Source organism: Eublepharis macularius, chromosome 11 (genome assembly GCF_028583425.1).
Source record: "Eublepharis macularius isolate TG4126 chromosome 11, MPM_Emac_v1.0, whole genome shotgun sequence".
Taxonomy (NCBI): Eukaryota; Metazoa; Chordata; class Lepidosauria; order Squamata; family Eublepharidae; genus Eublepharis; species Eublepharis macularius.
The window spans coordinates 7,039,074-7,111,162 of record NC_072800.1 but is presented as its reverse complement, the minus strand read 5'-3'; positions in this window follow the sequence as shown (position 1 = coordinate 7,111,162).

Below are 72,089 nucleotides of genomic sequence, written 5' to 3'. Positions count from 1 at the left end.
AAGATATAACATTGTATTCATTTTACTTTCCAATCACCTATGTTCTTTGCTTTCCACCATCATCCTAACTCTAATATTAGCTTAGACTCTAATACTCTATTACTCATCCATCTTTTACTATTTTTGTTCTAGGCTTCTTTTAAATCTATAAGGTAATTGTTATATTCAAATATCTCTTACATACACTTTACTTAAACTATATATTGTAAATAATATCTAACTATCTTAATCTTATATATCCATAGTGAAACATCCATTATTTAGTACTCTATAGTTTTTGATTTTATCATAACTCCATTAATAGCTTAGATTTTTATAATTAAATTCCCCCCTAGGTAAAGTCACTTCTCTCTTCTTCTGTTACATTTCAATAATTCTCGAACTGCCACAGTTCTCCTTTCACGTCCCATTTTTTTTCTAAATATTGTTTCAATTTCTCCCAGTCTGCATTATACTGTCCTGGATCAAGATCTTTAAGTTTTCTGGTCATTTTATCCATCTCAGCCATGTACAACAATTTATACATCCAATCTTCTATAGCTGGTATTTCTTGTACTTTCCACTTCTGCGTATACAAGAGTCTCGCTGCTGTAATCATGTAAAATAACAATGTTCTATACTGTGTTGGAATACCTTCCATTCCCAAGTTCAGTAGCAACAATTCTGGGTTCTTATTTATTTGGGTTTGCAAAACCTCATTAATTACTTCAATTATATCTCCCCAGTATTGCTTCGCTACCTCACAAGTCCACCACATATGATATAGTGATCCTTCATGTTTTTTACATTTCCAGCATTTATTTGACATGTTAATATTTCCTAATGCAATTTTCTTTGGTGTCAAATACCAACGATAAATCATTTTGTAGACATTCTCTTTAATACTTGTACAAGCCGTAGTCTTCAGAGTCGTTTTCCACAAATATTCCCACGCCTCCATTGTTATTTCTTTATTAAAGTTTATAGCCCACTTCACCATCTGTACTTTTACTGTCTCATCTTCTGTAAACCATTTTAAAAGTACTTTATAAATCCTTGAGATTTCCTTTTTACCTTCTTGAAAAATTACCTCTTCTAGTTCTGAGTTCTCCGTTCTTATTCCTCCTTTCAAACAATCCGAATTGTAAAGATCTCTGATCTGTCTATATTGAAACCAACTGTAACATGAAGACAACTCCTCCTCTGTTTTAATTCTCAATTTTGAAGATTCTACTCGAGTTATCTCCTTATAGGTTAAGCATTGCTGCTCAGTATCGACAGTCCTCGGATCTATTACTTCATATGGAACCACCCAAGAAGGAATTCCATCCTGTAGGTAATTTTTATACTTCTTCCAAATTGTGAAGAGGCTTCTTCGAATGTAATGATGTAGAAACATAGAGTCTGCTTTTACTTTGTCATACCACAAGTACGCATGCCATCCAAATATTTTTTATGTCCCTCCAAAGCCAGCAATTTGCGATTCTTCAGTGTCATCCATTCTTTTATCCATGCCAAACATATTGCTTCATAATATAGTCTTAGATTGGGCAGTTGCAATCCACCTCTCTCTTTAGCATCCTGTAATACTTTCATTTTCACACGAGGTTTCTTGCCTGCCCACACAAAGTCCAATATTTTCCTTTGCCATTTTTCAAATTGTTTGGAGTCTCGGATAATTGGAATTGTTTGTAGCAAGAACATCACTCTTGGCAATACATTCATTTTTACTGCTGCAATTCTTCCCAACCATGACAAATTTAACCTATTCCATTTTATCAAATCTCGCTCTATCTGTGTCCACAATTTCTCATAATTATTCTTGAATAGATCTATATTTTTCACAGTCAGTTCAATACCCAGATATTTTACCTTATTTGTTACTTTGCAATCCGTTATTTCCATTAATTCTTGTTGTTTCTGTTTGGACATATTCTTACATAATATCTTTGATTTCCTCTTATTTACAAAAAATCCAGCCAAGTCTCCAAATTCCTTTATTTTCTCCATCACCTTTGGCATATTCTCGATTGGATCATCCACAATTAACATTATATCATCCGCAAACGCTCTGACCTTGTAGGAAAACTCTTTTATTTTTATTCCTCGGATTGCATCGTCTTCCCGTATTTGAATCATCAATATTTCCAAAACCAAGATGAACAACAATGGTGACAAAGGGCAACCCTGTCTTGTACCTTTACTTATTGTCAGTTTTTTAGTCACCTCATCATTCACCACAATTGCTGCACTCTGGTCTCTATATATTTCTTTCACTGCTCGTATGAACTTTTCACCCATTTGCAGCTTTTCCATAGTGGCAAACATAAAGTCCCAGTTCAAGTTGTCAAATGCTTTCTCAGCGTCCACGAAGAAGAAACCAACTTCTCTATCACAACGCTTGTCATAATATTCAATAGCATTTATAACTGTCCTCAAATTGTCTTTAATTTGTCTATTTGGCAAAAATCCAGCTTGCTCCTCTGCAATAAATTCAGACATCCATCCTTTTATTCTTTCTGCCAAAATCTTCGCAAAAATTTTATAGTCATTGTTCAACAACGAAATTGGTCTGTAATTTTTAACATTGGTCAAGTCTTGTCCCTCCTTAGGAATCAATGTTATATTAGCTTCTCTCCAAGTATCGGGGACTTCCTGGTCTTGCATAACTCCATTAATCACTTCTTTCAGGAAAGGCACAAGTTCATTAGCCATTACCTTATAAAATTTAGCTGTTAGTCCATCCGGACCTGGTGCCTTTCCTAATTTTGTTAGCTGAATTGCCTCTTTTATTTCCTCTTCCGTCACTTCCCTATTCAATTTTTCTCTCCAACCTTCAGAAATTGCAGGGAGCTTCATCTTTTCCAAATAGCTCATTATAAAGTCTTTGTTCACTTCCTTTTTTTGATACAGCTTTGCATAAAAATTGAAAAATGCTCTACTAATGGCTGCTTGTTCCAAATGTGTCTTATTTTCCTCACAAATTTTATTTATGGTTCTCTTCTCTTTTCTTTTCTTTAATTGCCACGTCAAATATTTCCCAGGTTTATTTGCACCCTCAAACGACCTCTGATTTGTATTATCGAAGGCTTTCACAGCCGGAGAACGATGGTTGTTGTGGGTTTTCCGGGCTGTATTGCCGTGGTCTTGGCATTGTAGTTCCTGACGTTTCACCAGCAGCTGTGGCTGGCATCTTCAGAGGTGTAGCACCAAAAGACAGAGATCTCTCAGTGTCACAGTGTGGAAAAGATGTAGGTCATTTGTATCTACAACAACCCACAACAACCATCAACCTCTGATTCATTCTCTTGAGGTTCCATTCCAATTCTTTATTATTCATTGCCGTCAATTGTTCTTGTAGGATTTTAATATCCTGATATATATCTTCTTTTTCCCTGGTCTCTTCTTAAGTTGTATCTCTTTGGCTTTTATTTTCTCCATAATATCTAACATCTTCTTCTCTTTTTCTTTTCTAGCTCTTGCATTTAAGTCCATTAGTATGCCTCTGGTCACTGCTTTATAAGTGTCCCATTCCTTATTAATCGAAACTTCCCTGTTCATATTATGTTGTATAAAGAATTTGGTCTCCCTTCGCAACAACTCAATGTTGTTTTCTTCTTGCAAAAGATCTTCATTTATTCTCCATCCTTTTCTTTTATTTCTTTTCCCAAATCTCCACATGATTGGGTTGTGATCTGAGCCTACCATGGGCATTATTTCCACCTCTTAATCCATAACGCTAAGTCTTTGGAGGCCCAGATCATGTCAATTCTTGATACAGTAGAATGTCTTGCAGAATAAAATGTATATTGTCTAGATTTGGGATTCTGTCTCCTCCACACGTCTTCTAAAGTCTCTTGTTCCTTTATTGCAAAAAAGGATTTTGGTAGTAATCCTCTTTTCTTTTGTGCAGTTCCAGATTTCTTATCTTCCTCCAAATTAGTAACTCCATTGAAGTCTCTAGCTAAAATTATCTGGTCATAAGATAGTCCATCAAATTGTTTACTCAAGTCCTCAAAAAAAATTTCTTTTGCTCCATTAGGTGCATATATTCCAATCACCAACAGCTTTTTTAAATTCCACATAATTTCCACTGCTAAATATCTAGCTTCCGCATCACTCACTACTAATTTAGGCTGTAGTTCTTCTTTTATATACAGCACCACGCCTTTTTTCTTTTTTTTTGAAGCAGCCACAAATTCACTTCCCAATTTTGCGCACTTTAAATATTTTGTATCTTGCTTTTTAATATGGGTTTCTTGCAAACACACAATGTCACATTTTTGTTTTAATAGCCAGTGGAAAATATTTTTTCTCTTGTTAGGAGAATTAAGTCCATTTACATTCCAAGATATTATTTTACACTCCATACTCATAATCTTGTTGTTGGTAAGTCCTTTACATTGTCCCTAATAAACTTTTCCATCTCCAATTCAGATCTGATGCGCTTTTTAACTCCTCCAAATTCGAAGGACTGCCCTTCTGGTATTTCCCATCTGTATCTTATCTTCATGTCCTTCAAGATCTGGACCAAGTCTTTATATTTTTTCCAATCCAACAGCACCGATCTGGGCAATTCTTTCATAATAATCACCGCCTTGCCGTCAACCTCCAATGGATCCTGAAATTGTTTACTCACAATCATTTCTCTTATATTTCTAGTCGTGAATTGCACAATCATATCTCTTGGTAATTTCCTCTGGGTCGCGAATCTTGAGTTTATTCTGTATACCACATCTAGGAAAGACGCAATTTCATCTTCCTCTTTCCCCAGGTATCCAGCCAAAACTTCTATAATCTGTTCTTGGGCAGATTTTCCCTCAATTTCCGGCAAAGCACGAAATCTCAGTTGTTTCTCCATATGTTTACTTTCTGCTACAACCATTCTGCCTCTCATGTCCCTCATCTCAGTTCGTTGCGTGTCTGCTAAAGTGTCCATTGCATTTTCTACTACATTAACCCTTTGCTGTGTGGCTTGCAGTTCATTTTGTATTTTTTCCATAACTTTCGTCAGTTCCGCCAATTCCTTCTTAAGTGTCTCTTTAAACTCCTTCGCCATCACCTGTATCATATCTTTAACTTCTTTATTTCCCTCTGAAACTTTTTAATCTAGACTTTCGATTGCTGCTTGCCACTCCTTTTTCGACATCGTGGGGCTGGCTTTACCTCGCTCCCACGAGTCCGCTCTTTTCCTTAACTCCGTGGCGTTTAACTTTGTGTCCTTTTACTTTTAAAAGTCCCACATTTAATTTATTTCTTAAAAAACACCTTTCCACAGTCCAAAATGTCGGCCGTCTTTTCTCAATGGTTATTTCAACTCTACTTTCAATCCAAGATGGCCTACTTCCTCTTCCGCTGAAGCCACAACCTTTCCCTTCTTCAAAATGGCGTTCTTCTGCTTCCTGTCTCATAGAAAGGGCCGCTTCTCTCCAGCTTCTCTATCGTTCTGACGTACTTCCTGTTCCTCTGCCCCACACAGCAGTTCTCGCGATGATGAGGCTTTCCCACAGTCCACTATCTCTTTCTTCCCGCAGGTATGTAAACAATTATCAACTTTCTCTGCTAACTTCGTTATACATAGTCCTTTTAAAAAAAAATTTCTTGCCGGAATTTCCCCTAATTACAATGAACCTGCGGCAGTTTTTAAAATCACTTTAATACTTTGCTTCTTAAAGTACTCAGTCCCGTTTCAAGAGATAGTAATCTTTACCTTCTTAGTCGTTTTCTCGGGTTGTAATCACTGTTTCAATATTCAATTCACTTCAAATCCCCTTGTCTCTGTATGAAGCTTGGGTATGAGGGTCTTATGCCAACCGAATTGGCTCCAAGACTGCTGCAGAGATCTTGGCAAAACCTCTCTTCGGGTGGGACCTCAAGGGACAAGAGGGAGTCCGTTGCGTAGGACCCCCCCTCGCCCGAGATCAATGCGCCCTCAGGTTCTTGAGCATTCTACGCCTGTTCTCCGCCTGAGAACAGTTGGCTATGGGCAAATCCTCGCCCCTCTAGCCTCCAAAACAGCAGCCTGGACAGCTCAGCTCTTAGAGCTGCGTTAGACCTTCATGGATTCCAAGCCGGAAGTCCGCTATCCCCATTATTCCCTATGGGCAAGCATGGTCTCCATGATTTCCTATGGGCAATCTCTGTCTTCATTATACCCTATAGGGAAGCATGGTTTACATTATTCCCTATGGGCAATCGCTGTCTCCATTATTCCCTATGGACAAATGCTTTTCATTTCTCCCTATCAACAATCTCTCTTCCCATTATTCACAAAGGGTAATCACTGGTCCCATTATTCCTTATGAGCAATCGCTGTTCCAATTATTCCCTATGGGCAAGCATGATTTCCATTATTCCCTATGGGCAATCCTATTTTCCATTATTCCCTATGGACAATTGCTGGTTTCATTTTCCCTATGGGCAAGCATTCTTTCCACTATGGCCAAGCCTAGTTTCCATTATATCCTATGAACAATCACTGTCTCCATTATTCCTTATGGGCAAGCATCATTTCAGTTATTCCCTGTGTGCAATTCCTCTTCCAGTATTCCCTATGGACAATTGCAGCTTTCATTATTCTCTATGGGTAAACATTCTTTTTATTATTCCCTACGGGCAATTGCTGTCCCCATTATTACCTATGCACAAGTGTAGTTTCCATTATTCCCTATGTGCAGTCGCTGTTCCCCATTATTCCCTAAGGGGAATCACTCTTTCTATTATTCCCTATGGGAGAGTATGGTTTCCATTATTCCCTGTAGCCAATCACTGTTCCCAGTATTCCCTATGGAAATTCATTGTTTTAATTATTCCCTATGGGCAAGCATTATTTCCATTATTTCCTATGGTCAATTGCAGTCCCCATTATTCCCTATGGGCAAGCGTGGTTACCATTATTGCCTAAGGACAATCACTGTCTCCATTATTCTTTAGGGGCAAGGATTATTGCCATTATTCCCTATGGGCAATCGCTGTCCATTATTCCCTATGGGTTATTGCTGTTCCCATTATTCCATAAAGCGAAGAGTTGTTTTCATAATTCCCTATGGGCAAGCATAGTTTCCATTATTCCCTATGGGCAATAGCTGTTCCCATTATTCCCTATGGGCAAGCATGGTTTCCTTTATTCCATAGGGCCACTTACTGTCCCCTTATTCTCTATGGACAATCGCTGTTTTTATTATTCCCTCTGGGGAAACGCTCTTTTCATTATTCCCTATGGGCAAGCATGGTTTTCATTATTCCCTATGTGCAATCGCTGTCCCCATTATTCCCTCAGGGCAAGAATGCTTTCCATTATTCCTTATGGCCAATCATTGTCCCAATTATTCCCTATGGACAAGCTTCGTTTCCATTATTTCCTATGGGCATTCACTGTTCCCATTATTACCTATGGCCAAACATCGTTTACATTATTCCCTGAGGGCAACTGCTGTCTCCATTATTCCTTAAGGGCAAGCATGGTTTCCAGTATTTTCTAGGGGAATCCCTGTCTCAATTACACCCTATGATAAAGCATGATTTCCATTATTTCCTATGGGCAATTGCTGTATCCATTATTCTGTAGGGTCAAGCATGGTTTGCATTATTCCCAATGGGCAATCTCTTTCCCCATTATTCCCTGTTGGCAAGCATCATTTCTATTATTGCCTAAGGTCAACTGCTGTCTTCATTATTCCCTATGGGCAAGCATGGTTTCTATTATTCCCTATGGATAATACCTGTCCCCATTATTCCCTATGGGCAAGCATGGTTTTTTAAATTCCCTATGGCCACTTACTGTCCCCATGATTCCCTATGGACAATCGCTGCTTTTATTATTTGTTATCAGCAATCGCTGTTTTCATTATTTCCAGTGGCAAGCATGCTTTCCATTATTACCTATGAACAAAAGCTGTTCCCATTATTCCCTATGGACAAACACTATCTCCATTATTCCTTAAGGTCAAGCATCATTTTCCTATAGGCAAATCGTTGTTGCAATTATTCCCTATTGGTAGGCTTAGTTTTCATTATTGCCAATGGACAATCACTCTCTCAATTATTCCTTAGGGGGAAGCATCATTTCCATTATTCCCTAAGGGCAATCGCTGACTCCATTATTCCCTATGGTCTCTCGCTGTTTCCATTCCCTAAGGGCAATCGGTGTCGCCATTATTTTCTATGTCCAGTTGCTGTCTCCATTATTCCCTAGGGGCATGCATGGTTTCCAGTATTCCCTATGGCCACTCTCTGTCCCTATCTATCTTCTTCTGTCCAACTCTATATCTATTTGAAGCGTTTCCATTCTGTTTCTAGCTCTAGCATAGTTGATCTCTATGTAGCCTTTTCTATCTGTTTCTCTGTATCTGTCTCTTACTATTTCTTACTTTCTATCTTTTTCTTTCCATGTCTTTCCACCACTATCATTCTGAATCTCTCTTTCTATGAATATCTGTCCTTTCCTATCTTTTTCTCTCTCTATCATTTTCTCTCTTTCAAGATCTATCTCTATCTTTTTCTACTTACCTTTCTCTACTTTATCTAAATCAAAAGACTAACCAACTTTATTATAGCATAAGCTTTCAAGAATCACAGTTCTCTTCATCAGATGCATGCAGACTACAGACTAACATGGCTAACTCCTCTGCATCTATTTTATCTATGTGCATGTATGTGTACAAAGTCTTTCCTAATGTTCTTGTTTTTTCTCCTTTCTGTCAGTCTATCTTCTTCTGTCCAACTCTATATCTATTTGAAGCATTTGCACTCTGTTTCAATGTCTAGCACAGTTGACCTCTATGTAGCTTCTCTTTCTGTTTCTCTCTCTTACTGTCTATTAGTTACTTTCTGTCTCTGTCTGTATTGTTCTATGTCTTTCCATTACCATCTATCTGAATCTATCGTTTTCTCTCTATATCTGCCCTTTCCTATTATCATTTTCTATCTTTCTATAGCTATCGCTATTGTTTTTAAATAGATTCCTATAACTATCTTCATCTACATGTATCTATGTATATCTATCTATTTCAAAGGATATTGTTTTTCTCTCCTTTTTATTTATCAATCTATCTTCTTAGGTCTGACTCTATATCTATTTGAAGTCTTCACGTTCTGTTTATAGCTCTAGGACAGTTGATAGAAACAGCTAGAAATAGAAAGAAACAAATAGATAGTAAGAGACAGAGATAGAGAAAAAGATAGAAAAGGCTACTTAGCTATCAACTGTGCAGAATGCGAATGCTACAAGTAGATATGGAGTCAGACCAAACAAGATAGATAGAAACAAGGAGATAAAAACAAAATTATTAGAAAAATATACATATAGATGAATATAGTTAGAGAAAACAATAGAGATAGATATAGAAAGAGAAAAACTGAATGCTAGTGATAGAAAGAGAAAAGAAAGGGAAGGTATACATAGAAATAGAGTCAGATAGATAATGATACAAAGACATAAAAAGAAAGAGAAGAGATAAAGAGTAGCAAATAAACAGTAAGAGAGAGATAAAGAGAAACAGATAGAAAAGGCTACACAGAGATCTACAAATATAGACAGAACAAGAGACAGACAGACAGACAGAAACAAGATGAAAAAGATCAAAAGACATAAACATAGATAAACTTAGATGAAGAAAGTTAAAGGTATACAGGTAATTGTAGAAAGACTCCGAAAGAAACAGAGATAGAAAGTAACAAATAAACAGTAAGAGACACAGAGAAACAGATACAAAAAGCTGCATAGAAATATATAGAATGTGAATGCTACAAATAAGTTCAGCCAGAACAAAATTGAAATAATAAACAGATAAATAGATAGAAGGAAGCCGAGAAAAACCAAATCAGATAGAAAAAGATATATATATAGATATACATAGATACACGGAGAAGAAGGTAGAAAGAGAAAATGAAAGCTAGAGATAGAAAGAGATCGGAAAGGGCAGATATACATAGAAAGAGAGAGATTAAGATATAGTGGTAGAAAGACATAGAACAAAACAGGTAGAGATAGAAAGTAACAAATAGTACGAGACATATAGACCGAAAGATAGAAAAAGCTACATAGAGATAAACTGAGCTTGATCTAGAAACAGATTGCAAACACTACAAATAGAGGTTCAGACCGAACAAGATGGAAATAACTAAAGAAACATATTAGCTTGCTAGAAAGAAGCTGAGAAAAACTAAATCAAATAGAAAAAGATGAAGATCGAAAGTGATAGCGATCGATATATAAACAGAAAATGAAAGCTAGTGATATAGGAAAGTGCACATATACATAGAAAGAGGTAGATTCAGAGAGATAATGGTAGAAAGACATAGAAAGAAATTGATAGAGATAGACTGTAACAAATAGACAAGAGAGAGAGAGAGAGAAGCTACAAAGAGATACTGAGAAACAGATAAAATTCGAATGCTACAAATAGTCAAATAGAACGTTATCAGTCTATCCATCTATCTTGTTCTGTCCGACTATATCTGATTTAGTTTTTCTTGGCTTCTTTCGATCTATCTAATCTGTTTATTTAGTTATTTCTATCTTGTTCTGTCCAAACCTCTATTTGTAGCGTTCACATTCTTAGATCTACCTCAGTTTATCTCTATGTAGCTTTTTCTATCTATTTCAGTCTATACATCGCGTACTATTTACTGTCTATCTTTCTGTTTCTATCTTTCTACCACTATATTAATCTATCTTCTATGTATAGCAGCCCTTTCCCATCTCTTTCTATCTCTAGCTATCTTCTCTTTTTCTAGTATATCTTTTTCTACTTACCTTTCTCTATTTTATCTATGTGCATGTATGTGTACAAAGTCTTTCCTAATGTTCTTGTTTTTTTCTATATCATTTCTATATCATTTCTATATCATTTCTATATCATTTCTATATCATTTTTTTCTTTTTCATCTATCTATCTATCTATCTATCTATCTATCTAGCTATCTAGCTATCTAGCTATCTAGCTATCTAGCTATCATCTATCTATCATCTATCTATCATCTATCCTGTACGGTCGGACTCTATATCTATTTGAAGCATTTGCATTCTGTTTCTATCTCTAGCACAGTTGATCTCTATGTAGCCTTTTCTGTTTCTCTGTATCTGTCTCTTATTATTTCTTACTTTCTGTTTCTTCCCACTATCTATCTGAATCTCTCTTTGTATATCTGCCCTTTCTATCACTTGCTTCAGTTTCTCTCCTTCTATATCTATTTCTATTGTTTTCTACATACCTTTCTCTAACTATCTTCACCAATGTGTATATGTGTATCTATTTTTTCTAATGTTCTTTCTTTCTTTCAGCTCTCTATCTCTCTATCTATCTCTCATCTATCATACTTGTTCTGTCCAACTTTTTTTCTATTTGAAGCATTTGCGTTCTGTTTCTAGCACAGTTGATATCTATGTAGCCTTTTCTTTCTGTTTCTCTCTATTTGTCTCTTACTGTCTATTTGTTACTTTCTGTCTCTATCTGTATCCTCCTATGTATTTCCAACTAGCTATCTGAATCTATATCTTTCTCTGTATATCTGCCCTTTCCTATTTCTTTCTATTGCTAGCTTTCATTTTCTCTTTCTATATCTAGATCTTTTGTTTTTAAATATAACTATCTTCATCTATATCTATTTCAAATGCTATTGTTTTTAACTCCTTTTTATTTATGAATCTATCTTCTTAGGTCTGACTCTATATCTATTTGCAGTCTTCACATTCTGTTTCTAGCTCTAGGATGGTAGAAACAGCTAGACATATAAAGAAACAAATAGGAAGAGACAGAGATGGAGAAAAAAATAGAAAGTAGAAAGAGATTCCGAGAGAGAGTGGTAGAAAGACAGCAAGAAATGGATAAAGATCGAATGTAACAGTAAGAGACACAGAGAGAAACAGATAGAAAAAGCTATAGAAATAGATAGATACACATAGATGAAGATCTATGAAGATGAAGATCAAATAGGACAGTTGGTAGAAACAGCTAGAGAGAGAAAGAAACAAAGAGAGAGTAAGAGACAGAGATAGAGAAACAGATAGAAAAAGTTACTTAACTATCAACTGTGCCAGACCTAGAAACAGAATGCGAATGCTACAAGTAGATATGGAGTCAGACAGAACAAGATAGATAGATCCAAGGACAGAAAAACAAAATCATTAGAAAAATATACACATAGATGAAGATAAAGGTATATAGAAAACAATAGAGATATAGAAAGAGAGATTAAGATAGATCGTGGTAGAAAGACCAGAGGATCGAGATAGGAAGTATGAACAAAGTCTCATACTAACACATAGTACGAGACGTAATAACATCAATCTTCATCTATGTGTATCTATCTATTTCTATAGCTTTTTCTGTTTCTCTCTGTGTCTCTTACTGTTACATTCAATCTTTATCCATTTCTTGCTGTCTTTCTACCACTCTCTCTCTGAATCTCTTTCTAGGTATACATGCACTTATCTATCTCTTTCTACTACTAGCTTTCATTTTCTCTTTCTATATTGCTTTCTATGTATCTTCCTCTAACTATCTTAATCTTTGTGTATTTTTCTATTTGATTTGGATTTTCTCAGCTCCTTTCTATCTAATCTGTTTACTTAGTTATTTCTATCTTGTTCTGTCCAAACCTCTATTTGTAGCATCTGCATTCTATCTGTTTCTAGATCTACCTCAGTTTATCTTTATGGAAATTTTTCTATTTCTCTCTATAACTAGACAAAGTAAATACTATTTACTTTCTATCTCTGTTTCTTTCTATCTTTCTATCACTATCTTAATCCATCTTCCATGAATATCTGCCCTTTACTATCTCTTTCTATCTCTAGCTTTCATTTTCTCTCTTTCTATAACTATTTCTACCACTTTCTATATACCTTTCTCTAACTATCTTCTTCTATGGGTATCTATGTATATCTGTCTTTTTGGTTTCTCTCAGCTTCTTTCTATCTATATTTAGTTATTTCAGTCTTGTTCTGTCTGAACCTATATTTGTAGCATTCACATTCTATATGTTACTAGATCTAGCTGAATATAGCAATTGGCCATAGAAAGATAGGAAATGATAGCTAGAGATGGAAAAATAGGAAAGGGCAGATGGAGAGTGGTGGAAAGACAGATGGAGAAAGGAATTAAACAAATAGATGGTAAGAGAGAGATACAGAGAAACATAGAGATAAACTGCTACAGAAAGTGATTGATTCAAATAGATATATAGTTGGACAGAATAAGTTAGATGGATGGCATGATAGAAAAGAGAAAAACAAGAAAATTAGGAAAATATTTATACATACAGAGATGAAAATAGAAAAGGTAAGGAGAAAGCAATAGAAATAGATATAAAAAGAGAGAAAATGATAGCTAGAAATAGAAAGGGCAGATATTCATAAAAAGAGATAGATAGTGGTAGAAACAGAGACAGAAAGTAAGAAACACAGAGAAACAGAAAGAAAAGGCGTACAGAGATCAACTAAAAACAAAATGCAAACGCTTCCAACAGAAAAAAGGGTGGTCAGAACAAGTATGATGAGAGAGAGAGAGAGAGAGATTTGAAAGAAGGAAAGAAAAAGGAAGAAAGGAAGAAAGGAAGAAAACATTAGAATATAGATACTCATTGGTGAAGATAAAGGTATGTAGAAAACAATAGAGAGATATACTAGAGAAAATGAAAGCTAGTGATAGAAAGGGCAGATATGCATATAAAGAGCTATATACAGAAAGGTAGAAAGACATAGAAACAGATAGAGGTAGAAAGTAACAGACCGTAAGAGACAGATACAGATAGAAAAGCCTACATAGAGATCCACAGAGCTAGAGCTAGAAATGCCAATGCTTCAAATAGAGTTGGCCAGAACAAGATTAGATAGATAGATACATGGATAGACTGATAGAAAGGAGAGAAAAAAGGAAATTTATATACATACACAGATCAAAATAGATAAGGTATGTAGAAAACTATACAGATATAGAAGGAGAGAAAGTGAAAGCTAATGCTAGAAAGATAGGAAAGGGCAGATATACATAGAAAGAGAGAGATTCAGATAGAAAGAGAGTAACAGACCGACAGAGAAAGAGATAGAAAAGGCTCCATAGAGATCCACTATGCTAGTGCCAGAAACAGAATACAAAAACTTCAAATAGATGACTGATTGTCTATTTGTAGCGTTCGCATTCTAGCTCTAGCTCAGTTTATCTCTATGTAGCTTTTCCTATCTGTATCTGTATCTGTCTCTTGCTGTCTGTTACATTCTCTCTGTCCATTTCTTTCTATGTCTTTCTACCACTAGCTCTCTGAATCTATGTATATGTGCACTTTCCTATCGCTTTCTATCACTAGCTTTCATTTTCTTTTTATATATCTATCTCTATCGCTTTCTATGTACCTTTCTCTAGCTTCATCTTTTTCTATCTGATTTGGTTTTTCTCGGCTTCTTTCAATCTGTTATTCCAATCTTGTTCTGGCTGAACCTATATCTATTTGTAGCGTTCACTTTCTATGTTTCTAGAGCTAGCTCAGTGTATCTCTATGCAGCTTTTTCTATCTGTGTCTCTTACTGTTTATTTGTTACTTTCTATCTCTGTTTCTTTCGGAGTCTCTCTACAATTACCTGTCTGAACCTCTTTTTCTATCTGCTTTGCTATCTCTTTCTACACCTATCATTTTCTCTCTTTCTATATTTATCTCTATTGTTTTCTGTATACCTTTCTTCATCTATGTGTATCTAAGTGTGTCTATATTTTGCTCTTTTTATCTTGTTTCTGTTTCTTGTTTCTTGTTTCTGTCCGTCTATCTAGCTTTTTTTGTTTCTATTTCTTTTTATGTATTTCTATCACTATCTAAATCTATTTCTAAGTATACCTTCCCTTTCTTTTCTGTTTCTATCACTAGCTTTCAGTTTCTCTCTTTCTATATCTATCTCATTTTGTTTTCTGTATACCTTTCTCAAACGATCTTCATCTATGTGTATATTTTTCTAATGATTTTGTTTTTCTCTCCTTGTTTCTATCTATCTATCTATCTATCTATCTATCTATCTATCTATCTATCTATCTATCTATCTATCTATCTATCTATCTATCTATATGTCTGACTTGTAGCATTCTTGTAGATATCTTGTAGATATTCTTGTAGATATCTACAAGAATGCTACGAGAATGCTACAAGTAGCATTCACATTCTTTTTCTAGGTCTAGCACAGTTGATATCTAAGTACCCTTTTCTATCTGTTTATCTCTGTCTCTTACTGTCTATTTGTTTCTATCTCTAGCTGTTTCTATCAACTGTCCTAGGGCTAGATAAAGAGATAGGAAAGGGCAGATATACAGAGAAAGAGAGATTCAGATGGATAGCAGTGGAAACACATAGAACGATAAAGACAGAGACAGAAAGTAACAAATAGTAACAAATAGACAAACAGAAAGAGAAGGCTACATAGAGATCAACTGTGCTAGACATTGAAACAAATGCAATATATACATTGAAGCAAATGCTTCAAATAGATATGGAGTCAGAAAGAACAAGATAGATAGATAGATGAATTGATTGCTAGAAAGGAGAGAGAAAAATAAGATTAGGAAAAGATTTTTACACATACATGCAGATGAAAACAGAAAGGTAAGTAGAAAGCAATAGAGAGAGATAAAGAAAGTGAGAAAACGATAGCTAGAAATAGAGATAGAAAAGGGTAGAAAGAATGAGATAGATTCAAATAGTGGTAGAAAGACATAGAACGATACAGAGAGGCAGAAAGTAAGAAAAAGAAACAGAGAAAGAAAGAAAAGGCTACATAGAGATCAGCTATACTAGAGCTAAAAAAAGAACTCAAACACTTCCAATAGAAAAAAAGTGGACAGGACAAGTATGATGATGATGATGATGATGATGATGATGATGATGATGATGATGATGATAGATAGATAGATAGATAGATAGATAGATAGATAGATAGATAGATAGATAGATAGATAGAGACGAAAGAATGAAAGAAACAAAGAAACAAAGAAAACATTAGCAAATGATAGATACACATACATATTGGAGAAGATAAAGGTATGTAGAAAACGATAGAGATAGATATAGAGAGAAAATGAAAGCTAGTGATAGAAAGGGCAGATATGCATATAAAGCAATATATACAGAAAGATATTGGTAGAAAGACAGAAAGAAAGACAGAGAAAGCAACAAATAGTAAGTGACACACAGGACACGCTACATAGAGATCCACTGAGCTAGAAATGCCAATGCTTCAGATACAGAGTTGGACAGATAGATACATGGATAGACTGATAGAAAGGCGGGAAATAAAAGGAAAAGATTCATATACATACACATAGATGAAAATAGATAAAGATATGTATCCATACAGATATAGGAGAGAAAATGAAAGATAGGGATAGAAAGAGATAGGAAAGGGCAGATATACATAGAAAGAGATAGATTCCGATAGAAAGAAAGAAACAGAGATAGAAAGTAATAAAATAGTTAAGAGACCGAAACAGATACAGTGATAGAAAAGGCTACCTAGAAATCCACTTATGCTAGTGCCAGAAACAGAATGCAAAAAATTCAAATGGATATAGAGTCAGACAGAACTTAGACTGATTGTCTATTTGTAGCGACCGCATTCTATCTGTTTCAAGTTCTATGTAGCATGTTCTATCCGTTTCTCTCTGTCTCTTGCAGTCTATTTGTTACATTCTATCTCTATCAATTTCTTTTGATTTCTATCTACTACTATCTCTATGAATCTATCTTTCTAAGTATACCTGCACTGTCCTATCTCTTTCTATCACTAGCTTTCATTTTCTCTATATATATCTATTGCTATCGCCTTTCTCTATCTTCATCTACATGTATCTTTTTCTCTTTGATTTGGTTTTTCTCAGCTTCTTTCTATCACTCTAATATGTTCTTTAGTTATTCCGGTCTTGTTCTGTCCGAACCTCTATCTTTTTGTAGCGTTCGCATTCTTTCTGTTTCTAGATCTAGCTCAATTTATCTCTATGTAGCTTTTTCCATCTTTCTGTCTATACGTCGCATACTATTTGTTACTTTCTATCTGTATCTGTTTCGTTCTGGCTTTCTACAACAATATCTTAATCTATCTTTCTATGTATATCTGCCCTTTCCTATCTCTTTCTGTCTCTAGCTTTCATTTTCTCTCTTTTTATCTTTATCACTTTCTATATACCTTCCTCTAACTATCTTCTTTGTGTTTCTATGTATATCTGTCTTTTTCTATTTATTTGGTTTTTCTCGGCTTCTTTCAATCTATTTATCTGTTTATTTAGTAATTTCAATCTTGTTCTGGCTGAATCTATATCCATTTTTAGCGTTCACATTCTATATGTTTCTAGATCTAGCTCAGTGTATCTATGCAGCTTTTTCTATCTGTTTTTCTCTCTCTGTGTCTCTTACTGTTTATTTTTTACTTCCTATCTCTGTTTCTTTCTGAGTCTACAATGATCTATCTGAATCTCTCTATCTGCTTTGCTATCTCTATCTCTACCTATCATGTTCTCTCTATCGTTTTCTGTATACCTTTCTCTATCTTTTGCTGTCTCGCTCTCTCTCTCTCTCTCTCTGTCTTATTCTGTCTAACTGTATGTGTAGCATTCACATTCTCTTTCTTGGTCTTGCACAGTACTGTTTATTTGTTACTTTCTATCTCTTCTCTTTCTTTTTATGTCTTTCTATCATTATCTATCACTTTCTAACAATACCTTTCATTTCTTTTCTCTTTCTATCACTAGCATTCAGTTTATCTCTTTATCTATCTCTATTGTTTTCTATATACCTTTCTCTAACTATCTTCATCTATGTGTATATTTTTCTAATGATATTGTTTCTATTTATCTATCTTGTTCTGTCTGACTCCCTTTCTACTTGTAGCATTTGCATTCTGTTTCTAGGTCTAGCACAGTAGCCTTTTCTATCTCTTTCTCTAACTCTGCCTCTTACTGTCTTACTGTCTATTTGTTTCTTTCTATCTCTAGCTGTTTCTATCGTCCTAGAGCTATAAACAGAATGTGAAGACTACAAATAGATTTAGAGTCAGACCGAAGAAGAACCTTGATAAATAAAAAGGAGAGAAAAACAATATCCTTTGAAATAGATAGATACACATAGATCCATGTAGATGAAGATAGTTATAGAAATCTATTTAAAAACAATAGAGGTAGATATAGAAAGACAGAAAATGATAGATATAGAAAGAGATAGGAAAGGGCAGATATACCGAAAAAGAGAGAGATTCAGATAGATAGTGGTGGAAAGACATAGAATGATACAGACCAAGACAGAAAGTAACAAATAGACAGTAAGAGACAGACAGAGAAACAGATAGAAAAGGTTACATAGAGATCAACTGTGCTAGATCTAAAAACAAAATACAAACGCTTCAAATTGAAAAAAGGTGGACATTACAAGTATGATAGATAAGTAGAGAGAAAGAGAGAAAAACACAAACATTAGGAAATATATATATATATATATATATATATATATATATATATATATATATATATATATATATATATATATATATATATATATATATATATATATATATATATATATATATATATATATCCTAATGTTTGTGTTTCTCTCTCTCTCTCTCTCTCTCTCTCTCTCTCTCTCTCTCTCTCTCTCTATATATATATATACTTGGATACACTTAGATTAAGATAGTTAAAAAAAGTTAGAAAGTGATAGAGGATGGTATATATAGAGAGAGAAAATCATATCCAAAGATAAAAAGAGATAGGAGAGAAAAAGAAAGAAAGAAACAGAAAACGATGGATACACATACATAGAGGAAGATATATAGATATTCTATACATATAGAAAGAGAAAAAATGATAGCAAGATAGAGAAATAGTTAGGAAAGGGCAGATATACATAGAAAGAGATAGATTCAGATAGCTATTGTTGGAAAGAAAAAGAGATAGAAAGTAAGAAATAGTAAGAGAGATACAGAGAAAGAGATAGAAAAGGTTACATAGAGATCAACTATGCTAGAGCTAGAAACAGAATGGAAACGCTTCAAATAAATATTAAGTTGGACAGAAGAAGATAGATAGGGACAGAGAGTCAGCAACTTCCCTTAGTGGAAATGCTTCCCCCTAAGGAATAATGGAGAGAGTGAATGTCCATAGGCAATAATTAAAACTAGGGAATAATAGGGAATAATTGGTACAGTGATTGCCTACAGGGAGTAATGGAAATGATGCTTGACCTTTAGGAATAATGGACAGTTTGTCCATAGGGAATAATGGGAACAGATATTACCCATAGGGAATAATGGAAACCATGCTTGCTCACAGGGAATAATGAAAACAACACTTGCCCAGCGACTGACCTTAGGCAATAATGGAAACGATGCTTGCCAACAGGGGAATACTGGAGAAAGAGATTGCCCGTTGGGAATAATGCTTGCCCCTATGGAATAACGGATACAGTGATTGCTTTATCATAGGGTGAAATTGAGATGGGGATTCCCCTAGAAAATACTGGAAACCATGCTTGCCCTTAATGGATAATGGAGACAGCAGTTGCCCTCAGGGAATAATGTAAACAATGTTTGGCCATAGGTAATAATGGGAACAGCGAATGCCCATAGGAAATAATGGAAACCAAGCTTGTCCATAGGGAATAATTGGGACTATGATTGGCCATAGGGAATAATGGAAAGCATTCTTGCCCTGAGGGTATAATGTGGACAGAGAGCGGCCAAAGAGAATAATGAGGATAGCAATTGCACATAGGGAATAATTAAAACCATGCTTGCCCTAGGGAATAATGAAAAGATCAATTGCCCTTAGGGAATTATGGAAATACGGATGGCACCTAGGAAAAGCGATTGCCCATAGAGAGTAATGTGAACAGCGATTGCCCATAGGGAATAATGGAAAGAATTCTTGCTCTTAGGGAATAATGAAAACAGCGATTGTCCCTAGGCAATAATGCAGATAGTTGGTTGTTCTGGATTTTCTGGGTTGTATAGCCGTGGTCTTGGCATTGTAGTTCCTGACGTTTTGCCAGCAGCTGTGACTGGCATCTTCAGAGGTGTAGCACCAAAAGACAAAGATCTCTCAGTGTCACAGTGTCTCAGTGTCACAGTGAAGATGCCAGCCACAACTGCTGGCAAAACGTCAGGAACTACAACGCCAAGACCACGGCTATACAACCCAGAAAAACCACAACAACCATCGTTCTCCGGCCATGAAAGCCTTCAACAATACAATGCAGATAGTGATTGCCCACATGGAATAATGGAAATCATGCTTACCCATAGGGAATAATACGAACAGAGATTGCCCATAGGGAATAATGGGACAGTGATTGCCCATAGGATATGATGGAAACCATGCTTACCCTTAGGGAATAATGGAGACAGTGATAGCCCGTGGGGAATAATGGATATAATGTTTGCCCCTAAAAACAATGTAGACACTGATTGTTCATAGGCAACAATGGAAAACACGCTTGCACATAGGGAATAATGTAAGGAATACTTGCCCTTAGGGAATAATGAAAACAGCAATTGCCCATAGGAAATAATGGAGATAGTGATTGCCCATAATGTAAAGAATACTTGCACTTAGGGAATAATGAAAACAGCGATTTTCCATAGGGAATGATTCTGATAGGGTTTGCCCATAAGGAATAATGGAAATCATTAGGGAATAATTGGAACAGCGATTGCCCATACGAAATAATGGGAACAGCGACTGACCACAGTGAATAATGGAAAGCCCATAAGGAATAATGAGAACAGCGTTTGTTAATAGGGAATAATGGAAAGCATGCTTGCCCACAGGGAATAAAGAAAATGATTGCCCATAGGAAATAATAAAAACAGCGATTGTCCATAGGGAGTAATGGGGACAGCAAGTGGCCATAGGGAATAAAAGAAACCATTCCTGCCCATAGGGAATAATGGGAACAGCTATTGCCCATAGGGAATAATGGAAACCATGCTTTCCCATAGGGAATGCTGAAAACAACACTTACCCATAGGGAATAATGGAGATAGTGGCTGCTCATAGGCAAAAATGGAAACGATGCTTGCCAATTGAAAATAATGGAGACAGAGCTTGCCCATAGGAAATAATGCAAACCATGCTTGCCCCTAGGAAATAATGGACACAGCGATTGCCAGTAGGGAATTATGGAGAGAGCGATTGCGCACAGGGAATAATGTAAATCATGCTTGCCAATAGGGACTAATGAGGACAGCAATTGCCCATAGGGAATAATGGAAAGTATGCTTGGACTTAGGGAATAATGGGAACAGCGATAGCCCATAGGGAATAATGGAGACCGCGATTGCCCATAGGGAATATTGGAAATAATACTTGCCTCTAAAGAATGATGGAGACAGTGATTGTCCATAGGAAATCATGGAAAAGACGCTTGCCCATAGGGAATAATGGGGATAGTGACTGACCATTGGGAATAAAGGAAAGAATGCTTTCCCATAGGAAAGAATGTAAACAGCGATTGTCCATAGTGACTAGAATAATAGAATCATAGAATCATAGAGTTGGGAATTCCAGTATGGAGTAGTGCTGTCATGGCAGCTGAGTTATGGACTCTGTGCCATGATCTTCCTGACTTCCTGGGACTCGAGACTTCAGCCCCCCAAGACACCCCCCCATGGAGAGGGGAGTCAGGCTAGAGCAAGGTGGAGGAGTTCAAGGGGCCTGGCAACCCCCTGCAAAGCCCCCACACTGGCTATGGGCAATTGCTGTCATGATTGCCCTTAGGGAATAATTGGAACAGAGATTGCCCATAGGGAATACTGGCAACCATGCGTGCCCATAGGAAATAATGGAGACTATTACCCACAGGGAATAATGGAGACAGCGATTGCCCACAAGAAATTAATCGGAAAGCGATTGCCCATAGAAAATAATGGAAGCCATGCTTGCCCATAGGGCTTAATGGAAAATACGCTTGCCCATAGGGGAAAATGGGAACAGCAATTGCCCATAGGGAATAATGTAAACTGTGACTGTCCATAGGGAATAATGGAGATAAGGAATTCTCATAGGGAAAAATGGAAATCATGCTTTCTCATACCCAACAATGGGAGCATGAATTGTCATTAGAGAAATATAGGAACAGATTTCGTTCATAGGGAAAAATGGAGAGCATGTTTCCCCATAGGGAATAATGAAAACAGCGAATGTCCATAGGGAATAATGGAGAGGGCAATTGACCATAGGGAATAATGAAAACAACGATTGTCTATTGGGAATAATGGGGACAGCGAGTGGCCGTAGGGAATGATGGAGAACATGCTTGCCCTTAGGGAATAGTGAGGACAGCAATTACCGATAGGGAATAAAGAAAAACATTCTTGCCCTTAGGGAATAATTAAAACAACACTTGCCCATAGGTAATAATGAAGACAGAGATTGCCCAGAGTGGAAACAATGCTTGTCAATAGGGAATCATGGAGAAAGAGATTGCCCATAGGGAATAATGGAAATCATGCTTGCCCATAGGGAATAATGGGGACAGCAATTGCCCATAGGGAATACTGGAAACCATGCTTGCCTATACGGAATAATTGAGACAGTGATTGCCCATACGGAATAATGGAGATAGCAATTGCACACAGGGAATTCATGAGACAGCAATTGCTCATAGGAAATAATGGAAACCATGCTTGCCCATAGGGAATAATGGGGACAGCGATTGCTGCTAGGGTATAATGGTAAGCATTATTCCTCAGGGAATAATGGGAACAGCGATATCTCATAGGGAATAATGGAGAAAGCCATTGCCAATAGAGAATAATGGAAATGATGCTTGCCCATAGGGAATAATGGGGACAGCAATTGCCCATAGGGAATACTGGAAACCATGCTTGCCTATACGGAATAATTGAGACAGTGATTGCCCATATGGAATAATGGAGATAGTGATTGCACACAGGGAATTCATGAGACAGCAATTGCTCATAGGAAATAATGGGAACCATGCTTGCCCATAAGGAATAATGGGGACAGCGATTGCTGTTAGGGTATAATGGTAAGCATTATTCCTCAGGGAATAATGGGAACAGCGATATCTCATAGGGAATAATGGAGAAAGCCATTGCCCATAGGGAATAATGGAAATGATGCTTGCTCAGAAGGAATAATGGGGAAAACTATTGTCCATAGGGAATAATAGAAACCATGCATACCCATAGGGAATCATGGAAACCATGGGGTAATAATGAATAGGTAATAGGGAATAATGAAAACAGCGATTGTCCATAGGGAATAATGGGGATAGAAACTGGCCATAGGGAATAATGGAAATCATGCTTGCCCCTAGGGAATAATGGAGACAGTGACTGGTCTTAGGAAACCATGCTTGCCCATACGGAAACCATGCTTGCCCATACGGAATAACAGAGACAGCAATTGGCCTTAGAGAAAGCCCAGAGGGAATTAATGAGACGACGATTGCCTGTAGGAAATAATGGAAACCATGCTTGCCCATAGGGAATAATGGGGACAACAACTGCCCATAGGGAATAAAGGAAAACATTCTTGCTCATAAGCTAGAATGGGAACAGCGATAGCACATAGGGAATAACGTTTGCCCATAGGGAATTGTTGAAAGCACTTAGGGAATAATGAAAACAGTGATTGTCCACAAGGAATAATGGTGACAATGATTGCCCACAGGGAATAATGGAAATCATGATTTCCCTTAGGGAATAATTGGAACAGAGATTGCATATAGGAAATAATGGAAACAATGCTTGCCGATAGGGAATAATGGGGACAGTTATTTCCAATAGGGTAACATTGAAAGAATAATGGGAAAGAATAATGAAAACAGTCATTATCCATAGGGAATAATGCAGATAGGGATTGCCCATACGGAATAATGAAAATCATGCTTGCCCATACAAAATAATTGGAACAGCGGTTGCCCACAGGTAATAATGGAAGCATGTGTGGAAGACAGGATACATTGAAGCTGACTCCCAACCCTTGTAACAAGAAATCCAGGCTCTTGAGTAAATGGGTTTTATTGAGATATCTTGGCTTCGCCATACATATGTCCATAGGATACACAGAAGCAATTAAAGGCGACTGGCTGTACACAGGTTCCTTGTTAAGAATTGAGTACATGATACACTATAACTACCCCTCTACATGTCCCCCACCTGCTTAGCCCATCAAGCAGGAACGTAATCAGTAACAGGATGGGAGTATCAGGATGGAGCTGCTCCAAGGCCGCTGTGGCGAGCCATCTGAGATAAGGTATCTGCCGTACTGGAATCTGGAAAGCAATAGGGGAACAGGTGCACAAGGCTGTTGCAACATCCTAGCTAGACTGTGTGTCAGTATGGAGGGACTGTGGGCAACAGACCTGACAGCATGCTTGTCAATTGGGAATAATGAAAACAGCGATTGCCTATAGGGAATAATAGGAATGATCCTTGCCTCTAAGAAATAATGGAGACAGTAAGTGGCCATAGGAAATAAAGGAGACCATGCTTACCCATAGGGAATAATGGCAACAGCTATTGGCCATAGGGAATAATGGAAACCATGCTTTTCCGTAGGGAATAATGAAAACAACACTTGCCCATAGTGCATAATGAAGACAGCACTAGCCCATAGGCAATAATGTAAACGATGCTTGCCAAAAGGGAATAATGGTAAAAGAGACTGCCCATATGGAATAATGTAAACCGTGCTTGCCCCTAGGCAATAATGGCTACAGTGATTGGCCTTAGGATATAATGGAAATCATACTTTACCATGGGGTATAATGGAGACAGCGATTCCCCTAGAAAATACCAGAAACCATTCTTGCCCTTAAGGAAATAGAGAGAGCAATTACTCGCAGAGAATAATGTAAACCATGCTTGCCCTTGGGGAATAATGGAGACAGCGATTCCCCATTGGAAACAATGGAATTCAAGCTTGTCCATAGGGAATAATGGGGATACAATTGGCCATAGGGAATAATGAAAAACCAAGCTTACCCACAGAGAATAATGGAGACAGCGATTCCCCGTAGGGAATAATGGAAACAGCGATTGCATATAAGGAATAATGAAAAGCTCCCCATTTTCATCAGGGCACTTGGAACCATCTCGAAAAACTTTGCAATTCATATAGAAAAACTGCAGCTTTCTGACATAACACCTACAGAACTGCAAAAGATGACACTACTTGGAACAGCGTACATATTACGCCGATATCTGGTTGATACTTAGATCTCCAGTGGAAACTTGTATCAGCCCAATCAATAATAAGATGTGAGCTCTGCTTATTGTTGAATGTGTTTCAGATAATTCGAATAACGGCAACAACAACAAAAACAACAACAACTACTACTATGCTTATATAGGCAAATTAGTGCCTCACCCAGAGCGGTGAACAAGTTAGTGTTCTAACTTGTGGGCACTACCTCCCACAATACAGCTGGGGAGCTGGGGCTGAGAGGGGTGGATTACCCAAGGTAATCTACTGAGTTAATGGCAGTAGTGGGATTCAAACCAGTAGAGTGCTGATTCGCAGCTGAACCACTTATCCACTGTGCTACAGCAGTTGCTGAAGACACACCGCAAAGGGGGACCGCTCAAACAGTACTTGATGCTTCCCAAAAACATCTGGCTGACCATAGCTGGAAACAGAAAGCTGGTCTAACAGCTTGTAGGTCCTTTGTTCCCTGAACACTCCCGAACCTTTAAGTGTCACAGCACAGCTGCGGCTTCACCCCTGATTTGAAGAGCCACATAGGATGGGAGAGCTTCAGTGCCCAGCAGCTCTTAAAGATACAGGAGCACTTGCTGAGAATTCTGCCCAAAGGTCCTGGAGTTGTGCACCCCCTGACAAAGGTGCTCCGAGGCTTTTCCCCCACCCCCGCCAGCCTGCAAATCTGCTCAGGGCTGTCCAATATGCGAGAGGAGGGAAGGGAAGACTTGGCTGGGCAGGATTTTCAAAGATCCTGCAAGGGGAGGGACCTGCGAGGAGGCAGCTCTCTATTGCTTTGGCTTAGACACTAGTTTATGCGCTCGAAAATTAAAAAAATTATAGAGCTCCCTCTATCTCTCTGATGTTTCTCCTGTTTTACTTATGTTATCTCATCTTTTGTTTAAAAAGAAAACAGGAGATCTGAAAGGGAAAGTAACTAAAAGATAGGAATAATAGTAGAAGACTCCAAAGACCAAATTACCACATTTTCTCTAGTCCTTTAACAATAAATATACGGTATCTAATATGTTACAGAATATCTAAACTTGCATGAAGTCTGTGTTAAGCTTCATTAAGCATAGAGAGGCATATAAGACCAATTTTCTTACACTATTCTTTGACTTTTTATATCTATACAGTTTTAATCCTATTCAAAACTTAAAAATCTCCCTTGGTCCTTGACTTGAGCCATTATTACCTGTTGGCAAGCATCATTTCAATTATTGCCTAAGGTTAATTGCTGTCTTCATTATTTGCTAAGGTTAAGTGTACTTTTCATTATTACCTATGGACAAGCATAGTTTTTTAAATTCCCTATGGCTACTTACTGTCCCCATTATTACCGATGGACAATTGCTGTTTTTGTTATTCATTATCGGCAATCGCTTTTTTCATTATTTCAAATGGCAAGCATGCTTTCCATGATTACCTATGACCAAAAGCTGTTCCCATTATTCCCTATAGGCAAACATGGTCCCATTTCGCTGGTCCCATTATTCCCTATTGGTAAGCTTAGTTTTCATTATTGCCTATGGACAATCACTCTCTCAATTATTCAGGGGGAAGCAACATTTCCATTATTCCCTAAGGGCAATCGCTGTCTCCATTATTTCCTAAAGGCAAGCATGGTTTCCATTATTTCCTATGGTCACTCTCTGTCCCTATCTATCTTCTTCTGTCCAAATCTATATCTATTTGAAGCATTTCCATTCTGTTTCTAGCTCTAGCATAGTTGATCTCTAAGTAGCCTTTTCTATCTCTTTCTCTGTATCTGTATCTTACTATAGCTGTTTCCATGTCTTTTCACCAATATCAATCTGAATCAATCTTTTTTTATGTATATCTCCCTTTCCTATCTATTTCTATATCTTGCTATCATTTTCTCTCTTTCTATATCTATATTTATATACCTTTCTCTATATTCCTCTATGTGTTTGTATGTGTATCCATCTTTTTCTAATGTTTTTGTCTCTTTCTTTCAACTACCTCCTATCTCTTTTTATCTCTAGATATGATTTTCTCTCTATATATACCGACCTCTATCACTTTCTATATATCTTTCTCTAACTATCCTCTAAGTGTATCTATGTATGTTTCTAATGTTTTTCTTTCTCTCTCTCTCTATCGCTCTATCTCTCTCCCTATTTATCTAGCTATCATACTTGTTCTGTCCACCTTTTTTCTATTTGAAGCGTTTGCATTCCGTTTCTAGCTCTAGCAGGGTTGATCTCTATGTAGTCCTTTCTAGCTGTTTCTCTGTATCTGTCTCTTACTGTCTGTTTGTTACTTCCTGTCTGTATCGTTCTGTCTTTTCACCACTATCTATCTGACTCTCTCTTTCTATGAATATCTGCCCTTTCCTCTCTCTTTCTATCTCTATTTTCTCTCTTTCTATACCTATCTCTATAATTTCCTACTTACCTTTATTTTCATCTATGTGCATGTATGTGTACAAAGTCTTCCCTAATGTTCTTGTTTTTTTCTCATTTCTATCAGTCTATCTATCTAGCTATCTTGTTCTGTCCAACTCTATATCTATTTGAAGCATTTGCATTGCATTTCAATGTCTAGCACAGCTGATCTCTATGTAGCCTTCTCTTTCTGTTTGTCTCTGTCTCTTACTGTCTATTTGTTACTTTCTGTCTCTGTATCATTCTATGTCTTTCAACCACTATCTCTTTCTCTGTATATCTGCCCTTTCCTATCTCTTTCTATCTCTAGCTCTCATTTTCTATCTTTCTATATCATCTCTATATCTATCTACTATCTTCATCTATGTGTATCTATCTATTTTCTCTCCTTTTTATTTAACAATCTATCTTCTTCGGTCTGACTGGTTTGTAAGTCTTCACATTGTGTTTCTAGCTCTAGGACAGTTGATAAAAACAGATAGAGCTAGAGAAAGGCAAAGTATACATACAAAGAGAAAGATTCAGATAGATAGTGATAGCAAGACATAAAAAGAAAGCGAAGAGATAGAAAGTAACAAATAAAAAGTATTGTGCTAGACCAAGAAAGAGAATGTGAATGCTACAAATAAATATAGAGTTAGATGATAGATGATAGATGATAGATAGAAACAAGATGAAAAAGAGCAAAAGATAGATACACTTAGATACACAGATGAAGAAAGAGAAAAACGCAGAGACAAACAGATAGAAAAAGCTGCATAGAGCTACACTGAGATCTAGAAACATACAGAATGCAAACGCTACAACTATTTGTAGCGTTTGCATTCTATACGTTTCTAGGTTCAGATAGAACAAGATTGAAATAACTAAATAGATAACTAAAAAGAAGCCAAGAAAAACCAAATCAGATAGAAAAAGACAGATATACATAGATACAAAGAGAAGAAGATAGTTAGAGAAAGCGACAGAGATAGATATAGAAAGAGAGGAAAGGGCAGATATACATAGAAAAAGATAGATTAAAATATAATGGTAGAAAGACATAGAACGAAACAGGTAGAGATAGAAAGTAACAAATAGTAACAAATAGTACGAGCTATAGACAGAAAAACAGAAAAAGCTACCTAGAGAAAAACTGTACAAGATAGAAATAACTAAAGAAATATTAGATTGATAGAAAGAAGCTGAGAAAAACCAAATCAAATAGAAAAAGATACATATAGATGAACATAGAGAAAGGTACATAGAAAGTGATAGCGATACATATATAAAGAGAAAATTAAAGCTAGTGATAGAAAGAGATAAGAAAGTGCACTTATACATAGAAAGAAATAGATTCAGAGAGCAAGTGGTTGAAAGACATAGAAAGATATTGATAGAGATAGATGTAACAAAGAGCAAGAGACAGAGAAACATAGAAAATGCTACATAGATATAAACTGAGCTAGAGCTAGAAACTGATAGAAACAGAGCTTTGTAGCAAACGCTACTAATAAAGATAGAAAACCAAAGAAACATTAGATTGATAGAAAGAAGCTGAGAAAAACCTAATCAAATAGAAAAAGATACATACACATAGATGATATGGAGATAGATATACAAAGAAAAACCAAACAAATAGAAAAAGATACATGCACATAGATGATATACCGATACATATAGAATGAGATAATAAGTCTGTCCGACTTGGCATTTCTAGCTCTTGCTCAGTGGATATCTATATCTCTATCTGTATGTGTCTCTTACTGTCTATTTGTTACTTTCTCTCTCTCTCTATTTCTTTCTTTCTACCAATACCTTTCTGTATATCTCTTTATATGCATATCTGCCCTTTCTATCGCTAGCTTTCATTTTCTCTCTTATATCTATCTCTATTGTTTACCAATGTTCACCAATGTGTATCTATCAGTTTCTAATATTTTTTTCTTTTTCTTTCTTTTTCGTTTTTTCCTTTCATTCTTTCATCTATCTATGATCTATTTATCTCATCATACTTGTTCTGTCCACCTTGGAAGCGTTCGCGTTTTGTTTTTAGCTCTAGCACAGTTGTACCCTTTTCTTTCTGTTTCTCTGTATCTGTTTCTTACTGTCTATTTCTTACTGTCTCTCTGTATCATTATACATATATCTTTTTCTATTTGATTTGGTTTTTCTCAGCTTCTTTCTATCAATCTAATGTTTCTAATGTCTGTTTAATTCCTATCTCCACCTGTTTCTTTGTCTTTCCACCACTATCCATCTGCCCTTTCCTATTTTTCTATCTTTAGCTATCATTTCCTACCTTCTATATATATTGTTTTTAAATAGATTTCTATAGCTGTCTTCATCTACATGTATCTATGTGTATCTATTTCAAATGATATTGTTTTCTTTTTATTTATGAATCTATCTTCTTCAGTCTGACTCTATATTTATTTGAAGTCTTCACATTCTGTTTCTAGCTCTAGGACAGTTGATAGAAACAGTTAGAGATAGAAAGAAACAAATAGACAGTAAGAGACAGAGTTAAAGATAGAAAAGGCTACTTAGCAACTGTGCTAGACCTAAAAACGCAATGCAAATGCTATAAGCAGATAGGGAGTCAGACAGAACAAGGAGAGAAATACAAAAACATTAGAAAAATATACACAATAGAGAAGGAGAGAAACTGAAAGGTAGTGATTTCTTATCAGCAGAATAGATCAACACGTCATCTAGGTAAACAACCACACCTTTGTATAGGTACTCATGTAATACCTCATTGATGTTCATAAACATGCCTGGGGCCCCTTGGAGCACGAACGGCATAACGAGGTACTCAGATTGGCCGAGGGGCGTATTGAATGCTGTTTTCCATTCATCTCCCTCTCTTATTCTCACCCGGAAATAAGCATCTTTTAAATCCAATTTTGAGAAAAAATTTCCCTGAGCCACCACACTGAGCAAGTCTCTAATCAAGGGTATGGGGTATGGATTTGACATCAAGACCACATTTAGACCCCAGAAATCCATACACAGCCTTAACCCCCCCTCCTTCTTTTTTTGGAACAACACAGGCGCTGCATTGGCGGAGCTGGCGGGACAGATGAATCTCCGCTCCAAGTTTTTATCAATGAAGGCTATAAGTTCCTTCCTCTCAGCTGGTCTCATTGAATACAATTTACCTTTAGGTAACTTTCCCCCCAGAATAAGCAGTCTGTTATTTCAGTAACTTCAGGGGTTCATCTGCCTCTTTTTCATCGAACACTTGCTTTAAATCATAGTACTTCGAGGGGATGCCCCCATCCTCGTCTGAAGTTAACAGTACAGCCTCTAACGGGGAGGGTGCATCTTTTCCCCATACTTTAGTCCATGCACGTTTTGCACAACAATCATCTTTAAAGACTACAATTCCTGTGGACCATTCCTGTGGACCATATGGATCTTAATCCCATAGCCACCAACTTCCCAGCACCAAGGGGTATTCGGCTACATTACTAACTACATAAGTACGATTTTCCCAATGGTCTCCCATTCCAGTAGCTGTAGGTTCAGTTTGAAGATGTGCAGGTTACATACTAGACCCATCCATTTGTTCAAACACTATAGGGTCTTTGAGTTCTTTTACTTCTAAGCCATGTCCATTTACTAGCACTGACTAGATCAAATCTCATGAACATCCAGAGTCTATTAATGCCTGCACCCATACATGAGTTCCCCTTCTTGGATTTAATAAAGTCACTGGCATAAACAGTATGGCCCCTCTTTCTCTCACCTTTGGAATTTTGGATTCTTTAGAGACCTGCCATTGGGACCCTTCTTACGGCAGGTCTTCCTCGTTTCCCTCCAGGGAAGTGAGATCCCCCTCCTGGGGGGTCTTTCAGTAACTTCAGAGGTATCTTCGACTTCCAACCCGGTCTCTCGTTTTCCCCTTTTTGTACCTCCTCTTTGGCTCGGCAGTTTGGGGAGAGCCTTGGATTTGGGTACATTTTGATTCTTCTCCCTTTGAATCGCTCTCTCAGGGCACTGGGCAGCAAACTGTCCTCTGCCCCCACAGTTCAGACACAACCCTTGTCTCCATTGAGCTTCTTCCCAGTAGGGGGAATACGGGCTCTGGGACCTAGCACTGCACATCCTCGATCCCCCGGGGTCGGTCTCCTTGCTCCAGCTTGCTGTTGCATTCTAACTAGTTTAACTACTTGAGTTCTGTTCTTGACCTCACATGCTAATTGGATCCAACCCAGTAGTGTTTGAGGGTCATCTTGCATTTATGCTCTATCCAACAAATCAGCATTACGAGACAGTTCAATTTTTACTTCCTCATGGTAGCCCGGCACTTTAGATGCTAGCTGTCTGAACTTGGCAGCATATTCTCTGACAGCTCTGGAGCCCTATTTAATGGCTCAGAGCTTTGTTCGGGCTCTTTCTCCTTCAAGTGGGTCATCATATTGCATTAGCGAATGTGTTTAAATCTTGTAGCTTGGGCGCTCCCATATTGTGTAAAGTCACATACCATTCTGCAGCTGCTCCTACCATCCGGGATCCCAAGTGACTCACCCGACTTTGCCCCAATGGAAATAAATGTGCCCAGGTGTGGAAAATTTAGTGGCTTGCACTAAAAAGAAGCCCAGGTTTCGAGGGTTTCTGTCAAAGGTGACTTCCAACTTGAACCATCCCTGGGGCAAACCTTGCGGCCAACCTGGTGCTGGCGCTTCGGCTTGTGGGACCACTTGTGGCTTGACTTGCAGGATCGCCCCCCCCCAGGGGTTGGGTTGCCAATGTCCTTGTGCCCCCAGGGGTATCTGCTGGCCCCCGTTTGCTCCCATGCCCATTGGAACAACTTGCGGGATCCCTCCATAATAGAGTTGGACCAGCGGTGCAAAGTTGACTTGGGCAGCTTGTGGAATCCCCCCAAGCTGCAGCTGAGGACCTTGTGCTGGACTTTCTGGTGCTCCTTGCAGGACAGTAACTGAGGAACCTCCTCCCTGTCGGGGTCCTGAGTATATCCCGGGGCCACAATTACAGGGGGACTTCCCGCTTGGCCCTGTCCAACGTCCTCCTGCCCCCATTGGGACAACAATGAGAGTTCTCTGTGGCTGCCTTGGTGGGGCCATCCTCAGCCCATTAGATGCCACCAAGGCTCTGGTGCTTGCTTGGGCTTACACAGGTAGGCTCCATGGCTCTCTCTTCCCTGTTGTTGTACCAGATGTTCCTGCGCCTCTCCCAGACAGCCTGGGTAAGCCCTGTGGGACCCCTCTTGATTGAGGTTCATCTTGGAGGGGTAACTGGGTGTTCAGTGATGCCATTATGGGACGCTGGCCCGGTGAGGTCATTTGCACTCTTAACTCCTTGGTTGGCGCCCCAGGGCGTTTTGAGGTTTGGGAAACTGTTGAGGGTTGTGCTCTTCCATTGGGTCCTGCTCCTGCTCCCTGAGGCGTTATGCTTTGTGCTGGCTTGGAAATAGGAACTTTTCGATCAATGGTGAAGTGCTCAGGAGTCATCAGATTTGCTCCTCTCCCTTCTCGCAGCACGGTCCATGCCTGGTCCCTGATCCACGGTGGGATAGCGGGCCACTCTGCCTCCTCGTTCGTTCCAGTTATCTGCCTAGCTAGTGTCTCTGGTGTGCTTACATTTCCTCATTCGTTAAGTAGGTGCCATTCCCATTCTTGTTGTCTCCTCATGGCTCGAGCTAACTCCTCTCTGGTTGGGTGCACTCCATCCCTCTCCATCGGCAGCTGTTGAGTCTCGGCTGCTCCCCCCAAATTGCCTGATTCCAAAGGCCCCATCTCACTCACTATGGAGTAAAACCCTACAGCATATTTGATTGGCATAGGTGGTGGCATAGGGAGCGGCAGTGTTTGGCCCCATTCCTGGTTGTCTGGCCCAGCCGTGGCTCCCACTTGTACATCCCCCGACACTGATTGTGCTGGTGCCACTTGTAGCAGAGATAGGTGCAACTTCTGGCCCCATTCCTGGTTGCTTAGCCCAGCAGCAGCTCCCGGTTCCCACCAAGTTATTGGGCCAATTGTCATTCCACCGCATTCAACAGCCCTTCCCGGGAGTAGTTCAGGGTCCCCCCACAGTGGTAACTCCTCCGGTGTCTCTCTTAAGGATTGGAACCCTTCAGCCCCTTACAGCCACGGTGCCCTCAAGCTCCATCCCGTGTGCATTGCTGGAGCAGTGACCAGCTGTGCCGTTGGTTCGCCAACATAGGTCTCTAATGTCAGGGAACACTAAAAATATACCGTGCTATGGCATCGGGTCCCCTCCTCTGACATTATGGACCCTTGTGGGTTCCACTCGTGGGGGACTGGCAAGGTCCATTAGTAGTACTTGGACCTGGCTTTGGGGATCACCCCCAGCTCATGGTACATCGGTAGGGTCCCCATTGCATTGAGCCCCTTCGTGGCCAAGATGTTATGGTCCATTAAAGCGTCCAATTGAGTGTGGCTCACAGGTGGCTCCATGGAAGCCCCATGTGGCTCCATGGAAGCCCCTTCCAGGATTGCACCCATTTCCCATTGATTTGAGAGGTCCTCTGGTGTTGGTAGCCTCAGGTTTGGATCTGAGGACGTGAAGGCGGTAGCCATTGTCCCAAGATTACAGGAACAGAGAGAAAAAGTGATTCTTATCAAAATGTCAGACTCTGGATGACAGAATACAGCAAATATATCCCTGGTTCATTATAGCAAGACACAGGTCCTTGGTTAAATGACTTTTATTCAGAAATCAGTTCTTTTCATATTCAGGTCCAAAGGTCTACTTAGGAGTAAGGCAAACAACTTCTAGTAGAAGTTTGACAAGAATGACAACGTGGGAAAAACACATCTCTTTTCTACCCAACTTTCCTTCCCCCTCCCAATTCCCAAACAATTCATTGTTGTTCTTTCTGTGTGAGAACATTGGACATATTTGTGCTATCACGCTATGAGGAGAGAAGACACATCATAGTCCGGAAGAAAGGTTCAAAATTGTAAACAGACAGCCACTTGGGAACGTGTGAGAACCCACTTGAACACTGGCTACAGGAAATGGAGTTACACTAGGCAATTGAGCATATGCTTGACAAAATAAATATTGGCATGGATGAATGGGTACAGTCAAACATGACATATGGGAAATCCTATTCTCCATTATTCCCTATCGACAATCGCTGTTTTCATTATTCCCTATAGGCAAGCATTCTTTCCACTATTTCCTATGGGTAATTGCTGTCCCCATTATTCCGTATGGGCAAGCCTAGTTTCCTATATGCCCGAAGGACAAGCACTGTCTCCATTATTCCTTATGGGCAAGCATCATTTCAGTTATTCCCTATGGACAATCACAGTTTTCATTATTCCCTATGGGCAAACATTCTTTCCATTATTCCCTATGGGTATTCATTGTCCCCATTATTCCCTACGGGCAAGTGTAGTTTCCATTATTCCCTGAGGTCAAGAATACTTTTCATTATTCCCTATGTGGAATCGCTGTTCCCATTATTCCCTAAGGGCAAGCATGGTTTCCATTATTCCCTATGGCCAATTGCTGTCCCCATTATTCCCCATGGAAAATCGATGTTTTCATTATTCCCTATGGGCAAGTATTCTTTCCATTGTTTCCTATGGTCAATCACAGTCCCCATTATTCCCTATGGTCAAGAGTGGTTTCCATTATTGCCTAAGGAGAATCACTGTCTCCATTATTCTTTAGGGGCAAGTTTTATTTCCGTTATTCCCTATGGGCAATTGCTATCTCCATTATTCCCTATGGGTTGTTGCTGTTCTCATTATTCCCTAAAGCGAAGTGTTTTTTTTCATAATTCCCTATGCGCAAGCATAGTTTCCATAATAGGTATCCCCTTATTCCCTATGGACAATTGCTGTTTTTATTCTTCCCTATGGTCAATCACGGTTTTCATTATTTCCAATGGGAAAGCATGCTTTCCATTATTCCCTATGGGCAATCGCTGTCCCATTATTCCCTATGGACAATTACTGTCTCCATTATTCCTTAAGTGCAAGCATCATTTTCATTATTCCCTATGGGCAATCCCTGTCTCCATTATTCCCTATGGGCAACCGCTATCCCAATTATTCCATATTGGGAGGCTTAGTTTTCATTATTCCTTATGGACAATCACTATCTCAATTATTCCTTAGGGGCAAATATCATTTCCATTATTCCCAAAGGGCAATCGCTGACTCCGTTATTCCCCGTGAGCTATTGCTGTTCACATAATTCCCTAAGGGCAAGCATCATTTCACTTATTCTCTATGGGCAATACCTGTCTCCATTATTCCTTATGGACAATCACTGCTTCATTATTACTTACGGGCAATTGTTGTCCTCATTATTCCATACTGGTAGGCTTAGTTTTCATTATTCTCTATGGACAATCACTGTCTCAATTATTCCTTAGGGGCAAACATCATTTCCATTATTCCCTAAGGGCAATAGCTGATTCCATTATTCCCTCTGGGCTATTGCTGTTCCCATTATTCCCTAAGGGCAAGCATACTTTTCATTACTTCCTATGGGCAATTGCTGTCCCCATTATTCCCTAATGGCAGGCTTAGTTTTCTTTATTGCCTATGGACAATCACTCTCTCGATTATTCCTTAGGGGGAAGCATCATTTTCCTTATTCCCAAAGGGAAATCGCTGACTCCATTATTCCCTATGGTCTATTGCTGTTCCCATTATTCCCTAAGGGCAAGCACGCTTTCCATTATCACCTATGGGGAATCGCTGTCAGATTAATTCCCTGTGGGAAATCGCTGTCTCCCTTACTCCCTATGGGCAAGCATGTTTTTCAGTATTCCCTAAGGGCAATCGCTGTCTCCATTATTCCCTTTGACCACTCTCTGTCCCTATCTAGCTTCTTCTGTCCAACTCTATTTGAAGTGTTTCCATTCTGTTTCTAGCTCTAGCATAGTTGATCTCTAAGTAGCCTTTTCTATGTCTTTCTCTGTATCTGTATCTTACTATATCTTACTTTCTATCTCTGTTTCTTTCCATGTCTTTCCACCAATATCTATCTGAATCGATCTCTTTTTATGTATATCTGCCCTTTCCTATCTATTTCTATATCTTCCTATTATTTTCTCTATTTCTATGTCTATCTGTATCTATATCTAGCGTTCTCTGTATTCATTCATTCATTCATTTTATCATATTTATATTCCGCCCTCCCCTATGTGTTTGTATGTGTATCCATCTTTTTCTAATGTTTTTGTTTTTCTCCTTCCTTCCTTTTATCTATCTCCTATATCTTTTTATCTCTAGATATGATTTTCTCTCTATATATATATATACACCCACCTCTATCAGATTCTATATATCTTTCTCTAACTATCTTCATCTAAGTGTATATATCTTTTTCTAATGTTTTTATTTCTCTGTTTGTCTGTCTGTCTATCTATCTATCATACTTGTTCTGTCCACCTTTTTTCTATTTAAAGTGTTTGCGTTCTGTTTCTAGGTCTAGCACAGTTGATCTCTATGTAGCCCTTTCTATCTCTTTCTCTGTATCTGCCTCTTACTGATCTATCTGAATCTCTCCCTTTCTGTCTCTGTCTCTTACTGTCTATTTGTTACTTTCTGTCTCTGTCTGTATCATTCTGTCTTTTCACCACTATCAATCTGAATGTATCTCTTTCTCTGTATATCTGCCCTTTTCTATCTCTTTCTACCTCTAGCTATCATTTTCTATCTTTCCATATCTATCTCTATTGTTTTAAAATAGATTTAAAACTATCTTCATCTACATGTATCTGTTTCAAATGATTTCTCTCCTTTTTATTTATGAATCTATCTTCTTCAGTCTAACTCTATATTTATTTGAAGTCTTCACATTCTGTTTCTAGCTCTAGGACAGTTGGTAGAAACAGCTAGGCATAGAAAGAAACAAATAGACAGTAAGAGACAGAGATAGAGAAAAAGATAGAAAAGGCTACTTAGATATCAACTGTGCTAGACCTGGAAACAGGATGCGAATGCTACAAGTAGATACGGAGTCAGACAGAACAAGATAGATAGAAAGAAACAAGGAGAGAAAAACAAAATCATTAGAAAAATATACACAGATGAATATAGTTAGAGAAAGGTATATAGAAAACAATAGAGATAGATATAGAAAGAGAAAAATTGAATGCTAGTGATAGAAAGAGAAAAGAAAGGAAAAGTATACATAGAAAGAGATATAGATAGTGATAGCAAGACATAAAAAGAAAGAGAAGTGATAGAAAGTAACAAATAAACAGTAAGAGAGAGATACAAAGAAACAGAGAGAAAAGGCTACACTGAGATGTACTGTGCTAGACCAAGAAAGAGAATGTGAATGTGAATCTATAGATAGATAGATAGATAGATAGATAGATAGATAGATAGATAGATAGATAGATAGATAGATAGATAGAAACAAGATTAAAAAAGAGCAAAAGATAGATACACTTAGATACACAGATGAAGAAAGTGAGAGAACGGTATACAGAAAACGATATTGATAAATATAGAAAGAGAGATGGAGATAGAGATAGCAAAGCCGACAGAAAGAGAGAGATTCAGATAGGTAATTGTAGAAAGACGTAGAAAGAAACCGAGATAGGAAGTAACAAATAAACAGTAAGAGACACAGAGAGAAACAGATAGAAAAAGCTACAGAGAGATACACTGAGCTACATCTAGAAACAGATACAATGCGGATGCTACAAATAGATATAGGTTCAGACAGAACAAGATTGAAATAACTAAATAAACAGATAAATAGATAGAAGCCAAAAACACCAGATAGAAAAAGACAGATATACATAGATACCCAGAGAAGAAGATAGTAGAAAAAGCAATAGTAGTAGTAGAGAATAGTAGAGAAAGCAATAGAGCAATAGAGATAGAAAGAGAGAAAATTAAAGCTAGAGATAGAAAGAGAGAGGAAAGGGCAGATATACATAGAAAGAGAGAGATTAAGATATAGCGGTAGAAAGACATAGAACGAAACAGGTAGAGATAGAAAGTAACAAATAGCACGAGACATATAGACAGAGAGTCAGAAAAAGCTACATAGAGATAAACTGAGCTCGATGTAGAAACAGATACAATGCGAACGCTACAAATAGATAGAGTTTCGGACACAACAAGATAGAAATAACTAAAGAAACATTAGATTGATAGAAAGAAGCTGAGAAAAACCAAATCAAATAGAAAAAGATACATATATAAAGAGATCATGAAAGCTAGTGATAGAGATAGGGAAATGCATGTACACATAGAAAGACAAATTCAGAGAGATAGAATTTGTAGCTAGAGCTACAAACAGATAGAATGTGACCGCTACAAATAGTAAAATAGACAAATAGAACACTATCAGTCTATCTATTTATGTTGTTCTGTCCGACTCTATATCTATTTGAAGTTTTCGCATTCTGTTTCTGGCGCAAGCACAGTGGATCTCTATGTAGCCTTTTCTAATCTGTTTCTCTGTATCTGTTTCGTTCTCTTACTGTCTTTCTATCTCTGTTTCTTTCCTCCACTATCTATCTGAATCTATCGCTTTCTATGTAGCTCTGCCCTTTCCTATCTCTTTCTATCACTACTTTCATTTTCTTTCCTTCTATGGTTTCTACATACTTTCTCTATGGTTTTCTACATACCTTTATCTATTGTCATCTATGTGTATAGATGTATATGTATACATCTTTTCCTAATATTCTTCCCTCTCCTTTCTATCAGTCTAGCCATCTATCAATCTATCTTGTTCTGTCCAACTCTATATCTGTTTGAAGCGTTGGCATTTCTAGCTCTAGCTCAGTGGATCTCTATGTAAGCCTTTGCTATCTGTTTCTTTCTGTGTCTCTCTACCAATATCTTTCTGTATATATCTCTTTATGTGCATATCACTATCTTTCTATCACTATCTTTCTATATCTATCTCTATTGTTTTCTACATACCTTTTTATTTTCATTTATGTGTATGTATGTGTAGAAATCTTTTCCTAATGTTCTTATTTTTCTCTCTCCTTTCTATCGATCCACCTATCTACCTTGTTCCGTCTGACTCTATATCTATTTGAATCACTCGCATTGTTAATCTTGCATTCTGTTTTTAGGTCTAGCACAGTTGTTATCTAAGTAGCCTTTTCTATCTTTTTCTCTGTCTCTGTCTCTTACTATCTATTTGTTTCTTTCTATCTCTAGCTGTTTCTAACAACTGTCCTAGAGCTAGAAACAGAATGTGAAGACTTCAAATACATCTATCTTGTTCTATCCGACTCATCTATTTGAAGTGTTGGCAGATCTAGCTCAGTGTATCTCTATGTAGCCTTTTCTATCTGTATCTGTATTACTATTTGTTACTTTCTCTCTCTATTTCTTTCTGTCTTTCTACCAATACCTTTCTGTATATCTCTTTATATGCATAGCTGCCCTTTCTATCGCTAGCTTTCATTTTCTCTCTTATATCTATCTCTACATACCTTTATTTTCACCAATGTGTATCTATCAGTTTCTAATGTTTTTTTCTTTCTCTTTCTCTTTCTTTTTGTTTATTTCTTCCTTCCTTCCTTCCTTCCTTCCATTCATTCATTCATTCATTCATTCATTCATTCATTCATTCATTCATTCATCCATCCATCCATCCATCCATCCATCTATCTATCTATCTATCTATCTATCTATCTATCTATCTATCTATCTATCTATCTATCTATCTATCTATCTATCTATCTATCTATCTATCTATCTATCTATCATCATCATCTCATCATACTTGTTCTTTCCCCCATTTTTTCTATTGGAAGCGTTTGCGTTTTGTTTTTAGCGCTAGCACAGTTGTAGCCTTTTCTTTCTGTTTCTCTGTATCTGTTTCTTACTGTCTCTCTGTATCGTTCTATGTCATTCTACCACTATCACTTTGAATCTATCTCTTTCTATGAATATCTGCCCTTTCCTATCTCGTTCTATTTCTAGCTATCATTTTCTCTCTTTCTATATCTATTTCTATTGCTTTCTACTTACCTTTCTATTTTCATCTCTATATGTATGTGTAGAAATCTTTTCCTAATGTTCTTGTTTCTCTATTGTGTATATTTTTCTAATGTTTTTGTATTTTTCTCCTTGTTCTCTCTGACTATCTATTTGAATCATTCGCATTCTGTTTCTCTGTCTAGCACAGTTTATCTCTATGAAGCCTTTTCTCTGTTTCTCTGTATCTGTCTCTTACTGTCTGTTTCCTATCTCCACCTGTTTCTTTGTCTTTCCACCACTATCCATCTGCCCTTTCCTATTTTTCTATCTCTATTTCCTATCTTTCTATATCTATATTGTTTTTAAATAGATTTCAATAACTGTCTTCATCTACATGCATCGATGTGTATCTATTTCAAATGATATTGTTTTCTCTCCTTTTTATTTATCTTCTTCGGTCTGACTATATTTATTTGAAGTCTTCACGTTCTGTTTCTAGCTCTAGGACAGTTGATAGAAACAGCTATAGAAAGAAACAAATAGACAGTAAGAGACAGAGAAAAAGATAGAAAAGGCTACTTAGATAGCAACTGTGCTAGACCTAAAAATGCAATGCAAATGCTACAAGTAGATATGGAGTCAGACAGAACAAGGAGAGAAATACAAAAACATTAGAAAAATATACACAATAGAGAAAGAGAGAAACCAATAGAGAAAGAAACTGAAAGGTAGTGCAATCAATAGAGAAGGAGAGAAACTGGAAGGTAGTGATAGAAACAGAAAAGAAAGGAGAGGTATACATAGAAAGAGATTCAAATAGATAGTGATAGACATAGAAAGAAAGAGATAGTGACAAATAAATAAATAAACAGTAAGGGAGAGATACACAGATCTACTGTGCTAGACTAAGAAAGAATGTGAATGCTACAAATAGATACAGTCAGACAGAACAAGACAGACAGAGAAGACAAGAAAAACAAAAACATTAGGAAAAGATACACATAGATGAAGACAGTTAGAGAAAGGTATACCGTAAACAATACAGATAAATATAGAAAGAGAGAAAATGATAGAAAGAGATAGGAAAGAGCAGATATATAGAGAAAGAGATAGATTCAGATAGGTAATTGTAGAAAGAAAGAAACAGAGATAGAAAGTAACAAAAACAGTAAGAGACACAGAGAAACAGATAGGAAAAGCTGCATAGAGATACACTGAGCTTGATCTAGAAACATGTAGAATGTGAACGCTACAAATAGATATACATTCAGCCAGAACAAGATTGAAATAACTAAATAAACAGAGAATAGATTGAAAGAAGCCGAGAAAAACCAAATCCGATAGAAAAAGACAGATATACATAGATACTCGGAGAAGAAGTTAGAGAAAGGTATATAGAAAGCGATAAAGATAGAGAGAAAATGAAAGCTAGAGACAGAAAGCGATTGGAAAGGGCAGATATACATAGAAAGAAAGACAGAACGAAACAGATAGAGATAGATAGTAACAAATAGTGCGAGACGTATAGACAGAAAGATAGAAAAAGCTACATAAACTGAGCTAGATCTAGAAACAGATAGAATGCGGATACAAATAGAGGTTCGTACAGAAATAACTAAAGAAACATATTAGATTGCTAGAAAGAAGCTGAGAAAAACCAAATAGAAAAAGATACATATAGACGAAGATAGAAAGCGATAGCCGATACATATAGAAAGAGAAAATGAAAGACAGTGATAGAAAGAGATAGGAAAGTGCAGGTATACATAGAAACAGATTCAGAGAGCTAGTGGTAGAGAGCCATAGAAAGAAATTGATAGAGAGAGAATGATAGAGATAGAATAGACAGCAAGAGACAGAGAGAAACAGAGAAAATGCCACATAGAAATAAACCGAGCTCGAGCTAGAAACAGACTGTGAATGCTACAAATAGTCAAATAGACTATCAGTCTATGTTCTGTCCGACTCCATATCTATTTGAAGTTTTTGGCACTAGCACAGTGGATCACTATGTAGCCATTTCTATCTGTTTCTCTATATGTGTTTCGGTCTCTTACAGTCTATTACTTTCTAATTCTTTCTATCTGAATCTATCTCTTTCTATGTCTATCGGCCCTTTGCTATCTCTTTCTATCCCTTGCTTTCATTTTCTCTCCTTCTATAGCTGTATGGTTTTCTACATACCTTTATCTATTTTCAACTATGTGTATGTATATAAATCTTTTCCTAATTTTTTCTCTCCTTTCTCTCAGTCTATCGATGTATCTATCTTGTTCTGTCCAACTCTATCTATTTGAAGCATTGGCACTTCTAGCTCTAGCTCAGTGGATCTCTATGTAGCCTTTTCTATCTCTATCTGTCTCGTTCTATGTCTTTCTACCAATACCTTTCTGTATATCTCTCTTTATATGCATATCTAGCTTTAATTTTCTCTCTTATATCTATCTCTATTTGTTTTCTACATACCTTTATCTTCACCAATGTGTATCTATCAGTTTCTTTCTTTCTTCCTCTATCTCCTATCTCTTTTTAATCGCTAGATATGATTTTCTCACTCTCTATATATATACCCACCTCTATCACTTTCTATGTATCTTTATCTATCTTCATCGATGTGTATATATCTTTTTCTAATGTTTTTATTTCTGTTTATCATCTATCTATCTATCTATCTATCTATCTATCTATCTATCTATCTATCTATCTATCTATCTATCTATCTATCTATCTATCTATCTATCTATCTATCATCATCATCATCATCATCATCATCATCATCATCATCATCATCATCATCATCATCATCATCATCTCATCATATTTGTTCTGTCCACCTTTTTTCTATTGGAAGTTTGTGTTTTGTTTTTAGCTCTAGCACAGTTTTAGCCTTGTCTTTCTGTTTCTCTGTATCTGTTTCTTACTGTCTATTTCTTACTGTCTCTCTGTATCATTCTATGTCTTTCTACCACTATCTATTTGAATATTTGGAGAGGGGGGAGGAAATGTTCCCCATAGGGTCTGATAGGCTGTGGGGCCAGGGAGAGGCATGCAGGAGTTTTGGTGTGGGACGCCCTTCTTCCTGGACTACAACTCCCAGCTGCCCCGGTCCAAGAAAGGGCGGGAAAAATAAGGGGTGGAGCCTGAATAGAGAGACTCAGCCAATCCTGAGGGGGAAAAGGCAGTTAGGCTCCTTCTTGGTTGAAGAAGGAGAGGCTCCTGCTGCTGGGTGAAACTCGTGTGCCTAGGCCCTAAATGTGGAGGGCCTGGGAGGCAGCAGAAAGGAAATAAAAGGTGAACTTTCCCTCAGACCATCAGCCCCTTAAGGTAGAGTAAGGAACAGTGTGGTAGGGAAAGCAGACGGCGGTTCTCTTGTGTTTGATTTTCTGCCCTATGAGTTCTGAACAAGGGGGTCTATCCCTATGTGTGGTGCCTTTACCTGCTTTGTATATAGTGCTCTGTATATAGTTATTAAATTATACTTTTTTGGAATATAAAGGACCTTGTGGTGCTCTGACTACGTAAGTTCCCCCACTTGGCACACTACAGGAAGGGAGGGAGCCCAGGAGAACTGATCAGGCCAGACCTTGATGGGTTGCCAATTCTCCAGGGCCCACCCAAAGATTGGGGAATTCATTTCCCAGTAAGGAGCCTCAGCCAGAGGGGTCTCACTGCCCCTTAGTCTTTCTATGAATATCTGCCCTTTCCTATCTGTTACTATTTCTAGCTATCATTTTCTATTTCTATTTCTATTGCTTTCTACTTACCTTTATATTTTCATCTCTTGTATGTATAGAAATCTTTTCCTAATGTTCTTGTTTCTCTCTCTCCTTTCTCAACCTTTTTGGATCAAGCAAGAGATCTCTGAACTAGACTCTTCCATGAAAATCAGTCCCTCTGCACAGACCAGGAACTGGCAGATGTTTACCACAACCAGAGAAACTATTTATTGCACTCTATTCACTGAATTACAGAACAAGAAGGAGAAGAAATTCTCAAAACTCCTGCATGCAAGAGGGAGCAAAAACACTTTGGATCCACCAAGCAACATCATTAATCTCTCCAGCCACAAACTGAGCCCAGCAGAGGAATCTTTCCTCTCACGTGGACTATCTTTTTGCCCAGCCAGACCCACACAAACCATACAACTTTGTGGAGACCTGGAGGCCTATTTTAGACATCTAAGACTGAAAGAATTCTTCAACTACTCTGCTGAACAAAGCACTGAACAGACACCATCACAGCAGCAAGCACCTCCCCAACCCAGCAATACATGATCATCGTTACAAAACTCCAGAAAAAAGAATTCCACATGGATACCCCCTGAGGGCCGCAACTCCTCATTGGACTTTTACATTGAATGCTTCTGTAGACGTACTCAGGTTGAGATAATTGACAAACAACAACACCTAAAGCATAACCTCAGCCGTGAAGAAAGAGAGGCCATAAACAGCCTCCAAAATCATTCTGGCATCGTAATCAAGGAAGCTGACAAAGGCGGAGCAGTTGTCATCATGGACAAACATAACTACATACAAGAATGCATCCATACGGACACACCCCAGGAACCATGACCAGGAAGATTCTACCTACTACCCAAAATCCACAAACCAGGTAACCCAGGATGCCCCATTGTTTCAGGAACAGGCACTATCACAGTAGGAGTCTCAGGATACATGGACTCTATCCTCAGGCCCTATGCCACCAGCACACCCAGCTATTTACGGGACACCACTGACTTCCTCAGGAAAATACAGTCCATTGACGACCTACCAGATGACACCATCCTAGCAACCATGGATGTGGAGGCCCTGTACACCAATATCCCACATGCAGATGGACTGCAAGCCATACGAATATTATCCCGGACAAAACCTCGCCACTGAACTTTGTCACTTTGTACTCACTCACAATTACTTCGAATTTGGTGACAACTTATATCTATAGGTTAATGGCACAGCCATGGGCTCACGCATGGCACCACAATATGCTAACATATTCATGGCGGACTTGGAGCAATGCTTCCTCAGCTCCCATCCACTGGAACCACTACTATACTTAAGATTCCTGGATGACATCTTCATCATTTGGACCCATGGGAAGGAAGCCCTTGAGAGATTTCATCAGGACTTCAATAACTTTCACCCTACTATCAACCTAAGCCTGGACCACTCTACACAACAGGTACACTTCCTGGACACCACTGTACAACTACATAATGGACGAATAAATACCACCTTATACCGGAAACCAACAGACCAATACTCATATCTACATGCCTCCAGCTACCACCCTAAACATACCACTCGGTCTATTGTCTACAGCCAAGCCGTATCTGCTCCAATGCTCTCGACCGAGACTCACACTTAAGAGATTTACAACAAGCATTTTTGAGACTACAGTACCCACCAAATGAAGTGAAGAAACAAATCAACAGGGCCAGACTAGTACCCAGAAACAGCCTGCTCCAGGACAAACCTAAAGGAACTAACAACAGAACACCACTGGTTGTCACCTATAGCTCCCAGCTCAAACCCATCCAATGTATCATCAGTGAGCTACAACCCATCCTGGAAAATGATACCTCTCTCTCAGAAGCCCTGGGTGGAAGACCTTTCCTTGCCTACAGACAGCCCCCCAACCTTAAACGACTTCTCACCCACAATCATGAATCGGCCAGCAGAGTCACCAGCACAGGTACCAGGCCCTGCAACAGACCCAGATGCCAGCTCTGCCCCTATATCTACCCAGGGAATACAATTACAGGACCCAATGGCATCAACTACACTGTCTCTGGCTCTTACAGCTGCTCATCCTCCAATCTGATATATGCCCTCATGTGCCAACAATGTCCTTCTGCTCTGTACATTGGACAAACCAGCCAACCTCTACGCAAAAGAATAAATGGACACAAATCTGACATTAGAAATGGAAACGTCCAAAAACCAGTGGGAGAACACTTCAATCTACCAGGACATTCCATCAAAGACTTAAAGGTCGCTGTAGTTCAACAGAAACCTTTCAAAAACAAAATCCAACGGGAGGCTGCTGAATTGGAATTCATATGCAAATTTGACTCTGTCAGGCTGGGACTGAATAGGGACTATGAATGGTTATCACATTATCACAGGTAACAGATTTCCTTTACAGAGGCGGGGTCTGGGGGAGCCCAGTGGCGCCTGGCGTGGGCTTTCGGGGACCACAGTTCTCTTTGTCAGATGCATCTGACGGGGAGAGCTGTGGTTATCGAAGGTTTAGACTACATAGGAATTGGATGGTCTAGCTGTTTTACTGCTGCAAACTAACAGGGCAAACTCCTTTGAAGCCTCACCCAAGCCAACTGACCCCAAAAGGACACCAAAAGGAGATGTTTACATTTACTAGCAAAGGAATGTTTTGGTTGCACCCTCCCTCTCCCCCCCAACTGCATCTTCTCTCTCCTCCCCTCCTCTTCTATATTTGACCAGTTTCTGTACTATGCATCTGACGAAGAGAACTTGATTCTCGAAAGCTTATGCTACAATAAAATTGGATAGTCTTAAAGGTGCTACTGGACTCTGTGATTTTGCTACTACAGACTAACACGGCTAACTCCTCTGGATCTCTCTCTTTCTCTACCTATCCACCTTGTTCTGACTCTATATCTATTTGAATCATTCACATTCTAAGTCTAGCACAGTTTATCTCTATAAAGCCTTTTCTCTATGTTTCTCTGTATCTGTCTCTTACCGTGTTTAATTCCTATCTCAAACTGTCTTTCCACCACTATCCATCTGCCCTTTCCTATTTTTCTATCTCTAGCTATCATTTCCTATCTTTCTATATCTATATTGTTTTTATAGATTTCTGTAACTTTCTTCATCTATATGTATCTGTTTCAAATGATTTCTCTCCTTTTTATTTATGAATCTATCTTCTTCAGTCTAACTCTATATTTATTTGAAGTCTTCACATTCTGTTTCTGGCTCTAGGACAGTTGTTAGAAACAGCTAGAGATAGAAAGAAACAAATAGATAGTAAGAGACAGAGACGGAGAAAAGATAGAAAAGGCTACTTAGATAACAACTGTGCTAGACCTAAAAACAGAATGCAAGATATACAATGCGAGTGATTCAAATAGATATAGAATCAGACGGAACAAGGTAGATAGGTGGATCGATAGAAAGGAGAGAGAAAAATAAGAACATTAGGAAAAGATTTCTACACATACATACACATAAATGAAAATAAAAAGGTAAGTAGAAAACAATAGAGATTGATATAGAAAGAGAGAAAATGATAGCCAGAAATAGAAAGAGATAGGAAAGGGCAGATATTCATAGAAAGAGAGAGATTCAAATAGATAGTGGTGGAAAGACATAGAAGGATACAGAGAGTAACAAATAGTAACAAATAGACAGATACAGATACAAATAGATACAGATAAAAATAGACAGATACAGAGAAACAGAAAGAAAATACATAGAGATCAACTGTGCTAGAGCTAAAAAGCAAACACTTCAAATAGAAAAAAGGTGGACAGAACAACTATGATGATGATAGATAGATAGATATAGATAGATGATAGAAAAAAATAACACATCCAAACACATAGATGAAGAAAAAGATATATAGAAAACGATACAGATTTAGAAAGTGAGAAAATGATAGCAAGAGAGAGAATTAGATAGAAAAGGGCAGATATACACGGAAAGAGATTCAGATAGATAGTGGTGGAAAGAAACAGAGGTAGAAAGTAAGACATAGTAAGAGATTACAGAGGAACAGCTAGAGAAGGCTACAAAGAGATCCACTGAGCTAGAGCTAGAAATGCCAATGCTTCAAATAGATATAGAGTCAGACAGAACAAGATAGATTGATAGATGGCTAGACTGATAGAAAGGAGAGGGAAAAAACATTAGGAAAAGATGTATACACATAGATGAAAATAGATAAAGGTATGTAGAAAACCATAGAGAAAGTACGTAGAAGCAGCAGATGCCCGACTTACCGGGCGGATGGTTTGCTGCTGTCGGCTCGGAGGCGGGGATGGCGTTGGCTGCCGGGGCTTCCTCCTCCCCAGCATGCCTCAGGGTTGGGGTGGCCAATCAGTTTGAACTGTGGCCACCCAATCATGGGAGCCGGGGAGGAGTGATGGGGGCGGGGCTGGCCTCCGCACCTGAGGGACGAAGGCTTCCGTCTGGTCCGCCGGCTGGGCATTTAAGCACACCGGCCCCGCTCCCTCCGCACTTCGCTTCCTGACGTGATTCACGGACGGAAGCAGAGAATGCGGAGCAGTGGAGCGGCGGAGCGGCGGAGCAGCAGAGCAGCCGAGCGAAGGAGCACTCGTGGCGGGGAATCGGACAGGGAGGTCGGAGCTGAGCCTCCCTGCCGGTCTCGATTCACTGGCTCCCTGATCCAGTCGGCTGGTTCGGGCGGGAGCCCCGTTGCTAGACTGGGGGCAGCTGAGCCTGGACCTCTGGCACGGAGAAGAGGAGGAGAGCCAGCGACACGGAGCTGCTGCAGCCTCCTTGGCCACGTGGTCCAGAGGGAGAGGTTTTGCACTCAGGCAGGAGCCGGGTGTGCTTGAGATGCTGCAGGCTTCTCCCTTCTCTCCAGCCGGGAGGAACGCAGCACCAGCGGGTGCAGGGCAACAGTGCTCAGCACGCTACACAGTGGGCTTTACAGCCATGGCCCCCGCTGGGAGGAGCGGGGGACCAGGGCGCAAGGCGGCAGGGCGCAGCTCAGGGCCAGCCCCTTCAGGGAAGGCCTGGGTTCCACAGTCCTCACAATGCAAGCAGGCTCGTAGCTGCAGACCTGCTGCGACCACAGCGGCCACCAAGGCCAAGCCTCTCAAGGGGAGAGGGAGGCAGGTGGGGGGGGCAATGCCAGGAATCCAGAGGAAGGCTCGGCGTGCCTTCCCCCACGGCAGCTCCTGTAAAGAGCAAGAGGGGGCAGAGGCAGGAGGGCAGATACCAGCCTGCAGCCCAGGGCCGAGCAGGGAAGCAGGGCATGGGAATAACCTAGATTCATCCCCTAGCTCGCTCCAGGACATCAGCAGGGCTCTGGAACTGCTTACAGCATGGGTCGAGCAGTTGGGGAACTCCGGGCATGAAGGGGCATTGCCTACCTCAGTGCCTGTTGAGGTCCCGAAGAGGCCCGTCCGTCAGAGGGAGGGAAGCAGGGCTGCCAAGGGACACCGAGTGACCCGTTCACCAAGCTCCAGCTCCAGCGCTTCCAGTAGTGAGCGGCAGCCTGTCACCAAGAGACGAAAGACCTCCAAAAGGAAGACCCGGAAGTGGAGACATCACGAGGAATCAGACAGCGGGGGATCTTCAGGTGAGTCCTCCTCTTCAGATGAGGAGGCCCCCGGGGAGAATTACTGGGAGACGGCGGCCTCCATCCCGGGTCTCCCTGGGTGGGCCCAGCGCAGAAGGGGGGGAATCTCAGACAAAGGCGACCCATGCGCTGTTTGGGATGCGTGTCAGGATCCACCCCCTTCTCTCCCCAAGTCGCTCACTGATGACGAGGACCCACCAGGCATCTACCTGGCCCGCAAGGTCAGGGACCGGATCCTGGATGGATATTATGTGGATGTCTTCTCCCTCCTCAGGCCAGAGGCGGATGATAGCAGGAGCGGCCCCCCTTCCAGGAGGGAAAAGAAGGGGGTTAAGAGGGAGTCTGCCGAGCACACGTTTAACAACTGGCTCGAAGGGTTCACTGTATATATGGGGGTGGTGCAGGTAGCCTACCCCGATAGGGGGTGGCATCTATCCAACCACCTGGGGAATGTTCTTAGGGCCCGGGCACTGGCGGGAGAGGGGGCCGCCTTGGATTACGATGAGGCCTTCCGTAAGAGGGCCTCCCACAACCACAGAGCCAGGTGGGACCTCATCAGCCAAAAGCTGTGGCTCTGGTTGGTGGGGCCGCACATGAGGGGCAAAAGTGAGGGCTCGCAGGGTGGGCGTTGGTCTGGGTGCCGGGAAAAGTCACGCTGGCTGTGTTGGGAGTTCAACCAGGGCAGGTGTCAGCGGCAAAAGTGCCATTACGAGCACGCTTGTGAATCATGTGGGGCCCCTCACTCCCGCTCAGTATGCAACTGGGGTCCACTCCCTTCAGCGCCCTTTTGGGGGGGCCGGGCCTCCAACAGCGGTACCCACAAGGATAGGGGGTCCGGCTCCAATGCAGCCCTGTCCACCAGTGGCAGCAAGTAGCACCAGTAGCCTGGGCCTGGGCCTGGCGTTCACACCTGTACGCACTGAGGCCCTCCGCCCGCTCCTGGCATGCTACCCCAATAGGAAGGCCGCTGACTTCCTACTGATGGGTTTTACTGCCAGGTTCAGGATCCCATACACAGGGCTTCGGATCGCCACGACCTCCGGCAATCTTAAGTCCGCCAGGGATTCACTGGAGGTGGTGGCGGCCAAGATAAATAAAGAGGTGGCAGCAGGCCGGATGGCGGGCCCCTTCCCGTCCCCTCCTTTGCCCAACTTGAGGGTTTCCCCCCTCGGGGTGGTACCAAAAAAGGCCCCGTGGGAATTCAGGCTAATCCATCATCTTTCCTACCCGCGGGGCTCGTCGGTTAATGATGCCATCCCCCAGGAACTTTGCTCGGTAAAGTATGCCTCCTTTGATCACGCGGTACGGCTAGTCCGGTCTTGCGGGCCCAGGGCACTTATGGCCAAATGCGATGTCAAGTCGGCCTTCAGGCTGCTGCCGGTCCATCCCCTTGATTTCTCCTTGCTAGGATTCAAGTTCTGGGGGGAATGGTATGTGGACAAGGCCATGCCCATGGGGTGCTCGGTGGCCTTTGCTGCGTTCGAATCCTTCAGCACATTCCTCGAGTGGGCAGCCAAGGACCGCATGGGGTCCCCCCATATTACTCATTATTTGGATGACTTCCTGATATGGCTCCCCCAGGGTCCCATGCATGTGCGGATCGCTTGCGCATTTTTCAATCCCTGGCCCAGGAACTGGGCGTCCCCCTGGCGCAAGAGAAAACGGAGGGCCCGGCGTCAAGGCTAACTTACTTGGGGATAGAGCTGGATTCAGTGGCTGGGCTCTCCCGCCTCCCCCCAGACAAGCTGGCCCATTTAAGAGAGCTGATACGGCGTACCCTGTTGCGGGCAAAGTGCACATTAAGGGACCTGCAGTTCATCATCGGGCATCTTAACTTTGCCTGAAAGGTGGTTTCCCCTGGGCGGGCCTTCTGCGCGCGCCTTTCCTGGGCCTGCAGGGGGGCATCCTCTCCTCACCATCACATCCGCCTGACTCGGGGTATCAAGGAGGACCTCCAGGTTTGGCTGGACTTTTTGTCCAATTTTAACGGGGTGTGTCTATGGCAGGATGCCCTTGGTCCCAGGCGCTGACTTGCAGGTCCGGTCAGATGCAGCGGGCAGCCTCGGGTTCGGAGTGTACTTCCAGGGCAGGTGGTGCACCCAGCAGTGGCCCCCTTCATGGGCGGGGACAGGGATCCTCAAGGACCTCACCTTTCTGGAGCTCTTCCCCCTCCTCGTGGCCGTGACAATATGGAGAGTGCTATTTTGGTGCAACAATCAGGCCTCGGTCAGGGTCATCAACAAGCAATCTTCTCGCTCAAAGCGGGTCATGCATTTGGTGCGCCATTTTGTTCTGGTTTGCCTTGCCTCTAACATCTCCTTTTCAGCACGGCACGTGGCAGGGGTAGATAACGGCATTGCAGACGCGCTGTCTTGCTTCCAGATGGAGAAGTTCTTCGCACTGGCTCCCGAGGCCCGGTGGACGCCCGATCCATTCCCTGAGGAACTGTGGACGGTTGGCGGGATACCATCATCCAAGGAGTCTTCAGCTCCATAGCGCCATCTACTCTCCGAGTGTACTCAGCTGCGGTGTCAAGATTCCTTGCCTTTGCGGTCGGGGCTGAGGGCCAGGCCCCTTGGCCAGCATCGCACGAGTCGGTCTTGCAGTACCTGGCCCACTTGCGGGACCGGGGGGTGGCGCCGAGAACCATGCAGAGGGATTTGGCGGCCATCTCCTTCTTCAGCAAGGCCCATGGGTTCCCCGATCCTTGTGACAGTTTCGCCGCATGCAGAGCCGTGGCGGGGTGGGGGCGGGCCGCCCCTTCCCATCCAGACCAGCGGAGGCCCATCACTCTCCCCATCCTGCGCGCTCTATTGCAGGCAGTGTCTGGGGGTTGCTGGTCCCCATTCGAGGTCCGGCTCATCCACGCAGCCTTTTACGCTGGCATTCTTCGGGGCCCTCCGGGTCAGCAAGCTGGTGGTGGGGTCCCAGTGGGATCTATTGGGCAGAGCTCTGGCATTTGCCAATGTGGCCCTTTCTGGTTGCAAGGTCACCCACACTATTCGGCGGTCAAAAACCGACCAGCGTGGGCAGGGCACATCCATCACCCTGTATGCTGCCGGGCAGCGGTCGACCTGCCCAGTCTCCATTGTGCGTGACTTCCTTGAAGTTCGCCCACGGCTGCCTGGCCCTTTTTTGGTGCATCTCAACGGGGGCCCCCTCACCTGCTTCCAGTTTGCCTCCTTGCTTCGGATAGGCCTGCAGGCAGCCAGGCTCCCCGCCATGGAGTTCGCCACACATTCCTTTCGCATTGGGGTGGCCACACTGGCAGCGGAACTGGGCATCCCGGCCCCCATCATTCAGTGCATCGGCCGGTGGAGGTCCAGGGCCTACCGCACTTACATTCGTCCAATGCAAATCTTGTCCCACTAATGCTTCTGCCCCCCCTCCTTCTCTCCTTAGGTAAGCGGAGGACGGTTTGGATCTGCGGCCACAGCATCATGCATTGGGCCAGCCGATACGCAGCTGAATCCGGATGGGGAAACAACCTCGGCCTGGACAAGCACATCACGGTCCTGTGGTTTGGGTCACGTGGCATGCGGTGGGAGTCCCTGGTTCCAACCCTGGAGCGTCAGGCCCAGCGGCTCGGCCCACCAGATGCGCTGATTATTCAGCTGGGCGAGAATGACCTGGTTCAGCGGGGATGCTTGGAGCTGAAGTACGCTATGCGCACGGATCTCGACCACCTTTTTGCCAGCTTCCCAAGGACATTCTTTCTTTGGTCTGATCTGCTCCAGAGGCGTGTCTGGGACCCGGAGAAGATCGACGGGGCCAGGCAGCACCTGGCCCGGGACATGGGGCTCCACGTCACCGCCACTGGAGGCTGCCTCATTATGCACCTGGACATTTCCTTCCGCTTGGAGGCATTGTATCGCCCAGACGGGGTCCACTTGTCCAGTTGGGGCCAGGACATCTGGCTGCAGGACTTGAGGGACGCGCTGCTGGATTGGCTGAGTCCTTAGGAGCTTTGGCGGGAGCCACTCATGGCTCTTGTGGAGGGTAGCATTGGATCGGATCTCTTTTCGGGATCCAGGGCCCGGCCCTGGAACCCCGGAGGAGGATTCCCATAAGGAATCTTGGGAGTGAGGTGAGAGGAATGCTCGGCTCGGGGGCTGCCAGGGCTCTGTCACTCCCAGGTGGCAGGGGGATCATTCAGGGGGATACACCCACATGATCCCCCTTAATGTCACTCCTTGTCCCCCCCTTCAGTGGGGGTCCTGTAGGGGGGAGGTCTCTGTGGCTGGCTGGCGTCCCAGCCAAGACTTGGGGATCCGATCCATATGCTTGCCGATGCTCCTTGTTCTGTTCAATAAAGTTGTGGCCAATTTTCTCCCAGCTTTTGTGTGGGTCTGAGTTTGTCAACGCGCCATCCACCTCCTCCAGGCCTCGACATAGGCTACAAACCATAGAAGGAGAGAAAACGAAAGTAGTGATAGAAAGAGATAGGCGGCAGATCTACATAGAAAGCGATAGATTCAGATAGATAGTGGAGGAAAGAAACAGAGATAGAAAGTAACAAACAGACAGTAAGAGAACAAAACAAATACAGAGAAACTGATAGAAAAGGCTACATAGAGATCCACTGTGCTTGCACCAGAAACAGAATGCGAAAACTTCAAATAGATATAGAGTCGGACAGAACAAATAGACTGATAGCGTTCTATTTGTCTATTTGACTATTTGTAGCATTCACATTCTGTTTGTAGCTCTAGCTCAGTTTATCTCTATGTAGCATTTTCTATCTTTCTGTCTCTTGCTGTCTGTTACATTCTATATCAATTTCTTTCTATGTCTTTCTACCACTGTCTCTCTGAATCTATTTCTATAGGCATTTCCCTATCTCTATCACTAACTTTCATGATCTCTTTATATATGTATCGCTATCGCTTTCTATGTACCTTTCTCTATATTCATCTATATGTATCTTTTTCTATTTGATTTGGTTTTTCTCAGCTTCTTTCTATCAATCTAATGTTTCTTTAGTTATTTCTATCTTGTTGTGTCCGAAACTCTGTCTATTTGTAGCGTTCGCATTGTATCTGTTTCTACATCGAGCTCAGTTTATCTCTATGTAGCTTTTTCTGACTCTCTGTCTATATGTCTCGTACTATTTGTTACTTTCTATCTCTACCTGTTTCGTTCTATGTCTTTCTACCGCTATATCTTAATCTCTCTCTTTCTATGTATATCTGCCCTTTCCTCTCTCTTTCTATCTCTAGCTTTAATTTTCTCTCTTTCTATCTCTATTGCTCTATTGCTTTCTCTACTATTCTCTACTACTACTATTGCTTTTTCTACTATCTTCTTCTCTGGGTATCTATGTATATCTGTCTTTTTCTATCTGGTGTTTTTGGCTTCTATCTATTTATCTGTTTATTTAGTTATTTCAATCTTGTTCTGTCTGAACCTATATCTATTTGTAGCATCCGCATTGTATCTGTTTCTAGATGTAGCTCAGTGTATCTCTCTGTAGCTTTTTCTATCTGTTTCTCTCTGTGTCTCTTACTGTTTATTTGTTACTTCCTATCTCGGTTTCTTTCTACGTCTTTCTACAATTACCTATCTGAATCTCTCTCTTTCTGTCGGCTTTGCTATCTCTATCTCCATCTCTCTTTCTATATTTATCAATATCGTTTTCTGTATACCGTTCTCTAACTTTCTTCATCTGTGTATCTAAGTGTATCTATCTTTTGCTCTTTTTTAATCTTGTTTCTATCTATCTATCTATCTATCTATCTATCTATCTATCTATCTATCTATCTATCTATCTATCTATCTATCTATCTATCTATCTATCTATCTATCTATCTATCTATCTATCTATCTATCTATAGATTCACATTCACATTCTCTTTCTTGGTCTAGCACAGTACATCTCAGTGTAGCCTTTTCTCTCTGTTTCTTTGTATCTCTCTCTTACTGTTTATTTGTTACTTTCTATCACTTCTCTTTCTTTTTATGTCTTGCTATCACTATCTATCTATATCTCTTTCTATGTATACTTTTCCTTTCTTTTCTCTTTCTATCACTAGCATTCAATTTTTCTCTTTCTATATCTATCTCTATTGTTTTCTATATACCTTTCCCTAACTATATTCATCTGTGTATATTTTTCTAATGATTTTGTTTTTCTCTCCTTGTTTCTTTCTATCTATCTTGTTCTGTCTGACTCCGTATCTACTTGTAGCATTCACATCCTGTTTCTAGGTCTAGCACAGTTGATATCTAAGTAGCCTTTTCTATCTTTTTCTCTATCTCTGTCTCTTACTGTCTATTTGTTTCTTTCTATGCCTAGCTGTTTCTACCAACTGTCCTAGAGCTAGAAACAGATTGTGAAGACTTCAAATAAATATAGAGTTAGACTGAAGAAGATAGATTCATAAATAAAAAGGAGAGAAATCATTTGAAACAGATACATGTAGATGAAGATAGTTATAGAAATCTATTTAAAAACAATAGAGATAGTTATGGAAAGATAGAAAATGATAGCTAGAGGTAGAAAGAGATAGAAAAGGGCAGATATACAGAGAAAGCGATACATTCAGATTGATAGTGGTGAAAAGACAGAATGATACAGACAGAGACAGAAAGTAACAAATAGACAGTAAGAGACAGAGACAGAAAGAGAAGGCTACACATTGAAACAGAATGCAAAGGCTTCAAATAGATATAGAGTTGGACAGAACAAAATAGATAGACTGATAGAAAGGAGAAAAAACAAGAACTTTGTACACATACATGCACATAGATGAAAATAGGTAAGTAGAAAATGATAGAGATAGATAGAGAGAAAATGATAGCTAAAGCTAGAAAGAGATAGGAAAGGGCAGATATTCATAGAAAGAGAGAGATTCAGATAGATCAGTAAGAGGCAGATACAGAGAAAGAGATAGAAAGGGCTACATAGAGATCAACTGTGCTAGACCTAGAAACAGAACGCAAACACTTTAAATAGAAAAAAGGTGGACAGAACAAGTATGATAGATAGATAGACAGACAGACAAACAGAGAAATAAAAACATTAGAAAAAGATATATACACTTAGATGAAGATAGTTAGAGAAAGATATATAGAATCTGATAGAGGTGGGTGTATATATATAGAGAGAGAGAAAATCATATCTAGAGATAAAAAGATATAGGAGATAGATAAAAGGAAGGAAGGAGAAAAACAAAAACATTAGAAAAAGATGGATACACATACAAACACATAGGGGAGGGCGGAATATAAATATGATAAAATAAATGAATGAATGAATGAATGAATGAATGAATGAATGAATGAATACAGAGAAAGATAGATATAGATACAGATAGATATAGAAATAGAGAAAATAATAGGAAGATATAGAAATAGATAGGAAAGGGCAGATATACATAAAAAGAGATCGATTCAGATAGATATTGGTGGAAAGACATGGAAAGAAACAGAGATAGAAAGTAAGATATAGTAAGATACAGATACAGAGAAAGACATAGAAAAGTCTACTTAGAGATCAACTATGCTAGAGCTAGAAACAGAATGGAAACACTTCAAATAGAGTTGGACAGAAGAAGCTAGATAGGGACAGAGAGTGGTCAAAGGGAATAATGGAAACCATGCTTGCCCTTAGGGAATAATGGAGACAGCGATTGCCCTTAGGGAATACTGAAAAACATGCTTGCCCATAGGGAGTAAGGGAGACAGCGATTTCCCACAGGGAATCAATCTGACAGCGATTCCCCATAGGTAATAATGGAAAGCGTGCTTGCCCTTAGGGAATAATGGGAACAGCAATAGACCATAGGGAATAATGGAGTCAGCGATTTCCCTTTGGGAATAAGGAAAATGATGCTTTCCCCTAAGGAATAATCGAGAGAGTGATTGTCCATAGGCAATAAAGAAAACTAAGCCTGCCATTAGGGAATAATGGGGACAGCAATTGCCCATAGGAAGTAATGAAAAGTATGCTTGCCCTTAGGGAATAATGGGAACAGCAATAGCCCAGAGGGAATAATGGAATCAGCTATTGCCCTTAGGGAATAATGGAAATGATGTTTGCCCCTAAGGAATAATTGAGACAGTGATTGTCCATAGAGAATAATGAAAACTAAGCCTACCAGTATGGAATAATGAGGACAACAATTGCCCGTAAGTAATAATGAAGCAGTGATTGTCCATAAGGAATAATGGAGACAGGTATTGCCCATAGAGAATAAGTGAAATGATGCTTGCCCTTAGGGAATTATGTGAACAGCAATAGCTCACGGGGAATAACGGAGTCAGCGATTGCCCTTTGGGAATAATGGAAATGATATTTGCCCCTAAGGAATAATTGAGATAGTGATTGTCCATAAGGAATAATGAAAACTAAGCCTCCCAATATGGAATAATTGGGATAGCGGTTGCCCATAGGGAATAATGGAGACAGGGATTGCCCATAGGGAATAATGAAAATGATGCTTGCACTTAAGGAATAATGGAGACAGTAATTGTCCATAGGGAATAATGGGACAGCGATTGCCCATAGGGAATAATGGAAAGCATGCTTTCCCATTGGAAATAATGAAAACCGTGATTGACCATAGGGAAGAATAAAAACAGCAATTGTCCATAGGGAATAAGGGGATACCTATTATGGAAACTATGCTTGCGCATAGGGAATTATGAAAAAAAACACTTCGCTTTAGGGAATAATGAGAACAGCAACAACCCATAGGGAATAATGGAGATAGCAATTGCCCATAGGGAATAACGGAAATAAAACTTGCCCCTAAAGAATAATGGAGACAGTGATTCTCCTTCGGCAATAATGGAAACCACTCTTGACCATAGGGAATAATGGGGACTGTGATTGACCATAGGAAACAATGGAAAGAATACTTGCCCATAGGGAATAATGAAAACATCGATTTTCCATGGGGAATAATGGGGACAGCAATTGGCCATAGGGAATAATGGAAACCATGCTTGCCCTTAGGGAATAATGGGAACAGCGATTCCACATAGGGAATAATGAAAAGTATTCTTGACCTCAGGGAATAATGGAAACTACACTTGCCCGTAGGGAATAATGGGGACAATGAATACCCATAGGGAATAATGGAAAGAATGTTTGCCCATAGGGTATAATGAAAACTGTGATTGTCCATAGGGAATAACTGAAATGATGCTTGCCCATAAGGAATAATGGAGACAGTGCTTGTCCTTCGGACATATAGGAAACTAGGCTTGCCCATACGGAATAATGGGGACAGCAATTACCCATAGGAAATAGTGGAAAGAATGCTTGCCTATAGGGAATAATGAAAACAGCGATTGTCGATAGGGAATAATGGAGAATAGGATTTCCCATATGTCATGTTTGACTGTACCCATTCATCCATGCCAATATTTATTTTGTCAAGCATATGCTCAATTGCCTAGTGTAACTCCATTTCCTGTAGCCAGTGTTCAAGTGGGTTCTCACACGTTCCCAAGTGGCTGTCTGTTTACAATTTTTTTTTAATAAAATTTTTTATTGGTGAGTATATCTTTCAAGTTTAATACATACATTCACTTCATATCTAATTACCCCTATCCCCCACCCTTTCCCTCCCCCCTCCCTATCGACTTCCAACAGCTTTCCAACCCTTAACCCCTCTTATTACTTAATGAGATCCCTTACTCTAAGCACATTCTAATTTTTTTCCAGATATTCTGTCATATATATCAAATATACTATCAATATAGTATACATCTATCAGTTATACTATCAATATAGTATACATCTTATACCCCTCAATATAGCAGACCAGTATGATATAATATAATATATAACAGAAATCTTAGTTTAAACATATTCTAATTTTTTTGGACATATATTCTGTCAAGTATACTACTATCAATATAATATGTATTATAAAACCCCTACTGTGTGCCATGCTACCTATGTGGCACCGCACACAACACCATATTACATAGTCATTATATAATATACAATCTGATCCACTAACATAATATATCATTTATAGTATATATAGTATACCCCATTAATATATTTATTACTATACTCTTATTCATATACTCTGAAAAAGAATTCCCCTAACCCTTATACTAGCTTCGATTATAATTACATTTCCCCTATATGGTAAGATCCCCTCTCTCTCTCTCATCCTTATTTTTCTTTAAAAATTCCACAGTTCTCCTTTTACATCCCATTTTTTTCCCAAAAATTGTTTCAGTTTCCCCCAATCAGTAATATATTGCCCTAGGTCAAGCTCTTTAAGTTTCCTGGTCATTTTGTCCATTTCTGCCATGTACAGCAATGTGTAAATCCAATCTTCTACAGTTGGTATTTCTTGTGTCTTCCATTTCTGCGCATACAAAAGTCTTGCCGCAGCAGTCATGTAAAATAACAATGTTCTATGCTGCACTGGAACATTCTCCATTCCAAGGTTCAGTAGCAACAGTTCTGGGTTCTTATTAATTTGGATTTGCAAAATCTCATTAATTGCTTCAATTATTTCTCCCCAGTACTGCTTAGCTACTTCACAAGTCCACCACATATGATATAATGATCCTTCATGCTTTCTGCATTTCCAGCATTTGTCCGAGATATTAGTGTTTCCTAGCGCAATTTTCTTTGGTGTTAGATACCATCTGTAGATCATTTTGTACACATTCTCTTTAATGTTCGTAGAAGTTGAAATCTTCAATGTGTTTTTCCATAGATGCTCCCACGCCTCCATCGTTATCTCTTTATGAAAGTTTATTGCCCACTTCACCATCTGGACTTTTACTGTTTCATCCTCTGTGTGCCATTTCAGAAGTAATTTATAGATTTTAGATATTTCTTTCTTACCTTCTTGTAATAACACTTCCTCCAGCTCCGATTTTTCCAATCTTATACCTCCTCTCAGGCAGTCCGCATTATAAAGATCTCTGATCTGTCTGTACTGAAACCATCCATAACAAGGAGACAGTTCTTCTGTCTTTATTCTCAGCTTTGAATGTTGTATTTGTGTAATCTCCTTGTACGTTAAACATTGCTGTTCATTATCAACAGTTCTCGGATCTATTACTTCATACGGGACCACCCATGAAGGAATTCCTTCCTCCATATACACCTTGTATTTCTTCCAGACCATGAAGAGGCTTCTTCTAATATAATGGTGCAAAAACATAGAGTCCGCTTTTACTTTATCATACCACATATACGCATGCCAACCAAATATTTTTTTATGTCCTTCCAAGGCCAGAAGCTTACGGTTTTTTAACATCATCCAATCTTTCAGCCATACCAGACATATTGCTTCATAGTATAACCTTATATTGGGCAGTTGCAGACCACCTCTTTCCTTTGCATCTTGTAATACCTTCATTTTCACTCGAGGTTTCTTGCCTGCCCACACGAAGTCTGAAATTTTTCTTTGCCATTTGTCAAATTGTTTGGAGTCTCGGATGATTGGAATGGTTTGCAACAAGAACATTACTCATGGTAAAACATTCATTTTTACTGCTGCTATTCTTCCCAACCAGGATAGGTTCAAGTTGGTTCCATTTTATTAAGTCTCTCTCTATTTGTATCCACAGTTTCTCATAATTATTTTTAAATAGATCTATATTTTTCGCAGTCAGTTCGATGCCCAGATATTTTACTTTATTAGTTACCTCACAATCTGTTATCTCCATTAGCTCTTGCTGCTTCTGCTTAGTCATGTTCTTGCATAAAATCTTTGACTTCTTTTTATTCACATAAAATCCAGCCAGGTCTCCAAATTGTTTTATTTTCTCTATTACTTTTGGCATGTTTTCAATTGGATCCTCTACTATTAGCATTATGTCATCGGCAAAAGCTCTGACCTTGTAGGAAAACTCTTTTATTTTCATACCTCGAATTGTGTCGTCCTCTCGTATTTGAATCATCAGTATTTCCAAAATCAAAATAAATAACAATGGTGACAAAGGGCACTCCTGTCTCGTTCCTTTACTTATTTTCAGTTTTTTTGTTAAGTTCTCATTCACTATGATTGCTGCACTTTGGTCTCTATAAATTTCTTTAACCGCTTGTATGAACTTTTCTCCCATTTGCAGCTTTTCCATAGCGGCAAACATAAAGTCCCAGTTCAGATTGTCAAATGCTTTTTCCGCATCCACGAAGAAAAAACCAACCTCTCTGTCACAGTGCTTGTCATAATATTCAATAGCGTTTATCACTATCCTCAAATTGTCTTTGATCTGTCTGTTGGGTAAAAATCCCACCTGTTCCTCAGCAATGAATTCCGACATCCATCCTTTCAGTCTCTCTGCCAACACCTTTGCAAATATTTTATAATCATTATTCAACAAGGAGATTGGTCTATAATTCTTAACATTTGTCAAGTCTTGACCCTCCTTCGGGATCAGTGATATGTTGGCTTCATTCCATGAATCAGGGACTCTTTGGTCTTGCATTGCTCCATTCATTGCCTCTTTCAGGAAGGGCGCCAGTTCATTAACCATCACTTTGTAGAACTTTGCCGTTAGGCCATCTGGTCCTGGTGCCTTCCCTAGTTTGGTTGATTGTATAGCGTCCCTTATTTCTTCTTCTGTCACTTCCTTATTTAGTTTCTCTTTCCATTTTTCGGAGATTGTCGGAATTTTCATCTTCTCTAAATATTCCGCTATTGAACTCTTGCTCACTTCTTTTTTTTGGTACAGTTTTGCATAAAATTTAAAGAAGGCTCTACTAATGGCAGCTTGATCCATCAACACCTTATCTTCTTCCAGAATTTTACTTATAATTTTCTTCTCCTTCCTTTTTTTCAGTTGCCACGCCAAATACTTCCCGGGTTTGTTAGCACCTTCAAACGACCTCTGGTTCATCCTCTTGAGATTCCATTCTAGTTCTTTGTTATTCATTGCCGTCAATTGCTCCTGCAAAATTTTTATGTCCTGGTATATTTTCTTTTCCCCCGGTCTTTTCTTAAGCTGTATCTCTTTCGCTTTTATTTTATCCAGAATTTCCAGTCTCTTTTCCTCCTTTTTCCTCCTGCTCCTTGCATTCAAATCCATTAGTACGCCTCTTATCACTGCTTTGTATGTGACCCATACCTTATTAGTCGACACTTCTTTATTCAAGTTATATTGTATAAAAAATTTGGTCTCTCTTTGCAGCAACGCAATATTTTCTTCTATTTGTGACAAATCTTCATTTATTCTCCATCCTTTCCTTTTGAAATTTTTCCCAAATCTCCACATAATTGGATTGTGATCTGAGCCTACCTTAGGCATTATCTCCACGTCTCTAGTCCATAATACCAAATCTTTAGAGGCCCAGATCATGTCAGTTCTTGATAGTGTCAGATGTCTTGCAGAGTAAAACGTGTATTGTCTATTTTTAGGGTATTGTCTCCTCCATACATCTTCTAGATTTTCTTGTTCCTTGAGTGCAAAAAAAGCCTTCGGCAATAGTCCTCTTTTTTTGTTTGCTGCTTTAGACTGCTTATCCTCTTCCAAGTTTGTGACTCCATTGAAGTCACCTGCCAAGATTATGTGATCATAGTCATCTAGTCATCTAGTTGTTTCTCTAAGTCCTTAAAAAAATTCTCTTTTGCACCATTAGGTGCATAAATCCCAATCATCAATGTCTTCTTAGAATTCCATATAATTTCCACTTCTATATATCTAGCTTCTGCATCATTTAACACTAGTCTGGGCTGTAGTTCATCTTTTACGTATAATACAATGCCTCTCTTTTTCTTTTTAGAAGCGGCAACAAATTCTTTTCCCAATTTAGCAAATTTCAAATATTTTACATCTTGCTTTCTAATATGTGTCTCCTGCAGACAGACTATGTTACATTTTTGTTTTAACAGCCAGTGGTAAGTAGCTTTACATTTACAAGGTGAATTTAGTCCATTAACATTCCAAGATATGATTTTACACTCCATGATCACTTCCTTGTGGTTTTTGGTAAGTCCTTTTCATTTTCCCTAATAAAAGTCTCCATCTCCTGACCAGATCTAATGCTCTTTCTTACTCCCCCAAACTCAAATGTCAGTCCTTCTGGTATTTCCCATCTGTATCTGATTTTCAGCTCCTTTAACATCAGAACCAGTTCTCTGTATTTTTTCCGCTCCAACAACACCGATCTGGGCAGCTCTTTCATAATTCTCACCTCTTTTCCATCGACTTCTAATGGATCCTGAAATTGTTTGCTCACAATTAATTCTCTTGTATTTCTGGTCATAAATTGCACAATCATATCCCTTGGTAATTTCCTTTGGGCTGCAAATCTGGAATTAATTCTATACACCACGTCCAGAAGAGCTGCAATCTCTTCCTCCTCTTTCCCCAGGTAGTCTGCCAAAATCTCTGTAATCTGCTCTTTGGGTGTTTTTCCCTCAACTTCTGGGATCGCACGAAATCTTAATTGCTTTTCCATCTGTTTACATTCCGCAACGGTCATTCTCCCTCTCATTCCCCTCATCTCAGTCTTATGCACTTCTGCCAATGTTTCTACCGTTTCCTCGACTACATTAACTCTCTGCTGTGTAACTTGTAGGTCGTTCTGTATTTTGTCCATACCTTTCGTCAGTTCTGCCATTTCCAATTTAAGTGTCTCTTTAAAATCTTTAAGTTCTTTCGCCATCTCCAGCATCATGTCTTTAAGCTCCTTGTTCCCCTCCAAGACTTTTTTGTCCAAATTCTCCATCGCAGTTTGCCACTCTTTCTTCGACATCGTGGGGCTTGCTCTGCTTCGCTCCCACGAGTCTGCCCGTTTCCTTAACTCCGTGGCGCTAATTTATTACTTTCTGATGTTTTTAAAAGTCCAAATCCAGTTTGTTTTTGTTAAACGCTGTTTCAAAGTGTTCAAAATGTCGGGCGTTTTTTCTCTATGGTTTTATGTTGAAATATTCGCCCTTACCTTCTTCAAAGATGGCCTACTTCCGTTTTCATTGAGGTCTTCCCTTGCCCTATTCCAAAATGGCGTCACCCTACTTCCGGCATTCAGACAAGGTCTCTCCTCACCAGTCTCTTTATGGTTTTGACGTACTTCCTGTTCCCCTACTTTGCACAGCAGTTCTCGCGATTTTTAAACTTTCTCACAGTCCCTTATCTCTTCCTCGCCGCAGGTATGTAAACAATAATCCAATTTCCACGCTCTTGCAAAATTACTTTTTCAAAATTTTTCTTGCCGGAATCTTCCCCTTTATATGCCCAATCTGTAGCAGTTCTTTAATCCACTTAAATCAGTTAATTCTTTTTAGAATCTGTCCCGTACTAAGAGATAGCGATCTTTACCTTCTTAGGCATTTTTCTTGGGTTGTAATCACTGCTTCTTTTGTTCCATTTAATTCAAAACCCTTTGCCGTTTCACTGAAGCTTGGGCACGAAGGTCTTATGCCAGAAATTTGACTCCAGAGCCACTGCAGAGATCTAGGCAACCTTTCTTCGGGTTGGAGCTCAAGGGTGGGTGGGGGTTCATTGTGTGAAACCCCCCCTCACCCGAGATCAATGCACCCTCAGGTGCACAAGTGTACTTGCCTGTTCTCCACCTGAGAACAGGTGGCTGCGGGCTTTTTGCGCCCCTCCAGCCTTCCAAACAGTGGCACGGACAGCTCAGCTCTTAGAGCTGCGTTGGACCTCCATGGATCCCAAACCGGAAGTCACCGCTGTCTGTTTACAATTTTGAACCTTTCTTCCAGACTATGATGTGTCTTCTCTCCTCATAGCGTGATAGCACAAATATGCACAACGTTCTCACACAGAAAGAACAACAATGAATTGTTTGGGAATTGAGGGGGAAGGAAAGTCAAGTAGAAAAGGGATGTGTTTTTCCCATGTTGTCATTCTTGTCAAACTTCTACTAGAAGTGCTTAGTTGTTTGCCTTACTCCTAAGAAGACCTTTGGACCTGAATATGAAAAGAACTGATTTCTGAATAAAAGTCATTTAACCAAGGACCTGTGTCTTGCTATAACGAATCAGGGATCTCTGCTGTATTCTGTTATCCAGAGTCTGACACCATAGGGAATAATGGAAATCATGCTTGCCCATAGGAAATAATTGGAACAGCGATTGCCCATAGGGAATAATGGGAACAGTGATTACACTTTGGGAATAATGGGAACAGAGATCATTTACAGGGAAAAATGGAAAGCATGCTTGCCCTTCAGGAATATTGAAAACAGCGATTGTCCATAGGGAATAATGGGAACAGCTAGTATCCTTAGGGAATAAAGGAAAATATGTTTGCCCACAGGGAATAATGGGAACAGCAATTGCCCATAGGGAATAATGGAAAACATGCTTGCCCCAGGGAACAATGGAGACAGTGATTGCCCATAGGGAATAATGGAAGGCATGCTTGCCCTTAGGGTATAATGGGAACAGTGATTGCCCTTAGAGGATAATGGAGACAGCGATTGCCCTTAGGGAATAATGGAAAGCATGCTTGCCCATAGGGAATAATTGGGACAGTGATTGCCCTTATGGAATAATGGAAATCATGCTTGCCCATAGGGAATAATAGGGACAACCATTGCTCATAGATAATAATGGAAAGCACTCTTTCCCTTAGGGCATAATAATAAAAACAACAACAGGAACAAAGAAAGAAAGAAAGAAAGAAAGGAAGAAAGGAAGAAAGGAAGAAAAAGAAAGAAAGAAAGAAACTGAAGGTCTGATCTTCGCAGCAAAAGAACAAGCATTGCAAACAAATGTTATGAAAGCCAAAATTCAGAAAATCAGTGAAAATCCAAAATGTTGACTTTGCTAGGAAAAAGATGAAACCATGTCCCACTTTTTCTCTGAATGCAGCAAAATTGCACAGACGGACTACCAAGCTAGACATGACAGGGTCGCAAAGCTGATTCATTGGTCATTGTGTAAAAAGTATAACTTGCCAGTACCAAAGAATTCATGGGAACATCAGGTGGAAAAGGTGCTAGAATAAGAACAAGCCAAGATCTTGTGGGATTTCAGAATTCAAACTGATCGGCACCTTGAACATAATACAGCAGACATAACAGTTGTGGAAAATGGAAAGGTCTGGATAACTGACATTGCAATTCCTGGGCATGCCAGAGTCGAGGAAAAAGAAGGAAAAAAAGATTAAATATAGAGGTCTGGCAATAGAAACCACCTGACTATGGAAGAAGACTGCAACAGTAGTCCCCATTGTCATCGGGGCACTTGGAACCATCTCGAAAAACTTTGCAATTCATATGGAAAAACTGCAGCTTTCCGACATAACACCTACAGAACTGCAAAAGACGGCGCTTTTGCATACATATTACGCCAATATCTGGTTGATATATCCAGTGGAAACTTGTATCAGGCCTATCAATAATAACATGTGACCTCTGCTTATTGTTGAATGTGTTTCAGATAATTCGAATAACAGCAGCAACAACAAAAACAACAACTACTACTACTATGCTTATATAGGCAGATTAGTGCCTCACCCAGAGCGGTGAACAAGTTAGTGTTATTACTATCCCCACAATACAGCTGGGGAGCTGGGGCTGAGAGGAGTGGATTACCCAAGGTAATCTACTGAGTTAATGGCAGTAGTGGGATTCAAACCAGTAGAGTGCTGATTCGCAGCTGAACCACTTAACCACTGTGCTACAGCAGTTGCTGAAGACACACTGCAAAGGGGGACTGCTCAAACTGTACTTGATGCTTTCCAAAAGCATCTGGCTGACCATAGCTGGAAACAGAAAGCTGGTCTAACAGCTTGCAGGTCCTTTGTTCCCTGAACACTCCCGAACCTTTAAGAGTGTCACAGCACAGCTGCGGCTTTGCCCCTAATTTGAAGAGCCACATAGGATGGGAGAGCTTCAGTGCCCAGCAGCTCTTAAAGATACAGGAGCACTTGCTGAGAATTCTGCCCAAAGGTCCTGGAGTTGTGCACCCCCTGACAAAGGTGCTCCGAGGCTTTTCCCCCACCCTGGCCAGCCTGCAAATCTGCTCAGGGCTGTCCAATCTGCAAGAGGAGGGAAGGGAAGACTTGGCTGGGCAGGATTTTCAAAGATCCTGCAAGGGGAGGGACCTGCGAGGAGGCAGCTCTCTGACCTCACCGTTCAAAGCGAGCCAGGTGCCTCCGCCACTGTCCTTTGTCAGGGCAGCCCCGTCCCTTCCTCTGTCTGCCTGCTGGAAGCAGTGATTGAGTGGCGGATGTTCCTCTGAACACCCTCTCCCCATCCTCCCCTTACTGCTGCTGCTGGGCTCAGTGGGCACTGCTAAGCAAGACTTGCAAAGAAAGCACTCCCTGCTGGCACCCTCCTAGCCTGGCACGGCGGTGTGGCCCTCTCAAGGCCCTGCAGTGGACGTGCCACCGCACCAGGGTAGGGGGTGCCAGCAGGGAGGGCTTACTTCATGTTAGATCCAGGCATGTGCCTGCCCTGCATGCAGCTGTCCTCCGTGGTGATTTTTAGCTTCAGAGCCGTGGTGATTTTTAGCTTCAGAGCCGCCTAGTCGGCCCCTAGGCAAATGGCCCTCCTGGCAGTCAGAAGGCTTCCCTCTTTTTAAGGCTTCAGAATTGGGATTTACCATACTGGTAACTCTGCCCCTCTTTTGGCCACACAACCCCTGAGGAGGCTGCCATTCACTTCAGGAAAAGATCTCCTCCCTGCTCTAGGAAAAGGAGCCTTCTTTATATCCTCCCCTTTCCTACCAGCACTGCCCTGGTGCCCAGCCCCCAGCCCTCAGGGTGAGGATCAACACCTTGGCCAGAGTTGGCCACAACCCTCTGATTACATCCTCCCTCTGTACTTCCAGGACCAGGTTGGCCGTTCCTTCCCCTAGACTTGCCTCTTTCTGTGGGCTGTGCCTTGTGGACTGGTTGTTGGTTGGCCCCAGCCTCTGAGGTTGGCCATTGCTTCAGGTGGCACCAGGTGGCGGGGCAGGGCCAGCCCATGGCTCCAACTGGGCTGCACGTCCTTGGGAGGCTGTCCCACCCTTGCTGTGGCTCATCTCCACTCCCTGCTGCCTTGTTATAGCTGTTGGGTGTCTGCGGGAGCTGCGGTGTGGCCTGGTGGGGTTCCAATAGGCACACCTCTCCAAACTGCTGATGGGGCTTTTGCTACTCATGCTGCTTCTCCTGCCCTTTGCCAATTTGGTGTAGTGATTAAGAATGCGGGAGTCTAATCTGGAGAACCGGGTTTGATTCCCTAGTCCTCCACTTGAAGCCATCTGGGTGACCTGGGCTCTATCTCTATCATTTTCTATATACCTTTCTCTTACTATCTTCATCTATGTGTATCTATGTGTATTAGAGATGGACAGAAAATGAACTATGGAACAAAATTACATACGGAACGGCCGGTTCGTAGTCAAAGAACCACGCATTCTGTGGGACCGCGTTTGTCCAAACCAAACAAACTTTTATTACCATTCCGTTACCAGTTTGGACACTTTTGGCACCAAACACTCCCTCACCCAGGCAACAGTGGCAGTCTTTAGCTTGCCCCCACTCTGAGGCCTCCAGGCTTGATTGGTAGCTGTCCCTGTGAACTAGAGAGCTCCCACTCTGGCCTATCCAGCCAGGAAAAGGGGGGGAGGGTTAGAATCTCCAAGGCAACTGAGGAGATAGTCCTTCAGCAGCCATGGTAACACCAATCTCTTCCTTCCAAACCCATGTTAGGCAGGTTTTTCTGCCAACCAGAGTGCTCCTGTGTTGTTCAGTCTCTTAGCTTTTTCCATAAATAGGGGATGCTGTGGGATTCCTGGTTTCAGTTTCTGTAGAGTGGGAGTGGGAGGAGAATTTAGTGGCTTGGTGGCTGGCTGTGGTGTTGGGATTGGGATTGGGATTGGAACTTGGATCTTTGACCTGCACTTCTGGCTGCCAGAAAATGGGGTGAAAAGCCTCTTTTCTTTTCTCTTGCTTTCTTGTTTTCTTACTGACTGGGGAGGTGTTTGGGAAAAGGGTGCTTTTTTCAACAGGGACCGGGTGCAAGCCCGGAAGGGGCTTCCATGGAGTTAGTACCTGAGACCCACACCCAATTGGATTCCTTAATGGATCATAACATCTTTGCCATGAGGGGGCTCAATGCAACAGCAACCCTCCCAATGTACCACAAACTGGGAGCAATCCCTAAAACCGGGTCCAAGTACCACCAATGGACTTTGCCAGCCCCACGCGAGTGGAACCCAAGAGGGTCTACAATGGCAGAGGAGGGGACCTGACACCATGGCACCGTGTATTTTCAGCATTCCCTGGAACTAGAAACCTATGTTGGAGAACCAACGGCGCAGTTGGTCGCCGCTCCAGCCGCACACGCGGGATGGAGCTTGAGGCCTCCGTGGCAGAAAGGGTCTGAAGGGCCCTGATCCTTAAGAGAGATGCCGGAGGAGCTACAACTGTGGGCGGACCATGGACTACCCCCTGGAAGTGCTGTGGAATGTGGTGGATCTACAGTCAGCCCACTAACTCGGTGGGAACTGCGAGCTGCGGCTGGGCCAAGCAACCAGGATTGGGGCCAGGTGCTGCAGCTATCGCTGCTACAAGTGGCACCAGCACAATTGGTGTTGGGGGATGTACAAATGGGAGCCATGGCTGGGCCAAGCAACCAGGACTGGGGTCAGACGCTGCCACTCCCTACGACAGCACAAACGGTGCTGGAGGATGTACAAATACAGGGGGACCTTGGATTAACCTCTGAAACCAAATACGCTGTAGTGAGTGAGACGGGGTCCTTGGAATCCAGCGATTTGGAGGGAGCAGCTGAAACCCAATTGCTGCAGATGGAAAGTCATAGACTGCACCCAACCTGAGAGGAGTTAGCTCATTCTGTGAGGAGACAACAGGAATGGGAATGGCACCTACTTAACAAACAAGGAAATGTAAGCGCATCAGAGATGCTAGCTAGGTCGATAACTGGAACAAACAAGGAGGCAGAGTGGCCCACTATCTCACCACGGATGGGGGTCCAGGCATGGACCGTGCCACAAGAAAGGAATGGAGCCATTCTGATGACTCCTGAGCAGTTCACAGATGATCAAAAAGTTCCTATTCCCAAGCCAGTCTCAGCAACAACTACAGGAATGGGAGAAAGGAGTATCCTACCACGTTCCCAGGTAGCACAAAGCATACTGCCTCAGGGAACAGGAGCAGTACTAGATGGGAGAGCACAACTAGTGTCATTTTCCCAAACATCGAAAGGCACTGGGGCGCAACAACGGTGGTGTGAGCGCAAACAACCCCACAGAGCCCACTCCCCATAACAACATCCCTGAGCTCCAAGCTACCACCCCAGGGGGGACCTCAATCGAGACAGATCCTCCAGGATGTCTGTGAGAGGCACAGGAACACCTGGTACCATGATGGGGAGGAGGGAACCAGGGAGCCTACCTGTGCAAGCCCAAGCAAGCACAGGAGCAAGGGTTGCAACTAGTGGGCCGAGGATGGCCCCACCAAGCCAACCACAGAGAACCCCTATTGTTGTCCCAACACGGGCAGGAGGACAAGTGGGACAGAGCCAAGTGAGAGGGCCCCGGGTAAATGTCACCCTGGGGATGCACTTGGGACCCCAGCCAGGAGGGGGTCCCCCAGTCACTGTTCCACAGGGAACGCCAACACAAGGTCTTCAGCCACCACCTGGAGGGATTCCGCAAGTCCCCCCGAACTTTGTACCTCTTGGTCAGCACTATTATGGAGGGGTTCCACAAGTGGTTCCAGTGAGCATGGGAAAAACTGGAGGCCACCAGATACCTCTGGGGGTATAGGGACATTGGTAACCCAACCCCTTGGGGACAGCCCAATCCCGCAAGTCATGCCACAAGTGGTCCCTCAAGTCGGGGCTCCGGCACCTGGAGGGCTGCAAGGTTTGCCCCAGGGATGGTATAAGTTAGAAGCCACCTTTGATGGAAACCCTCGAAACCTGGGTTTCTTTTTGGTGCAAGCCATGGAATTTCCCCACGACTGGGGACATTTATTTCCATCGGAGCAAAGTCCGTTGAGTCACTTGGGATCCCAGATGGTAGGGGCGGCTGCAGAATGGTACGTAAGTCTACATAATATGAGGGTGCCTGAACTACAGGATTTAAACGCATTTGCCAATGCGCTTAGAGCTCAATATGATGACCCACTGGAAGGAGAAGGAGCCCAAACAAAGCTCAGAACCATTAAACAAGGGTCCAGAATTGTCAGAGAATATGCTGCCAAAGTCAGACAGCTAGCATCCAAAGTGTTGGGCTACCATGAGGAAGTAAAAATCGAACTGTTTCGTAACGGATTAAATGCTGATTTGTTGGATAGAGCATAAATGCAAGATGACCCTCAAACACTACTGGGCTGGATCCAATTAGCATGTGAGGTCAAGAACAGAACTCAAGTAGTTA